This window comes from Poromitra crassiceps (genome assembly GCF_964638095.1).
Source record: "Poromitra crassiceps genome assembly, chromosome: 5".
Lineage (NCBI taxonomy): Eukaryota > Metazoa > Chordata > Actinopteri > Beryciformes > Melamphaidae > Poromitra > Poromitra crassiceps.
The window spans coordinates 35988799-36058679 of record NC_139642.1 but is presented as its reverse complement, the minus strand read 5'-3'; the positions used below and the strand labels follow the sequence as shown (position 1 = coordinate 36058679).

Below are 69881 nucleotides of genomic sequence, written 5' to 3'. Positions count from 1 at the left end.
CTCATTTGATTGGTAAAATGAATGGTGTTTAGACATTTAAATCATACAAGATATTTAAATCATTCAAGATATTTCACATTTGACAGCATAATGCCCCAGGCTGCCTCTGGAGTCTAACTACTCCAGCAAACTGTGATCTGTGCAATAATGCTTCCCACTTTAATTTGCTGCAACTGTATATGCCTCTGTTTGAAAGTTCAAACTCAGATTCATCATGTTCTCTCATGTTCTGGACTATCAAATGTGTTAGCATCTTGCATATCCAAACCAGATGATGCAGCTGAAAGATTCTTTGTCAATTTTATGGCCAAGTAAATGAAGAAGACGAGACATTTCTATGACACATACTATTGTCACTAAATGGTAATTATTCTTACCTTCCATTCATGTGCTTGAAATAATGAAAATCTGGTCTTTTTTTAAAACAAGCTTAGAAATGATCCTACCCAGCATCTCAACTCTGAGCGATTGAGCTGAGACTCAGCAGTGTAATGTGCATTGACTTTGCTTGATTAAATTCATACTGTAACTTCCATAAATGTCTGATTGATGTTGGATGCTGCTCCTTCTGGAAAATATAATCCTCTGTGCAAAATTGTGTCAAAGTGCATCTGAAGAAATTGTACTTTAAGCCCCATTTGTTTCTCTTGTACTATTTGCAATTGCAGCTTGTTCAGTGGATGCTGCAGGTGGCTCACAATCTCTTCCTGATTGTCTTCATATAAGTATAGGCAACATGCTATTGATGGAATGTATATGGAAAAGCAGGTTTTGTACCTAAACATATTTTAACTGCATATTAAGGAATAATAATTAGTCTTTTTGTATGAAAACATTTGTTATTCCTTAATTAATCCTAACCCTACACAGATATATAGAGGCAGTATGAAATCAAGCTGTGCTTTCTCTTCTACAATACCGGGCTTCTGGATGTTGGAACTTTAACTCAAAATGGTTCGTGTTCAGTTTGAAATCTTTATTCAAAGAAAAGTTTAATACCAGTGTTATGGGATAGATGAATAGCATTGCACTTTTGTCTTCACCCTACAAGTTTAAAGACAACAATGTGAGATGACTTCATCTCATTGAGGAAGGCTGTGTGATGCCTTTTGGAATTTGTCTGTCTGTCTGTCTGTCTGTCTGTCTGTCTGTCTGTCTGTCTGTCTATTTATCTATCTATCTAAATTACATATTAATAACGTCAAATGATTGAATTATGTTTGATTATCACCATACAGTATGCTATATGATATGATATATGATATACAGAAACATATGTTATATAAACAAAGAGTTATCAAGAGAAACAGCTGTGCAACATATGTGCACCGCAGCTGAATGTGTGAGTAGTAATATAGTTACCATATGTACAACAGTGACAACCTTTCATAAGTCAGTGAAAATATGAGAATGTGAGGCTAGTGTTGCTATGCCTATATACACTGTAGTGAAGTTGCTGGCAGGATAGCCAACAGCTGCTCACATTTAACTCCTACAGTATTCCTGTCACTGTCTCGAACAGTATAGCCATCTCCCCACACACTTCATCACTATAGCAACATGCATCATCTTGCCCTTGTTTTCGATGATGGTTCTGCTTGTCAGAGGACCGATGGAAACCCATTCAGACAGTGAGCATAATAGAGCACTAGTGCAATAGTGGTTGCACTAGATGAAATGGCTCTGTGCTTTTGGTGGGATGCTCAAAAAAAGTTTCAGAGATGCACTCTGAAATAGAGTGGCTTTGGAAGAAGCCCCTACAAATATTGGCAAGTAAAATTTGTGATGAAATCATGTTTGTGTTATTTTGGATTAACATTGTATTCATATTCAGCTGATAGCCCCAATATGAAATATACAGAGTAAATTAATCTTAGCATTTACATTTTGACACATGAATATGTTATTTCGCTTTATACACGTAATGTATTTCAGGCGTGATTTTTCATAATGTATAGAGGTATACAAGGAGTATGTGTCTTCACCCGATAGCTTGTTTGTCTGTATGTCTGTCAACAGAATATCTCAAAAACAGATAGGGGCCAATTGATTAGATTTTGGTGGTGATCTGGATCAGGAATGTATTAGCTAGATATTGTATGGATAAACATTCCACAAACTGTGTGCAGAACTCAAGCTTTTGTATGATAATGTGTAAGGTTGCAGCCAGCCAGCCTTGCTAAAGAGTAATTGCCGGAGAAAATCAAACACAACTCGCAGAGATTTGAGACACTCCACACTTTATTCTGTTTTAGTTTGAAGAAGAATGAAGGGAAAACTACTTCACTAGAGTTAGTATGGGTTATTCAGAATCCCATTTGAGGGCTTCACTCTTCATCTGCACCTTTCTGAAAGAAAGAAAAAGAAAGAAATATTCAAATACATTTGTTTCATTACATTCAATATTTTACAGTATTTTATCTGATGTGACTGATCAGGTCTTCAAAAATATTAATAATTCACATTACCATTTTTGTGAATCAAAAATGGCAGGAAATCTCAACGTACCTTGGAGCCAGAGTCACGAGTCTTGGCTCTCATCTTGTTGACCTGAGACTCGGCAATGTCAGCCCTCTCTTCCGCCTCATCCAGCTCATGTTGGATTTTACGGAACTTTCCCAGATTGGAGTTGGCTTGTTCCTCCTGTGAAATCATTGAATATTGCTTAATTACTTAAAAAGTGAGGGAACATACCTTAAATGCACATACAATATCAGCAAACACCTCTACTTACAGCCTCATCTGAAGTTCTCTTGTAAGATTTGACCTTCAGCTGCAGTTTGTCTACCAGATCCTGGAGACGGGCCAAATTCTTGCGGTCCTCCTCAGTCTGGAATTGAATGAGAGTCATACATTGCTTTCACAATTCACAGAGGATACTCTATGTATTGGAACATTGAGTGTAAATATATGAATATATCTGATAGGTATGTGTTAGTATATGAATATACCTGATAGGTGAGCTCCTTGATGCGTCGTTCATATTTACGGACTCCTTTCACAGCATCACTGCCCTTCCTTTGCTCACTTTCTACTTCCACTTCCAGCTCCCTCACCTATAAAAAGGAGTGCATGTTCACTTCTTCACTCTGAGTCTATTCCCCCATGTGGATAGTAATGTTGTTTCAAACTTAATAATCACCACCACTGTTAATCTGAGGACAGTGAATTTTAGTCACTTACCCTGGACTCAAGCTTCTGGATCTGTTTCTTGCCACCTTTCATAGCAATTTGCTCAGCTTCATCCAGACGATGCTGCAGGTCCTTGATGGTTTGTTCCATGTTCTTCTTCATTCGCTCCAGGTGAGCACTGGTGTCCTGCTCCTTCTTCAGTTCCTCTGCCATCATGGCAGCATCAGTAATGGCCTTCTTGGCCTTCTCCTCAGCATTTCTACACTCCTGCACAGCTTCTTCCACTTCATTCTGAAGCTGGGATGAGTCACCCTCAAGCTTTTTCTTCTGGTTCAGCAGGCTGGTGTTCTATAAGAATACAAACAAATACTGCTGTCATGCTTAAAGAAATGGAAAGTGTATCAAACATATTTCAGTTGAGTATGTTCATAAATAACACCTACCACCACTTATCAGTTTTACCTGAGAATGGAGCAGCTGAACCCTCTCACTGATATCCAGCAGTTCCTGCTCAGCCAGTTTACGACCTCTCTCCGTCTGCTCCACCAGAGATCTCAGCTCATCAAGTTCAGCCTGCATCAGATTGTTGCGTCTCTCCACAATGGCAACGTTCTCCTTCAGATCATCATTGCCACGGAGTGCATCATCCAGCTGCAGCTGGGAGTCCTGTAGACAATACATTTCATTTGTGCTGTTGGACAACACCGTATTATTTACATCATCCAATAGAAGTATAAATAGACTCATTTTATGTATTAAATGTTACCTTGAGATGCGCATGGAGACCCTTTAACTGCTTCTGAGCCTCTGCTGCCTGCCTGTTGGCCTGGCTGAGCTGGATCTCCATCTCATTGAGATCACCTTCCATCTTCTTCTTCAGCCTCAGAGCTTCATTCCTGCTGCGAGTCTCCGCCTCCAGGGAGGTTTGCAGAGTGTCCACCGCTCTCTGCTGGTTACGCTTGAACTGATCCATCTCCTCATCCTTCTCAGCCAGTTTGCGTTCAATCTCAGCCTTAACCTGGTTGAACTCCAGCTGAGCTCTAAGGATTTTGCTCTCTTCATGCTCAAGTGAACCCTGTTAGAAGTGAGATCAAATTCTGTTTATGTTTGTGCATAAACGATTTTAAAGTGAAGAAATATTGACATTTACATAGCTATTCATAAACCTATATGTCTAGTCTCACCTCAGCTTCCTCCAGAGCAGATTGTATCTCAGTCTTCTCCTGGTCCAGCTGTTTACGAACCTTCTCCAGCTCATGAATACTCTTTCCTCCCTCACCAAGTTGCTCAGTCAGGTCAGAAATTTCCTCTATTACCCAAAGACAAACCAAACAAACCAAAGATAATTGAGTAGAAGTTGACAGGACCATTCACTTGAAATTCAAATTAACGCATTAATAATATTCAGACCTTGGAGGTTCTTGTTCTCTCTCTTCGTGGTCTCGAGATGATCCAGAGACTCTTCATAAGAGTTCTTGAGTTTGAAGAGCTCAGTGCTGAGAGACCTAGCTTCTTTCTGAGCACCTTCCAGCTCAGTCTGGGACTCTTCATACTTCTGCTTCCACTCAGCCAGGACCTACAGAATATACAGTTACCACCAAAAAGTTGAAATACTTTCTTGTTTCATAGCCAATGATAGAAACACTGGTTTCAATAAGTTCTACTATGATACCTTGTCAAAGTTTCTTTGCTTCTTGTCCAGTACTGCAGCAGCAGCATTAGATCGCTCCACATCCACCATAAGATCTTCAATTTCATTCTGGAGTCTGTGTTTAGTTTTCTCCAGGGAGGAACATTTAGCATTAGTAGCTTCCACAGCTTCCTCTGCATCCTGCAGACGCTGGGCTAGCTTCTTCCTGTTTGATACAGAAGAAAGAAGCACCACATTTTTGGTTAAAGTTATGTCATTACTGAAGAGTCAAGAAAAAGAGTATACCTGACTCAAAATACAACATATCTTGCAGCTGCGATGCATTATGGAATATTGAGGCTCCTGTGGGTGGAAATATTGCTACCACTTCTAAGGATTTCTCCCTGCACATCGGTGCAAAATCATAAGTCTAGAAAGAGCCATTTCTCTTTAATTCTGTGGGACTGACACCAAAACCTAGCTTCATTAGCTGGGCTGGGAATATCTCGACATGATGTCACATCGTCTACGTTTGTCGAGGACCAAACATCAAGAACTCAAAGGGCCGTCATGCTGCATCATTCATGTTGCGCACCTATCTAATTATCATTAGCAAGCTAACCTGAAACAGAGTAACAATGTTGAAAATAAAATTTTACAATTGTAAGTTAGTGATAGCTCTGCCCTCGCTTGAAGAAGCGGATGAGGAGCACATTCAGTGTGGAGGATGTCATCGAAATGAACCTTACACTGGAAAAACAGATACATGTTCATTCCTCCTGCCACTGCTATTTGTTGTTCTGTCTGACATTGCAACAGCTACAGTTGAGACATGTTCAACTTGGAGTATCGAGGTCCAAAATGTGAGTGCTTTGAAGGGGGGAAAGGCACAGGCATATTCAAGGCTATGTGATCTCATATTGTATCTTGTATCTAGTTGATAAGCCATGCTTATACTTTCAAGCAGAAGATACAAGTTCTTACTTTGCTTCTTCAAGTTCTTCAGTTCTCTGGATGGCATCAGTTTCATACTTAGTTCTCCACTGAGCCACCTCAGAGTTTGCCTTGGACATGCTGCGTTGCAGCTCAGCCTTGGCCTCCTGCTCCTCCTCATACTGCTCCCTCAGCAGATCACAGTCATGGCGAGAAGACTGTACTGCATGGGCAAGTGCATTCTTGGCCTGTTGGCATGAAAAAAAATAACATAATTTTCCAATGTGCTAGACAACTGATACAACTGAATTTTGGGGACCATATAGCAATGTAATACCTTGACTTCCTCCTCCAGTTGTCTCTTCAGGTCCTCAACCTGCTGAGTGTATGACTGCTTCCCTCTGGTCAGCTGTGATACAAGGGAGTCCTTCTCCTCCAGCTGCCTGAAAAGCTCGCCTGTTGAAGATGTTCTTTTTTATTTGCATTGTTTTAGCAAAATGTGTCCATCCTTCTTAGTCTTGCAGACATCAGCCAATTTGCTGCAGAAGTTCTCCTAGCATTTAACAATATGACTGAGCACTTCAAGATTACCAGGAGGATTTTCACATACAGATTACTTTCTCTACTTTTGGTACTTGTCCAGCTTTACTTTAGCCTTTTTTAGTTCAACCTTCAGCAAAAAGGATTAATCTGCATTAATAAGATTTGACCATGCAGTACCATGATTTGCCCAATCATGGTACCGCTAATTTTTATTGATTGACACTTTTCATTATCATACCATTCTCGGTTTGAAGCTTTGCTTTGTGCATAGTGAAATCATTGATGACACGTTGCCCTTCCTCAGCTTTTGTTCTGTATTCAGTCATCTGGTCTTCCAGAGTACGGGACATTTTTTCCAAGTTTGTCTAAAATCAAGATATCATAGTTATTATAGGGACAGATTTATATATGTATTGCTTAATTATACATAATCCAAAGTTTGTACATACCTTGGACTTGACAATGTGCTCCATGTTGGAGACCACATCATCAAGCTCCAGTCTGAGCTCACTCTTCTCTTTCTCCAGCTTCTGTTTGACCCTCTGAAGATTGTCAATCTGCTCTCCCAGGTCAGCCACACTGTCTGCATTCTTCTTTCTAAGAGTAGCAGTAGTGGCCTCATGTTGCAAAGTGGCCTCTTCAAGGTCTCTGCGCACCTTCTGGAACTCAGCCTCCCTCTTCTTGTTCATCTCAATCTGGGAAGCAGTGGCTCCACCAGCCTCCTCCAGTCGCTCGCTGATCTCCTCCAGCTCTCTGGACAAGTCTGCCCTCTGTTTCTCCACCTTGGCTCGGGCAGCTCTCTCTGCCTCCAGCTCTTCTTCAAGCTCTTCAATACGAGCCTGAACATATGATTAAATTCAGTATCTACTTTGATTCTGACAACAACAAAAAACACTCTTTTAAAACTAAAATTACCTGAAGCTCCTTTAGTTTCTTCTGGAGCTGAGCACTCATGGCCTGTTCATCCTCAATCTTGCTGTTGAGCTGGCCAATCTCAAAGTCTTTCCTGGAGAATGTGCAACATTTAGATTTTATGATCAGGTAGAGGTAGAAGGTGAATGAGAGGGTATAGAGGTTATTCTTACTTCTTATTTTTCTCTTCCATTTGCTGCTTGTCATTTTCTAGATCCATTACGCTTTCCTGGGACAACTTTAAGTCTCCTTCCAGTTTTCTCTTTGCTCTCTCAAGGTCCATCCTAACCTTCTTCTCTTGTTCTAGTGATCCCTCAAGCTACACAAATAGAAAACCACTTCATCAACCACATTTACTGTTTGTTTTTGAAAGGTGCTATATAAATAAAGTTATTAAAGTTATTATTTACTATACATTATAGGCTCAGAATTCAAACTGTGTCAAATCAATGGAATACTCACATCATCAACCTGCTGCTCCAGCTTGGCTTTTGCCTTGGTCAGAGTGTTGACTTTGTCCTCCTCACTCTGTAGGTCATCCAGTGTTTGCTGGTGAGCCTCCTGAAGAGCTTTCTTCTCCTTGGTCAACTTGGCAATGATTTCATCCAATGCTGCCATTTCCTCAGTTAGGTTTTTAACCTTAATAATTACAAGGTCAATATACCTCAGTCAGTTGGAGATTATTTATTTTTTAATCAACATTAGTTAAAAAGAAAACTCATACAATACCTTATTCTCAGTAGCATGCTTCTCCTTCTCCACCTTAGCCAGACTGAGCTCCAGATCATCAATATCCTTCTTGAGCTCTGAACACTCATCCTCCAGCTTCCTCTTCTTAGCAGTCAGCTCTGCATTCATTTCCTCCTCATCTTCCAGTCTCTCCGTCAGCTCTTTGGATTTTGCCTCAAGCTGGATCTTGCTCTTGATCAGACCCTCACAGCGCTCTTCAGCATCTGAGAGACTGTCTTGCTCCTGGTTAAAGAGTGGTTTGATTGTTATTTATATAATATGTAGTGAATAGTATAAAAACTACTAACTTTATGTAAGAGCAAAACATTCAAATTATGTGAAATCAATGTAACTCACGGTTTGGACTTGGAGTTGCAGGTCATTCTTCTCTTGGAGAAGAGAGACCATTTTTTCTTCCAACTCCTTCTTGCGGGCTTCTGTTTTCGCATAAACCTCCTTTAGCTTCAGGAATTCTTCCTTCATGTTTGCCATCTCCTTCTCAGTTTCAGCTGATACCAGCAGAGGCTTGATCTTAAAGAACATCTTCATCCAGGGCCAATTCTTGACACCCATGAAGGCACGCACGTTCCACTGGATGACCATTAAAGCGTCCCTGTGAATGATAATTTGTGATGTTTTTGTTTGATCTCTCAATCTTTAAATATTTAATATTTATCAATAACAATATTCAAACCTGCGCTCAACAATTTTCTGGAACTCAAGTCTGGCAAGCAATCCTCTGGCTCTTGACTGAATTCCAGTGATGATTAGAGTGAGACGATCATCTCTCATCTCCTCAAGAACACCCAGGAGACCAGCTTTGAAGAACACCTAAACATGAATTGTAAATTGAAATGTTGTAGAAATATAAGGTCATTGCTGACTGTATTGCTGAGTACTGAATACTGTATTCTTGGTGAAAGGGTTTATTGCCTTTTTGTTACAGAGCTAACCTTTGTGTGTCCAAATCTATACTGTTCATGGTCAATGTCCAGTGAGCCCAGGAGTTTCTCTGCTCCCTTCCTGTTGTCAATGAACTGTCCCTCTGGGATAGCACTGGGATTGAGGATACGATACCTGAAATGAATGGCAGATGTTAAGAGATATGTTAATACTGATGTTGATGTTGAAATCTTATTGGTGGTCTCGTATAGACACACTTTCCGATTTCGATATAAGTTTATATATATATATATATATACAAGTCTTTTTTTGCAAGTCCAAGTCAAGTCTCAAGTCCCTATCGATGAGCGTTCTATCATCTGCTGCATGCCATCCAGTCTGCTTAGAACACTGCATAGCTAAAACTAAGGAATTCAAAGCATGTACTGTATTATCCTCAGTCCTTATCTATTAGAATACAGTAGCAGCAATGATTAGAGATGACATTAGTAGACATTTCCTTAATGTTAATGCACCAAAAAAAACAAAAAATAAAATAAAGACAAATTAAGATTGTTCACAAGTCTCAAACCTTCAAGTCCAAGTCAAGTCTCAAGTCACTGTGTGTGTGACTTAAGTGCGACTCAAGTCCAAGTCTCAAGTCCAAGTCCCCATCTCTCCCCATATATATATATATATATATATATATATATATATATATATATATATACATACACACAGAATATATACCTTTGTTTGAAGTCACCATACTGGACTCTGTTAGGGAAGCCCTTTCTGCAGATCCTGATGCCTTCCAGCACACCATTGCAACGCAGTTGGTGCATGACTAGAGGATTCTCCATGGCACCAGGAGTCTTGGTTTCATTGGGGATGAGGCAGCGCACAAAGTGGGGATGAGTTTGCTTCAGGGTGCTCATGAGCTTGTTCAAATTTTCCTAGGGAAGCAACAATGTTGGGAAAGAAGACATTAGGACACATAGGCCTACCTACATCATAATTTGGGGGGGGGGGGGGGGACTATCTTAAACAAATAATGTTGCAGATCAAAATGTATACTTAAGCTATTTGTAATGTGACATGCATAACAGATTTGATTTTCAATGTACAGTAAATTCACCCTGTGCAATGCAGACACAGTCTGGAAGGAGGACCCCTTCTTCTTTTTGCCTCCGCCACCAGCATCCGCTAAGTTAAATAAAGAATAGACTCTGTGTTACCAAAATCATCTTGAATATTTAATATGCCCTTTATCTGTTTGCTGAGACAAACTGTTGCATACCTGCGTCTGCACCAGCATAGCCAGCAAACAGCGTGGCCAACAACTTCAGTGATGACTTCTGGTAGAGTCCGACCACAGTCTCATTGAGAGGATCCTTGTTCTTCACCAGCCAGTTACCAATGTTGTAATCAACAGTGCCAGCATAGTGAACCAGGGAGAAATGAGCCTCCGGTCTCCCCTTGATCATTCTTGGCTTCTGGAAGTTGGGATTTTTACCCAGATGGTTGTCATACAGTTTTGCCTTAAATGTTGCATCACTGGCTTTGGGGAACATGCACTCCTCTTCAAGGATGGACATGATACCCATGGGCTACAGGAAGGAAGGATTTAGAATTGAATTAACTATTCAGTCATGTAAACTTATCACAGATAAGAGCTTGCTTTTGTTACATAAATTCATTGCCTCTTAAATCAAAGTTTACACCACACCAACCTTCTCAATGAGTTCAATGCAGGCAGCCAAGTCCATGCCAAAGTCAATGAACTCCCAGACAATGCCCTCTTTCTTATATTCCTCTTGCTCCAGCACAAACATGTGGTGGTTGAAGAACTGTTGCAGCTTCTCATTCGTAAAGTTGATGCAGAGTTGCTCAAAGGTGTTGAACTGCAAGAGGTCAAAGTCAATTCATATTTCAGACCGATCTGCAGACTCTATTGTGTGGTGACAGGATTCTACTGTCTGATTAAACTTCAGCTTAAAACAAAGTTTCCATTTCATTATCATCATTCATGTTGGCACATGCAACCCTTCACTTTTGAGTACTCACATCAAAGATTTCAAATCCAGCAATGTCCAGCACACCAATGAAGTACTGTCGGGCATTCTTTGTATCCAATTGATTGTTGATTCTCACCACCATCCACAGGAACATTTTCTCATACACTGACTTGGACAGTGCACCAACGGCATAGTACACCTAGACAGAGGAGATTGTTTGAAGAATATTCTCAACCAGAAATCTCTTAATAATAATAATAATAAAATAAAATGGTGCTGGGCCAGCAGGCCCCACTGGCGTCATAAGATGGGAAATCAGGACACTCACTCACTCACTCACTCACTCACTCATGGATGTTTAGTGAGTTTAGTGGGAAAAGGGATAGGAAGGTGGTAGAGAGACGGGATTGGAGGGGTGGATAGGGGAAGTGGCTAGGGGGATATGGGTGGTTGGAGCGGGCGTGCTGCCATAAAGCTGAATGGCCACACCACTGCGCCGGTGGCTTAAACGTTTGCACATGTCTCTTTTCATGACAGCTCATGGTTCATGACTCGCTCACCTGATTTACAGTCTGACCTTTGGTAACCCACTCGTTTCCTACTTTGACCCTTGGGTTACACAGGCCCTTAATCAGGTCAGCGGAGTTCAGGCACATGAGGTATGAAGCTTTGTCGAGATCTGAAAAGGCAGTGTTTGGTTAGGCACATTCTTGCAGCACGGTATGTTTGATGTTGAAAGGAGATCAACTTTGACTGACCCTCAGTGCCATCGGACTCTGCCTGCTCCTCCCTCTGCTTATTCTTGAACTTCATGTTGCCGTGGTGCATGATGGCACCAACCATCTTGTAAATACCCATCTTCTCCTCTTGGGTGAAGCCCAGCACATCAAAGGCATCCTGAAGCAAAATGTAATATGCTAGTGTTAGCTAAGAGATGGTAGAAGAGGTTTCATTGTTAGGACATTAAGTATTGCACTCACATCAGTGGCAGTTAGCTCGTCACCATCATCTATAGAAGCTACAGTTGTCTGTCCTTGGGAAATGTACTGGTAGTCATAGGGGTTGGTGGTGATTAGCATCATCTCTGTAAAGCAATACATTTTATTCCCGTTAAGACGTTTTCAGGCTTTCTTCAAATATTCGAGTAGTTGTGAAGAAACAATTGCAATTACCACAAACTGACAGTGAATCTCAGTAAATATGCATTTAAATGATATGAAAACGTATATATGTTTTTGAATGATGTTATAATAACGTCATTCATTTTAGTAAATAATAATACAAAAAGTTATACAATCTTAAGAGTTGGGATCCAGATTAATCATTAATGGAACTTAAATCTGTTCATTGCAATTTGTACCTTTCAGTCTTTCTCAAATGTATAAAGTATGATTAATTTCCCCTTTTCTCATGTCATAAAAAGTAGCTTTTCAGATTCTTTAGATACTCCCCAGTACATGGCTTACTGTACAGTATAGAACATTGTCTTCTCATTATGACTTAACATAAAAAGCACTTTTAGGCACATTTAGCTCACTTTATGTATTTTTCTAAAGTGATCACTGGTCTATACTACTAACCCAGCAGTTCTGGTTTCCTTTGAGACAGGATCTGGTAGAAGATGTGGTAGTCTCTCTCAGCTTTCAGTTGAAAAGTGACACGAGACTTTTCCAGTAGATCTACCCAGAATAAAAGATGATCAATATATCTCATTTTATATGATTTTATAGACTCAGTGGTATAGTTAATACAGAGCTTATTGCCCATTCTTAACTTACAAGTTTCAACGTCAGCAGATGACAGCTTCCCACTAACTCCAAAATGAATTCGGATGAATTTACCCTTTAGACATTTTTTGGGGGGGGGAGGAAGGGAGGAGAACAGACGTTTGTTGACAGATGAACACAATCATCATTACTTTATCACATTACATTATAAAATATACATACAATGTGTCCACAAGCAAAAGTTAACTCACAAATCTAGAGGAGTTGTCATTTCTGATTGTCTTGGCATTTCCAAAAGCCTCCAGAGCAGGGTTGGCCTGGATGATTTGATCCTCCAAGGTTCCCTAGATATAAACATACATGACAAGTTGAACATAGGTTTGAGTTATTCATAGTATTCTGTTGCATCATCACACGGCCATCTTGGTAGGACAATAACAGGTGATTGTAATCAATTAACAGGTGATAATCAAATTACAAAAACATTGTGTGTATTGTAAAGTGCCATATTGGTGGGAAATGTGACATGGGAATACTATGGATGTGTACTTATTTGCACAACTGTTTTGTACTACCTTTTTATCGTCCTTTTTATCATCCTTTTTTCCAGAAACAGCTGCAATGCTGGCAAAGTACTGGATGACTCTCTTGGTGTTCACAGTCTTTCCAGCACCAGATTCTCCACTAGATAGGTCAATACGTTATTAAAAATTCTGTATATTGACATGCCTGTGTACATTTTAATGAAATTACAGTTAGTGAATTGTTATTGATGTAACTTACGTGATCAAGACTGACTGATTTTCTCTGTCTGTTGTGAGGAAAACAGGAAATGAGTGATTATTTGCAGACACACAGTATTTCTAGTATAATCTTATGTGACAACATGAAAAGAATATACTTTCCAGACAACATGTACTGGTAGGCGTTGTCAGAGATGGAGAAGATGTGAGGAGGAGCTTCACTCCTCTTCTTGCCTCTGTAGGCATTGACCACTGACTGATCGTACACTGGCAGCCACTTGTAGGGGTTGACAGTCACACAGAACAGCCCTGAGTAGGTCTGTAGAGGAAGTTATCACAAGTCTTTTTCATTGGACTCATTAATACAGTGGAAAGATCTGCAGATTGGTCATCACTACTCACGTAGATCATCCATGCTGCGTAACGCTCTTTGAGGTTAAACAGCACAGCAGGCTCATGGAGGAAGGTGAACATCGCCATGTCCTCAATTTTATCGTACTTTGGCGGGTTCTGGGGATTTATTTCAGACTCCTTCACAGTCACTGTCTGATGATTTAAAAAGCAGAGAATTTTGTGATTTAATTAACCAATCATCAACTAATGAATCATCAAGAAGATGCAACCCTCTCTCAGCCTCATCTAAGGATTTCTTTGCCCATTTTTCATCTTTTAGTTGAAAACAGTACAAACATACTGTGTTAGTAGTTAAACTCAAACATTAAGTTGTATAAACATAGTTGTATAAGTCATTCTCTAAAACATTTTTTTTAATGTAATTTGTGTTTCCTATTCAGTGCCAGTATAGTGTTCAGAATAGTGAGCCTGTTTTTGGTTCCAAACACTCCCAAACAAGGCTGAAAAGGTTTGAAGTAATAAGTCATATCAAGGTTAAAAAAAAAAAAAAAAAAAATCCCAAAGGAGCTACTGTATATGTCAATATGGGGATATGTTACTTTTTATGTTGTACAGGAAACATACCTTTCCGTCATAAGTTTCAACGGTAGCGTGAGCCCCATCTCTGGCCTGTATCCTGGCCTTGACATACTCCACCTCAGGGTCAGGTACAAAGCACTCTTTCTTCATGTCAAACGGGCGGGTCTGGGCCTCCAAACGCTCCATGTCTGATTTTCTCAGAAACACGGCAGCAGCCCCGAACTCTGCCATCAGGGCGTCCCCCATCTCTACGGTTGTAGAGAGGTTTACCTGAGAATATTTGACAGAGATATTTAGCCTAAACACCAGAATGCTAAATAGCATCTCATACAATCCCAATTTCTTAAACAATGTCCCCTGCTATAAAAACACAGTATCCTAGAAACAAGTTGGTAAGATATTCAAATTGAAACTAGTTTGGTAATATGGTAATATATAAAAGCATAGTAGCCAAACCTATAATAAAAAATGGTTGCCATATTCAGAGTGACTAGTTAACAGGTATTGAATGTGCCTGCCTGCTTTTTTTTCTTTCTTTTTTGGTATGGAGATGCTGTGTTGAAAATGCAACTGATATGAATATGAAAATCCATGCAAGTCTCTGTTTAATCGATTAGTTATTTCTTATTCATTTGGCCACTTTGCTGCAGTACTGGGGGGGGAGGCTTTTGTAAAGAACAAAGAAATAACAAGGTCCTGCAGCAGCAGTACCTTGGAAAGCCAGCAGTAAAGTAGTCAAATTGAATGAGTAACAACTGTAGCAGCCCTAAAACTCATTAGAAAAAGCCTTTGAGATGATTATTACTGAATAATCATTGAAATTACATTTAAAGAATAAGACAAAAAAACTTAATTAATAGCAACATCTTACCTGATTATGATAACTGTTGGGATGGAGTGAAAGGCTCCCTACTGAGAATTGAACAAATATACTTATTAATTTATTGAACTGCTTATCTGTTACACATCTGCGGTACTAAGGCAAGGCTGTGTTACTGTAGCAATCTAATGAAAGCTGTGATCCTACCTTCAGGCTGCCTGGTGTCCGATAGAGTGGTGTTGTCTTCTTACCCTGCTTCCCTCTTTATATAAGGTTCTGCTGACCCATACATGGACAAAGGACATGAGATTAAACATATGATTAGAAAGGGATCCGAACAATAGAGAGGTGTGGGCATGATAGACCTATGAGATCTGTTGTTGCAGTAGGGAAGAGGAGGGGGTGACAAAGGCTAGGCATTTATGGCATCATCCAGTGTTGCATCTCCTGATTTGGAGCTTAAAAGCTCATCGGTTATTTACATGAGATGCTGATGGAAATTAGATATTGATGCTTGTTACCTTCTTTCTGTGTCAGTGCTGGGCTTCCATCTTGTACTGTAGGAAAGTCACAATGTACTACTAATGTATATTCAAGGACTAAAATGACATGTTGAGCTTTACATTGTTGGTTAAACAACTGAGGCGGTCATGTTCTTAAGCTTTATCAGAGGTACAAAAAGGGAAGGCTAGCCTTATTTGGTAGTTGTTTAGTAGGCCTAACTGATGTGCACTTGCAGCTGTATATTGTACAAGACACTTGCACAATTATGGCCACCCTTGAAAGCCCAATCTTTGTCCTCTAGTGTGTGTGTGTGTGTGTGTGTGTGTGTGTGTGTGTGTGTGTGTGTGTGTGTGTGTGTTTGTCTGTCTGTCTGTCTGTCTGTCTGTCTGTCTGTCTGTCTGAATTAAATTATTTTCTTTTTCTTTTCTTTTTTTATGAAACGTTTATTTAACCAGGTAAAAGACTAATTGAGATTTAAAATCTCTTTTTCAAGAGGAACCTGTCCAAGAGGGAAGCATAAAAACATACATTTAGGCTGCATACAAACACACAAATAAACATTTGAAGAAGCAGATTTGGGAGTAGGTAATTCGTTAAGTGCAGTTCAACAATTTCCAATACTTCCACGTTCTTTAAGTCCTTTAAAATTTAACCAAAGGCATCAAATTAGTTCTGGCAATTTTAAGTCTTTCTGGAGGGTGTTCCAGGTAAAAGGGGCAGAGTATAGAATTTAAATGATTTTTTGCCTTATTATAATTGATTATAGAGTTCATCTCTAAGAATGAATGAGACATTAGAGTATCTTGCTAAGGAGGGGAAGGATGGAGGGAAATGGAAATAATAAGGTGCTGAGCTAAGCCCCGCCATGTCTTGGATTTACAACTTTCAAACAGCCAAAGGTCAAGATAGCTGTCAAGTATAACGTTTGTGCATCGGCGAAAGTGTCATGTGTCTACAAGGTGATAATACGGTCCTATACATCCCTGGAGAAAGTGTGACAACCTTTATTACTGCTATACACTTGTCTTACCACTGACCCTGTCTCAACTTTCACAACCCCACACCTTTATGTTTAGAGTGCAGCTCTAGCCTTGAGGGCATTGCTGAGCTTCCAGGGTGGAACATAGCACTCTATGTTGAGAGAGTGCCATTCTCAGCTGTCTTGCACTCGTCATAACCTCTCTCCTTCTGTCTTTCTCTGTCTACAGATAAAGACGGACTGTGCCAGGTGACGTGAGCAGCACCTCCGCTCAGATTCGGATCATCTTTCCTCTTGTTGAGATGCGTGGGCTCTTTGGAGTGAGTGTGGGGACATGAGGCAGAGGAAATGCTCCTCTATAGAAAATGTCAGAAGCTACTGAGCTGATTCATCATTTTATTTTACTCATTATTTTATTTTTGTCAAAAAAAATACAATTAATTTAACATAATTTCCACCTTTCATACTGTACAGTACCTTGTGTATTTTGTGTAATACTGTTTGTCCAGCAATACTTATACAGTAGCCTTATATGAAAAAAAGGATGAATCCTCACCATATCAAAGGGGGTTGATGGCTCTCAAGCATTTATGGTATGTTTGGTTTTGAGCATATTTTTGTCACTACTAACGTAATGATTGAGTGACCAAGTTAAGTTAAGTTAAGTTAAGTTATCTTTTATTCATCCCCATGGGGAAATTCATCCTCTGCATTTGACCCATCCTCTACTAGGAACCTTCCTAGAACTAGGAGCAGTGGGCAGCCGCAGTGCAGCGCCCGGGGACCAACTCCAGTTATTTTGCCATTGCCTTGGTCAGGGGCACTGACAGGAGGAGTATTGACCCTAACATACATGTCTGTTTTGGTGGCACACGAAGACGGGGAGAACACGCAAACTCCACACAGAAAGGACCTGGGACGGACCGGGGTTCGAACCCGGGACTTTCTTGCTGTGAGGCAACAGTGCTAACCACTGACGCACCGTATACCGTCCAAATTTATCCCACTATGTATTTCTTATCTGAGTGGAGACATTCTTTCCAGGATGATGGCAAGGCATGAGTTGTCATCCATGAGAGGAATGAACACACACATCCATTGCCAAAAAAGGCAGGTGCTGAGCCGAAAGTGAAGACAGTCCAAAAATGAATAAAAACAAACAGCGTGCACACTGCAGGGCTCTGGTTTCAGTGATTTATTTGCACCAAAGTCAAAGTGACGTTTTGAGCGCCGTCAAGCTCTTCATCATACTTGTCATCCAGTAATTTCAACAGCTTGATCCTGATGTTTCATTTGACTAGGCTCCGCCCCTTAGCAGGGTCAGCCTTATGCGTCAGCCATGTGCCCAGCACACTGAAATGTGCATGCCAATCAGGATGAGCCTACTCAAACCCTATGGAGCTACGCCCTCACCTCACTTTTCATCAACAGACAGTGTTGATGAGATCTGCACCTGTGCTGAGGGCTGCCAGGCGCCTGACTCTGGGCCACAGAGCACCTTGACCTTGGTTCTCTCAAGGTTCTCCAAGGCGCTGTTTGAACCCACTGATCAGATCTCTCGACGATCAAGGCGGCACTGCTGCTTGCTCTGACTTTGGCTGAGAGAATGAGTGATTTGAGTGCTCTGTCTGTCCACTCCAGCTGTTTGCTGATTCGTGGGGACTTAGTAGCGCCATGTTCAAGCAGAACCCGTCCTTCCTCCCTAAGCACGTTAACAGTTTGTATAAGTCCAGAAAGATTCAACTAGATACTTTCTTTCCTCCTCCCCATGCTGGCGATAGGGAGAAAAGACTGCACTGTCTGTGCCCCGTACACGCTTTGGCACATTATGTGGAACGGACAAGACTGGTGAGGCTCACACAACAGCTGTTTGTGTGCTATGCTGATACATTCAGGTGGTGTCTCATAGACGTGTGGTCAATGGTTCAGCAGGGGGGAAATCCTCCCCGTCTTCCCAACCACTGCCAGCATAGTTAGCATTTAGGTGCTATAGCCCAGCCCAGGCAGACAGGATTGGGGATTCAACCCCCGCAGTAAACGCACATCTGAACAGATGTCTATGTACCTGCTCTAGAATCCCCAATCGTATAGTGTAGAGCCACAGCACCTTGCTTTAGTGAGTCAGCCCATTGAGATGTATACAGTATGGGGGGGGGGGGGGTTTCCACAACCATCTAATCTCACACGCCAGCCATAGTAACATTTTGTGGGCGTTCCCACACTGTATCTATAGAGTGGTTGGTTGGCAAGCCCCTGTCTAACCAGAGACTCGCTCATTGGCTCTGTGATGGGATTTCACAAGCCTATATGCGCTAGCAGGTCGGGACCTACCTGCTGTCATCAGCACACACTCTACACAGGGTGTTGCTGCGTCAACGGCTCTGTTCAGTAAAACGAGTGTGGAAGAAATCTGTAGAGCCGAGGGGGGCCCTCTGGGACAGAGTCCTGGGGTGTCTTATCTAGCCATCAATTTTTTACCTGTCTGGCTATGTTGTGGTCTTTGGCTCTGTGTTGATGATATGTTTCACGAGAACTTGTTTTGACCCTCTAGCCTGCAGGTCTTGGGCTATTTCTAACTATTCTGAAGGTTTTTACAAAGGGGTTTGTTGATATAATTTATAGCCTGATTTATATAACATTGTATTCTTTGTTTTCTCAAAATGGTTTTCTGCCCTCATACTCTGAGCCAGAAATCTCCACTTCAGGAGCACTTCACCAAACTTTCACATTTTCTTCCAATCTATATTCAAGAGGTTTTTACAGAGGGGTTTGTTCATTATGCATTCATAGTCTTATTTGTATAACATTTTATTCCTAAAGAGATGGCAAAATAATTGTTTTAAGGACTGTTGACAGTATCTTCTGATTCATGGAGTGATAAAAAGAAAAAGAAGAAGATATCCACAATTCCCTCTGTAAAAACATTTGGCTCCAATATGTCAACAAAATGAAACAAGAATTTGTAACCTGGCCTTATCCAATGTCCAGGTTTCTGTTCTGGAAATGTATGCAAATTAGTGCATAGCCTATTTAAGCAGATCATGCCTCATTTGCATATTTAAACTTGTAGACTAATACAAAAAATATTTGTCTTAGTAATCATTTTGGGGAGGTTTCATGGTGATATATTACAGTTGGTCAGCAGGTGGAAATGTGTTATTAGCGTATGGGGTGGGCAATTTTTCCCCCAGATGGCCATACTGACTTACACAAAATAAGCAAAGGGCCACACATTGGACATCATACCTGCCAACAGTCTCCCTATTTTTAACCCTCTCTCCCGGTGATTGGTCATTTCTCCTGTTAATCCCCCGATATAATATATATAGTGTGATACAAATTCAATGGCAAAAGAACATAATTCTGCCTTTTATTGAGTTTTTGGGGGTTGTTTATTTTCCTTTGAGGACGTTGGGGGCCGGATTGAGATGCATGCATTTTGCCCATAGTGGTAGGTCCCTAAAACCACCTTTAAAAAAACCGATATACTCCGAAGCAAACCCCACCCAAGGTTCTGTTGGACTAATATGAGTCCCCCTATGTTTTTACAAAGCTCTACCTCACAGGAGGGAGAGAGAGGCAATGAGAGAGGGAGGAGAGAGAGGGAGGCAAATTGAGGTGTGTGTGTGTGTGTGTGTGTGTGTGTGTGTGTGTGTGTGTGTGTGTGTGTGTGTGTGTGTGTGTGTGTGTGTGTGTGTGTGTGTGGGTGTGGGTGTGTGTGTGAGAGAGAGAGAGAGAGAGAGAGAGAGAGAGAGAGAGAGAGAGAGAGAGAGAGAGAGAGAGAGAGAGAGAGAAGCAGGAGAGAGATGAACAGTTTCCTGATAAACGTTTTGTCTAATATAGGTGTTTGTGTGGGAAATGCCAGCACATGGCATCAGCTGTGGAGAAGTGCTGCAGGGAGGTGGGTGCCTTCTGGGCCCTGGTGAAGAATCTGATCTGCCACACCTGATGATACTGTCTAACACTGCACCCAGCTGTCTGAATCCCTTTGTGCCTGCTGCCTCCATGAACTTCAGGCAAGAGCGCCCTCTCCAGGCTACCAGACATGAGTATATTTAGGGCAGAAATGTTTTACTCTGTTGATATTTTTCAATTGTCAGGTTTTCCTATAGCCTGCAATTAGAATAAAAGCCTTGTGGACCAAGTTATAATGTAGTCTACTTTATTCTTGCTATGATATAGCCTAATATTACTGATGGTGAGTGTTCAGCAGGTTTCTAAACTTAGAAGTCATTGTTTAAAAAAAAAATTATTTTATGTTAAATTGACTTTACTAAATTGAAATAGAATAGTAAATTGTACAGCTAACTATTTGTATGTAGATAAATAAATACATTTTAGAACGACGCTGAAGTTGGCATCCGATTGGCAGCTCCCGATTGGAATTTTCCAGTCCACCTTAAAAAGTGGAATAACACCTCTAGATGGCGTCGTTCAACCATTTTCAAGCTAGTTCATGAACTGGAAAACAGAGGTATATAGGGGGGATATGTAATGAGAATACATTATAGAATGAGTCCTTCATTTTATTCGTTTTTAATGTTGTATGCAATTCTTATTGACCTCAAAAAGGTTCTCCTATTGGTGTAAACAGCTGGGGAAAAGAGTTGATTTCACAGCTTTTGCCCATCTAGATGGCATATAACCAGGTCCAGCTCAAACACCATCACTCCAATTCTTTTCAAATCTGGCCTAGATTACAAAGGAGACATTAGACTCTCATTATGGCACAGTGGCTGATTTGTGAAACATATAGCTGATTTGTGAAAATGCTATGATTGCAGTTTTCAGCTGATTTGGAGCATCTAGACGGCATATAACCAGGTCCAGCTCAAACACCATCACTCTAATTCTTTTCAAACCTGGCCTAGATTACAAAGGGGACATTAGACTCTCATTATGGCACAGTCTCAGATTTGTGAAACGTTTATTCTATTTGTGAAAACTGAAAAATAAAATGTTGATTTCACTGTTTTTTTTACCACCCAGGTCCAGATCAAAAACCACTACACAGACGAACAGCTGCACCTCCAGTCAAGCTCCTGAACTTCGTGGATGACACCGGCCTCAGAGTTGACCATCTGGTGACTTGGTGCAATCAAAACAACTTGGAGATTTAATGCTCTAAAGACACTGGAAAGATGGTTGTGAATTACATGAGGAACATAGGCCCACCTACCCCCATCACCCTGGCCGACTCCCAAGTTCACAGTGTGGAGTCCTTCCGCTTACAAGGCCCCCCCCCCTTAAGCTTCTGGCATACTCTTTGCGCACGCGCTGGAGGCGGGGCTCCGAGGAGGGCGCGCGCACTCTGCGCCGGGCCAAAACAGAACATACTCAGTGCGCAGCTCCAGGCTCCAGGCAGTCTGAATGAAATTGAATGTAACGTTCCCAATTCTATGTATTAAATTATAAAAAACGACCCTCAACATTTGGGAAGGCTAAGCCACACAACTAGTTCGTTATAATCGAACGCCATGCTTCAAAGGCAACTTTACGACGGTGAGGACTCAATCACAGCAGATATCCACTGATAGCCTACCACGGAGATCTCACAGGCACAGGCAGCAAAACCCGACGCGCTGATAGAAAAATCTTAGCCTGGGTAAACCCAGCCGCCACGTGACCTGCTCTCAGACCTGCTCTCAGTCACTACCTAAGCCTGAGAGCAGGTCACGTGGAGGCTGGGTTTACCCAGGCTAGAAAAATCTCCATGGACGCGCCGCGCTGCGCTCAGGCCTCGCCCCCCGACACGCCCCGTGCGATGACGTCATAATCGCCGTGCGCCCTATGCGCTTGGCTGGGCACGAAGAGTATGCCACAAGCTTTATTCCCCAACCACAGCAGGCCTCAACAACAGGCTAGAAAGTCTCCCTAGACTTTCCAGATGAAGACTTTACAAGTGGGCCAGGGGTTAATCCCATTGGGGAGAATGAACCTGCTCCTCACAGACGGAAGGAAGGATGTCTGTCCATGTACATCTTCATTTCCATGGCAAACTCTTCTTTCTCACATTGAGCTGGACCTGGTTATATGCCGTCGAGATGGGCAAAAGCTGTGAAATCAACTCTTTTTCCCAGCTGTTTACACCAATAGGAGAACCTTTTTGAGGTCAATAAGAATTGCATACAACATTAAAAACGAATAAAATGAAGGACTCATTCTATAATGTATTCTCATTACATATCCCCCCTATATACCTCTGTTTTCCAGTTCATTAACTAGCTTGAAAATGGTAGAACGACGCCATCTAGAGGTGTTATTCCACTTTTTAAGGTGGACTGGAAAATTCCAATCGGGAGCTGCTAATCGGATGCCAACTTCGGCGTCGTCATTTACGACAATATTTAAACCATCTGAATAATTTTCTGTTTTTGTCCATATTTAGATCATCACTTTGCAGGGGGTGAGGAATAGGTAGTTACCTTTCATTTTGATCAGTTGGTCACTCTCCCACACTGTTGTCTCCAGTAGGTAGCCTACATCAACAGCTGTGCAGTTCTGTAGCCTGCTAAATCACATCCAACACTAGGTGTTCTCAGATGGATCTCTGTCAGACAAACTCTTATCAAATGGTCTGATGAGTATTTTAGTTGGGATTTGACCATTGACATGGAGGTAACTCTGGTGTGAAGGCAAGTTGGGGCATTACCATTATCCTCTCTGCAGGAGACGAGACAGCTGTAGCGCTTATCTCGCGAGATTCTGCGAGGTGATAAGTTGGAGGAAACATGGCGACGTCAAATTTGTTAAAGGTAAGAAGCACTTAAATGTATCGCATTTCCTGTGTTGGTGTGCAATGCAGACAGTTAATTGCCACGTATTTGCATGAAACCGGGGGAGTGGGTGCGTTTGAAATCACACTTGTCACCGTTGTCGTTCGCAGAGGTTCAGCTGCAGTACAAATGCAAAGGTTTCTCTTTGCTAATGCAAGCTAACCTGCTAGCGTCGTATTCCGGTGAGCCGGAACAACTGGCGACCATATAACTGGCGACCGTCAGCCAATTGCGTCTGTGGTTTCCACAGCTACGCCAGCTGTTGAAAGGACGCAACAGAATACGTAGCTGTCCTTGTGAATGCCTCCGTTTCGTTCCCCAAATAACATATCAAAACATACCTGTCTGACTGAGTTGTCTCATGAGACCTGAGGAACCGTGTCACGCAGGCTAAACACTCAGTCGCATTCTGAACTGACGATGTTTTGTTGTTGAAAACAGGAAGAGCACGCACTCAGCACAGGTTGGCCACGCCCACAGATCATCCAGCGACCAGGCCTGCGACCAATCAACCACCAATCTCAATGGAAAAATACCCTCAATCGCCAAACATACTACAAGATGCAATACAATGCAAGATTATATTTGATTTTAATATTGTTTTCTATTTGATCACAATTCTGTAATTGCTCAGTATAGATTTTGTAATGTAATGACTGAATGCCAGACTGTGTTAACAGAAAAAAAGTCTTAACACATTTCCTCTTCCAAGATACATTATTTACTTTGTTGCCTACTATGAAGAACATATAAATATGACAAACGCATACATATGAATTACTGTAGGCTATATTTTATCCCATTTGTATGCATTGTGTCTCTTGTACAGTGTGCTGTTTACCTTGGTGGAGTTGGAGTGTCCTGTTGATAGTATTGTGTTTCTCGTACTCTGTGACTTGTCCTGGGTTTTACCATTGTGAATTTGCTGCTGTAACAACTGCTATTCACCTCAGGACATATATCATCTTTGTAACACAAGAGATGAGCAGTTGTAGGAAACCCACTATATGGGCAGAAGTATGAACACCTAAACATACTGTGATTGTTGAGCATCTCTTAAAAAAACATGGGCATTAACGTGTCCAATAGAGAGCCAAATGACAAAGTCAACAGAATGCTTCTAAAAATAAGTTTCACTTGGTCAAACCAAGCGATTCAGCTATATTTAGACACCAGAACATTTCACTCGGACCAAAACGTCAACAAAAAGTCTAAAAAAACATCTTTAACTTGCTTTTTTCTTTGCTTTTTAGGTCTGAGTGAAATGTTATATGGCCCCTCGGCCCCTCCTGATTCCAATTCTAAATACTGTATAGCTGAATCACTTGGTTTGACCAAATCAAACTAGGCTACTTTTAGCATTTCATGAAATGTCCATGGAAAAAAGAATTGCAGATGAAATCCCTTGGTTCGTGTGCCTAAACCAGTTGGATCACACACAAATTAATGGAGCAAATGTTTGATTCAACCACACGGAAATAGTGGAGTTTTAAGATCCTGCATCAGCTGGACAACAATGTTGACAAGACCAAAAATGCATTATAGAATTGAGCCCCCCCCCCCACACACACACACACTCCTTACATCCCAACCAAGAACACAGACATCAGAAAGTAAAGTTATTTTAATGAGGGCAGGCCAAAATCAAATACTGTCCCTCAGAGCTAAACTAAGCAAGTAGCCTAAGCTAGGTGGAGGTATATTGCATCTTTTTCCAAGCTTGGGTGTCCATGACCCCAGTGTCCCATCAGGTCATCTACTGCAGTGGTTCCCAACCTTTTTTGTCTTATGTACCCCTTGAGCTGTTTTGCCAGGCCAATAGTAGCCTACCCCCTCACTCATGCCTGTTGATGATGCTCCTAAATTTGTTCTATAACTTTTAGTGTAATAATATGCAGACGTACAAAGAAATCCATACAAAAGATATGTTTCACTGAACTGACGTGTTTGGGATTGGCCTCCTTTTTCCTTTTATAACCAGGCTCTCCTAAATCTGAATCTGGAGCGACAGCAACTGGACGTTTTTGAGCCATTTATCAGTCATGTAACAGTTGACACCTGTCGGGGGGAACTAGTGCATGTGCGTGCATGTGCCATTTTAACAATGGGCTTATGAAATTACTTTTGAAATTATTTTTCTCCCATCATTTTGGAAATAAATTGTAATGCCAAATCTTTCCAAGTACCCCCTGCAAGCTGCTCAAGTAGCCTACCCCTAGGGGTACACGTACCCCTGGTTGGGAAACACTGATCTACTGTATATGCTCCAATTTCACAGCGGGTAGTACAAATGTTTTAAACGGCTGCTATTAGTGTGTTGGGAACAAGTGGATATACATGGAAACCATTGACAGTGTTTTTTTCTGTTAACAAAGTCTGGCATTTCCAGTCATTAGTGATCATACATTACAAATTCAAGACAAGAAGAGCAATTTAAAATAAATATAGAAAATAAATTTAGAATTCAAACTAATTATAAATAAAATACATAACAAAAATGAGTCAGAGGTCTAATCAGAAATCAAAATAGCCTATATATGTTTTGGAAATCACTCAAGGCGTGTCTGGTTTGTACACATTTCACTGCTTTCTTGAAATTAATAATCTCATTCATGAGGACTAAAAACACTGGTCTGGCATTCTGAATCTATACATCTGTGGATAAATTAGCCATAATAATTAAACTATTGTACATAAATTTCATTTTTTGTCTTGTTTTCATTTATTGTTTATTTGAGTAGAGACAGAGACATATAGCCTACATAGGACATTTAAACAATAAACGGTCTGATGTCATATATCATAACATTTATAGCCTAAGCTAATTTGCTGTTTGTCCCTAGATGTTATTAAAGCAAATATTAAAAGCATAATCTTCCATTGTAACTGTGTTGGTCGCAGGATGATCTGTGGGCGTGGCCAACCTGTGCTGAGTGCGTGCTCTTCCTGTTTTCAACAACAAAACATCGTCAGTTCAGAATGCGACTGAGTGTTTAGCCTGCGTGACACGGTTCCTCAGGTCTCATGAGACAACTCAGTCAGACAGGTATGTTTTGATGTTATTTGGGGAACGAAACGGAGGCATTCACAAGGACAGCTACGTATTCTGTTGCGTCCTTTCAACAGCTGGCGTAGCTGTGGAAACCACAGACGCAATTGGCTGACGGTCGCCAGTTATATGGTCGCCAGTTGTTCCGGCTCACCGGCTAGCTAACAGAGCCGGTGTTCTGCTCCTTTCAAAATGAACCCACTAAATAAATCGTCCGTGTTCGCAAGGCCATGTTGTGTGTCTTCCATGTAAACGGCGTATGTGCAGCACCTGTGACTCGGCTGTCTATATGAAGTGCCAGACGTGGAGAATCCAGATTTTCCCAAACAGGTGCTAAAATGATTAGCGTTAGCTAGCAGTTAGCCAGGTAGCTTGCAGGCTAGCAGGCACCTAGGAACATTAGGTAGCTTTGACAGCCCGGCCCGCCCCCCTCTTTGACAGCTCCAACAACTCAGACTGTCTCTGACTCTGGCAAACCTAGCTCCACATTCCAGCACAGATAGGATTGATGCCAACACAGATGACGGGAATGTGCAACAATATGATTTGATTTCATGTGAATTACACAATATCTCGCTTTGTGTGTGTCTCTCTCTCTCTCTCTCTCTCTCTCTCTCTCTCTCTCTCTCTCTCTCTCTCTCTCTCTCTCTCTCTCACACACACACACACACACTCTCACTCACTCTCTGTCTCTCTCTCTCTCTCTCACACACACACACACACACTGTCTGTTATGTAACTTATTTATGTCTGTTATGTACTTATTATGCAACTGTGTGAGATAAACATGTTTATCCCTCTCTAACGTTACCCCCCAATCTCTTTGTTGCCTTCCACATCTCTCTCTCTTTCCTTCTCATCTTTCCCCTCACCGCCTTCGGTCTCTGTATCCCTCTCTCTCTCTCCATCTCTGTCACCCCCCTAATTCTAATGTAAACGAGTGAGTGTGAGTCCCGAGTGGTAGCGAGTAAGTTGGTTAAACTCACTCCCCAGTATAATGGCCTGTTAACCAGCTCCACCAAGGGAGCTAGCTCTCCTCCCTTGGGGTGGTGGTTAGTGTGTGCGCTTTGCAAGCGGGAGATCATGGGATCGAATCCCACCTCCACCCCTGGGCAAGCCCCCAACATGGGTTGCTGCGCAGACTGTCAACATAACGCAGGCGACACTAACTCTATCTTTGTTCATTCTCTGCCTCTATTTTGCTCTCCCTATATCTTGGTATCTGCATCTCTCTCTTCCCTATCTCTGCCTCTCTGCATTTCTCTCACCTCTCCTCTTTCTCTCTCTCCCTCTGCTCCTCTCTCTCCCTCTCTCTCTCTCTGCTCCTCTCTCTCCCTCTCTCTCCATCTCTCTCTGTCTGCTCCTCTCTCTCTCCCTCTCTCTCTCTCCATCTCTCTCCCTCCCTCCCTCCCTCCCTCCCTCTCTTCCTCCCTCTCTCTCTCTGCAGAACAAGGGGTCCCTGCAGTTTGAGGACAAGTGGGATCTGATGCGGCCCATCGTCCTCAAGCTGCTCAGACAGGAGGCTGTCACTAAGCAACAGTGGTTCGACCTCTTCTCGTAAGAGCCACTCTTCACTTCAGCCCTTATTTCCTGCGGCCTTTTTGTGACCCATCGCTGTTGCACCAGAGTACCAGTATTTAAAATGTATTGTGCCGCCTGATTTGAGAAAGTTTGAGAGTTTTCCCAGAGCTAGTACTTAGGGATGAAACGATAAACCTTGATAATGATAAACCGTGATAACCATACCGTTTCAAATTTTCATTATCATTAAAATCGTGTTACCGGGATTACGCCGCTTTGGAAAACACAGTAAATACTGTCCATCATCAACCAAAGTTAGCAACGGTCTCCCGACGCAGGCGTGCAGCCTTGGTGAAATTATTTCAGTGTATCAGTACTTTTTGAAATTTTTCAGGCAGCACATTTGAACAATACTGTGGTAATAGGGCTCCATGATATTGGAAAAAACTGAGATTGCAATATATTTGTTTTCTGCTATATATATTGCGATAAGTATCAACCAGCAAAAGTTATAGCATATTGTGTTTGAGTTTATTTGCCTTATTACTTGACATTGCATGTCCTGTGATGTGACTATTGCGCATGCGCACATTGCGACGGCGATGCTGAAACTATATATTGTGCAGCCCTACATGGTAATACTGATAACGTGATAATTTTGGTCACTTTAATCGTGATATGAAATTTTCATACCGTTTCTTCTCTACCCTCTTTGCCTTTTTTCATGTCACATACAATTTTACTGTAGCTTGCATAAAATTCACACACCCGCAGATGTTAATGCCTGTAAAGGACTTGATTATCTTCATGCTGGTTATGTTTATCCTTACATGTTCCCAGAAGGTCATGCTCAGGAGGACTTAAGATAATTATTATGTCCAGCCTTTCACATGACCATGTTGTTTTGCTGCGAGCGTGCGGGAGCAGAGGAAGTCCTGCATTAGCTAAACATGGCCCATGGTAACCAGTTTTTTGTGGTATCTGTTCCCTCTTTTTAGATTAGCTGTGAATGGCTATTTGATTGATACGATTAAGTGTATAACTGAGTATAAAGAGCTGTAATGATAATGTTGTAATGTGATACTTTGGAGCTGATGGGAATTCATTTTCAGTCAGCTTGCTGGGCCCTTTAGTTGAATCAAAAATCTTTATACATTGGCATCTACCTGGTATCCAAGTCAACATTTTTGGTAGGGCTACTACTACAGCAATAACAGCCAGCTGGTCTCATTCCCTGGTTAAGGCCTGTTTAAGTAACCTGACGCTGCCAGATGGCTTGCTTTCACATAACCATCTGCAAACTAATCGCTCGGGAAACTGTCTCAAAGGGCAGGCATTTAGCGGCCAGTCTCACTGTCACTTGTCACTGACTTCACCTGTCCTAGTTTGACCTACTAGTCCAGGGATTTGAATAGGTGACAGAGATTTGATGAGTATAAGGAAATCTTTAAGATTATTACAGTAAAGTCAGTGACTTATTTCCATTGTGGACCTTGTGTTGTAAAGATGGCAAAATGGGTTCAGACTTCAGTCATAAATAAACCCATTCTCTTTCCATAACCTCCAGACTGCCACCGCTCTGACAGATTACAGGAGATTCATTGTAATTCTCCTCTATGCATCTGTCTTGCACACACTCAAACATGGCCTGGCCTTCTCATTACCCAAAAGGAACAGACCTTTTCCCCCCTCTGAATGAGTCATTTGGGTGTCTGTTCTGACATCCATTTCTGAATAAACCGAGGTTTCAGTTTTATACTCCCCAAAATATGTAGCCTGGGTAAACCCAGCCTCCACCTGACGTCTACGTACTATCAGTCATGAAGAACTTACAAAACGTACGTTACAGGCATAGTCTGTGATGTCACGTTGTAGGCTGGGTTCACCCAGGCTACAGAATATGCACAGAGAGACTTTAGGAGTTGTTTGAGAGGCTTTGGAATGAACAGCAAAGCATCCACTTAGTTTGGCTTCCCAGCATCAACACTAGGGATGGGTATCATTTCGTATTTTTCCGATATCGCTGCTAAACAATACTTTTAAAAATGGTACCAGTGCCCAAATGGTTCCTGGACCGACACTTTTAAAATGTAAAGCAGATCATCCCCTCCCCCCTCCCCATGTTAGTGAGGCGCATGCAGCGCTGGTTTCGGAGCACTGCAGGGCGCCTATTTCACTCAGCATGTCGGGCACGGCACCGAAAACATTTCCACCGCCGGTATCGGCAAACAAATCTGCGTTGCAATACGGCCTGGTAAGTACCGGTTGTAAAGGTACCATAGCAGTGCTACCGGGTTTTGGTGCCCAACCCTAATCAACACTGTGGACAGTGTGACTGTGAGATATGATTTTAGATTTTAGGTTTATTGTATGAAGTCTGGTGTTGCAGTGAGAAAGGAATTTCCCACTGCAGGATCAATACGACTACTACAGTACCAAAGCTAATACTACAGCTGCTTCAGATCCTGCTGTCAGATCCTTGCTTTGAACACAGAATGGGAGAACAGTCCACTCACAAACCACAGCATGCTATTTCAGTGCATTGCAAACACACACGTGACTAACATGTGTTGTGTTTTACATAACCCCCACACAATGTAATACATATGTAGGTAAGCCTTTTGCTAGGTGTGTCTGGCTCTTACAGTGGGGTGGAAGCCTATCTTGTTTCCATAGCATAGCTGACTAAAAGTGTTGTACAAGACTCTCTCACAATAGAAGGCTGGTATCCACAACTGATTTTGTCTGAGCTTTCTGATGGCTGTCTCTCTCAATTTTGTAGTTGAGGCTTAATTAACATCTGCCATTTGGTGGACTCTGTTGTCAATCAATCAATCAATCAATCAATCAATCAATCAATCAATCAACCAACCAACCAACCAATTAATTTATATTTATATAGTAATCATCATGACAAGAGTTATCCAAAGCATACCGTTTGTATTATGTGACCCTAGTGGGAATTAAACCCCTAACTCTGGCAGTGTTAGTGCCTTGCTCCACCAATTTAGTTGCACAGAGAATGGAACCACTAGTAAAGCTGTGATGACATTGGATGCTTTTTTTCCTCCTGCTTTTCTCCTGAGTTCAATGGACGCAAGGAGCATTACATCATTCTTGTTGCTATGCAACACATAAAGTTTTACAAAAACTTGCAATCTATCTAATTAGTTTTAGCTCGGTAGCTTGAAGTAACAAAGGAGTTAACATTAACGATTGCTCTGCTTGTGCTTCAAGAAATGGATGGTGAACGCATGTTGATATCCGAGAACAGGAGCATGGAGAGTTCTATCATCTCGTCCAAGAGCTCCGCCTATAGTAGCCATTTCAGGGTCTATTTTTAAATGGATGTAATGTACGGTATGGCTCAAGCTGAGACAGGTTCAACTGGGAGCATGCAGGGGAGCCTGTAGTTTGGAGGAGGTGAATACCTGCTCCTCTGTCTGAACCATTGAAAATAACTGGGATAAAAAGCTATGGCTGCATTCAAAAGAACATCCAATGTGATGTGATCACTGCCCAACCATAGTAGTGTTGCTGTACAGACTGAACAGCTTCACCTGCATGGCACTGTGCTGCAGTAGACACCTCCACCTCACCTGGATCTTCCATTTCTACCTGCCTTCACTGGCATGCTGTCTTCCTCAGTCCTTGATTGTGTAAAAGTTGTGGCATTGGTGATGTTTGAAACGATTTTAAGCATTCAGAGATTCAGCTTTTTCTTCCTTTAAATGTATTTTCTTGCTACGGAATACTGCACAACAGCTTTATTGGCTGGACGAAGTCTATTTGTTGTGTGGCAACATTAGCTTGTTGAAAACTTAACTCCTGAAGCGTTACTGTTTTCAATGGCAGAACTCCGAATGGATGGCTTCAGCCTTGCCTTACTCTGTACTATTTAAAGGTCACATCACATGTACTGTTTTGTATGTAAGCAGAAATATCACATTGAATGATAGCATCACACATACTTTTCTAAATGTAATACAGTCCCATGTCCTTATTGTCTGTCTTCCAGAGATGTTCATGCTGTGTGTCTGTGGGACGATAAAGGCCCAGCCAAGATCCACCAGGCTCTCAAAGAGGACATCCTAGATTTCATCAAACAAGCGCAGGCTGTAAGTGTGTGTGTGTGTGTGTGTGTGTGTGTGTGTGTGTGTGTGTGTGTGTGTGTGTGCTCCTTTTGTGTCCGTTTCTCTTATCTTTTCTTTTTTGCCCTGTCTTAATGTGTGTGTGAGAGAGCCAGAGTAGACAGTGTTTGCAACATGATTAAGTTACAAAGACTATGAAACCACAACAGATCAATAATAACTGATCACATTGGATGAGCTCTCCTCATGGGTGATGGGTCAGTATTACTGCATCTAATTTTCAACAGCCTCAGGCCTCAGTCCACCTGGAGCCTTTCTTTACAACACTGGCTTCTTTTCCTTGGTCATTTCAGTGGAAAGGTTACGCTGTTTGCATTTCCAGTAGCACTGAGAACTTAGTATGTTTATAAAGTTCACAGTGCTAGAAGTTCACAACATTTAAACTTTTTGGCAAAAGGGTGCTAGACTTCAAACGGCAGAAGCCACAAACACGAACAGCGCTTCCTACAGGTTTAGATGTAGCCATTGTAGAAGTCCCACGTTTTACTGGATGTTGCTGCACCTCAGAGGGAAATTGTTTGGGAAATTCAAATTCTGTTCACTCTTCATATACAGTACCCGAAATGGCAAAAAAATGGTCTGGCAAATAGCCTGAAAGATTTGACTTTTATGTTACAGTGAGGCTGTTTTATTCTATCTACAAACTTTGAGAAAGAGCATGTGGCAGTAACTGAAGTACCAGTGGAGGATAGTTGGATTCAGGATAGACGCAGGGCACGTTAGAGAACCTTCTCTGTTACTGTTATATCTGTTTAGCACTGCAAGCTTTCAAATGAGGCAAATGTTGCAAGGCACCAAGCACCATAGTGTATGACAGGATTTACAGGTTGATGTGTGTGACCTTTGACCCGTGGGTCTGTTGCCACGGCAGCGGGTGCTGAGCCACCAGGACGACACGGCGCTGCTGAAGGCCTACATCGTGGAGTGGAGGAAGTTCTTCACCCAGTGCGACATCCTGCCCAAGCCTTTCTGCCAGCTGGAGATCACACTGATGGGCAAACAAGGCAGCAACAAGAAGACCAACGTGGAGGACAGCATCGTACGCAAGGTGAGAGAAGAGGAGGAACGGAGAACAGAGGAGAAAGCCAGGGGAACCAAAAGTGATGAGTGAGGTATGACGTGTGAGGAGCAAGGAGGGTATCGACAAAAAGACCAAGGAGGAGAACAGCACTGTACACAATGTCAAAGAAAGAGGAGAAGAAATGGCTGAGGTGGAAGAGAGGAGGTGAAATGTGTTTACGCATGAACACTCTTATTGAGAGACTTATTCGCAGTGCAACAGTAGAATAAGCTTAAATTCCAACATCTTGAAAATTACAGGCAGCTCATAGTCAAGAATGCATGAGTCCGAGCCATTGTGGCCTAAAACCCCACCAATGAAAGAAGTGCTTGAAAAAGTCACTTATTTAATACTTTAGTGATTCTTCTAGGGAAAATATCTTTAAAATCTAAGAGATAAAAAAAAAAAAAATCAGATCAGAGCAAATTAGAATGAGAAAAGAAGAGGTGACATGATTTAGTTAATATATATATATATATTAAAAGCACTTCATAAATAAATGGAACCTGACAAGACTATTCCTGGGGATGGAAGGTAACTTTTATTATTTAAGATATTTTATGAAGACTTTTAGAGAGACACCCTTCCCCTCCCTTCCTTTCTCCAGCTGATGTTGGACACATGGAACGAGTCGATCTTCTCCAACATAAAGAGCCGTCTGCAGGACAGCGCCATGAAGCTGGTCCACGCTGAGAGGTTAGGAGAGGCCTTCGACTCCCAGCTAGTCATAGGAGTACGAGAGTCCTACGGTAAGGGCTGGGAGGGGTGGGGGTGTGACAGAAAACAACAAAGTTTACTATGCAATCTTTTACACTTTTTCCCTGCTGCCATTTCCAACCCTGATTTCACTGCTTACTGAACACCTGAGAGAAGCAGCATTTTGTTTGATTTCATGACATGCTTTCTGTTTCCCCCTAACCCCCATAATACATACATACATAAATAAACACATCCCCCATGAACAGGATGCAAGGTACCAATGTGCTATCAAAGTTCAACATCACTTCACAAGGTCTTGAATACAGTTGAAGTAATACAGTAATGAGCTTCATTTTCATACGAATAAATGTCTGTGTGGCTATTCTCTGTCACTGATTGATATTACACAATATTGATTAAACTTATAGCAAATTAATGACATTTGCTGTAAGGGCGTAACAAACAAGCACACACACAAAAACCATGCACACGCATACGAATGAGAGTTAATTCTGTTCACCATGGTAGTAAACATCTCTCCATCCCTTCATCCCTTCCTCCCTCTCTTTTGCTCTCCCTATCACTACTTCCCTTTTCTCTCTGTCCACTCCTCATTCTGTTGCTTCCTCTTCCTCCTCCCTCCCTCTCTCTCTACACTCAACTCTCTCTCTCTCTCTCTCTCTCTCTCAACTCTCTCTCTCTGTGTAGTCAACCTCTGTTCTAACCCAGAGGACAAGCTGCAGATCTACAGAGATAACTTTGAGAAGGCCTACCTGGACTCCACAGAGAGGTTTTACCGAACCCAGGCACCGTCCTACCTGCAACAGAATGGCGTCCAGAACTACATGAAATATGTATGTGAAAATAAGATGACTACAACAAGCATAATTATGAAGAACAATTATTCCTTATGCCTTTTAAAACTGCCATGATGTAATTTTTCACGAGTCTATAAAATGGCACCTTCCCTGATAATCCGATTTACTTATCTGATTTCACAGACCAACACATATAGTATCTAACTTGTAACTAGGCTGCCAGTGTCTGTTGAGTGATCCAGGTGCTAAGTGCCTAGGGTGTGACAGCCAGACGCCAGATAGCAGTGGTTCTTGTTATGGCTAATCAGACGTGCTAGATGTAAAATGTTGGCGTCGAAAAATATTGGAAATGTCATCTAAATTCTACATGGGCAAAACAAGAAAATAATATCCCTGTCTTTCGTCATTGATTATGTCTGTGCATGTCTGTGTGCATACACTACACACGTGTACATGTGTGTATGCATGTGTTTTTGTGTCTCTGTGCTGTGTGGTTTAGTAACTGTTTCTCTTGCAGGCAGATGCCAAGCTGAGGGAAGAGGAGAAGAGAGCACTTAGATATCTAGAGACACGTCGTGAATGTAACTCTGTTCAAGCAGTAAGTGTCTTGACAGGATCTCAAATACTCTGGATGTTTTTGTATCATATTTTACATAACATTAATTTTTCTTTAGCTAAGAATTCTCCTCATATCCTTCCAGAGAGATTGATTTTCTTTTCAGTTTTCCAGCATACATCCTCTGACTTTTCTGGTCTTGTGGTGTTGACCTCATCACATTACCTAAATATTGTTCAATTGCCTAATAAAATGTAATGTTTTTTTTGGGCAGACATTTCTTGTAATTCAAACCTAGAACAAAGAATAGAATAGAATAGAATGGTGTGAATAGGTGTGATCACACCTACAGTTTTTCCTTTGGTCTGAACAAGAGTAAGAAAGTTTTGGATTTGGTTAATTTTTGTCACATGGTCTCACAAGTCATCAGTCTATGGTTTGCCCTCAGTTGTGCCTTTTGTCATGCTAGGCTTTCCCAGCATGAGTACCTGCTGGCTATCACATGTCATCATCAGTCTTCCTATATCAGAATACCTTGTGTTTCGGGGTTGTTTCCTGTAGTTGGTTGAATTACGTTCTCACTTCTAACACACCGCACAGCAGTTCTCTTGATGGAGAACTGAGAAACACATTGTCAGGTGTCCCAGTGGCGTCATTTGATGCCACCAGAATTCAAATGGAATTGTTTTCACCTGAATAAACCAACCAAACTAAAGGAGTAAACAAGCTCCACAGATGCTTGAAGTGAATACACCCTCAAATAACTAATTTCTCTGTGTGTCTTTCTAGCTTATGGAATGTTGTGTGAATGCTCTGGTGACCTCGTTCAAAGAGACCATCCTAGCCGAAAGTCCAGGAATGATCAAACGCAACGAGACAGACAGTGAGTGCCCACTTCTGCATATTATCGTCATGTTCTATTTGAAACGTATCACGTGAGCTTTTATGACTGTAGTGTAGGCTGCAGAGTTTGGTACCTGCATCTCAGAATCAACCATCCACACTCACCCTTTCATCAGCCAGCTAGACTTTAACAGGCAATGTGCACCAGATGCGTTACGGCTGCGGCAAAACTGCCAGATCGACTCTCGCCCATGTTAATTGTTTAGCGATACATGTGGTATGTAAGAATTATGCACCTGTTCTATTTTTGTCGGATCCCGCATCCGTCTGAAAGATTACGTGAGTGTGGGTCTTTTCGCAGCCGTACCGGAGCCGTACCACATCTCTTCCGGAGGCGGTGTATTCGCCCTAAGAATAGAATACGACCTTCTAGTGATGTTTGTGTTAGTGCCAGCAAGCCAATAGTCGACTAACTTACCAAACACAGTGGTTGGTCAGCTGGTGGTACTTTTCCCATGCCATCTCACCTCAGCCAAGTTGGATATTAGGCCATGAGCTTCTAGTTTGTTTTGTAATCTTTTATTAATCTAGGAAATGTTGACACCAGTGACACACACATGGCCCTGCTTCACATTCACACAGTTCCATATTGATACAGCTTCTACTGTTTGCTACTGGAGCAGCTGGAGAGTGTCTTGCTCAGATGTACTGTACCTCAACAGCAGTTGTCAAGGGAGGGAAGAGCATTTCTCATTCACTTAAGTCTTAATCCATTTATTAATGATTATTTCTCCAGCCAATCTGTGAATTGGAACCAGTGCCTCCCTGGTCACTAGTTTGCTACTTCTGTTTCTGTGATGCAAAGCAAATAAAGCATAGCTATATACCCACATGGAGTCAGTGGCGTGCCATCCATTAGGCGAACTAGGCAAATGCTAGGGGCGCTTGAGCCGTTAGGGGCACCAGAGAGGGTAATTCTCTCTTTTTTTTTAACAAATAATTTTTCATGATAATAGGCCTACTATTATTTTGCAATAGTAGACAAAAAATAAGCACAACAACGTCTTAAGTCTTTAAATAATAGTGAAATCATTTTTCTAATTCTGGCTGCCTGGGCTGCAGCACTTTCACCATGGTCCCTAATCCATACCACCCCACCCACTGCGCGGCCGCGCCCCCTTCTACCTGCTCGGAGCTTTTTCCCAGAGTGGGGGAAGGGCGATTCTGAGCAGCAGTTTTAGCGGTGACATCAGAAGCGTCATGCCCATTGTAACTGAGGGGGCAATTGCCCCCTCAAATTTTTGAGAGGTAAAAAAAAAAAGTTGACGTTTATTTATGTTTGTAGTTAAAACAAAAACATAAATACTGTATAGGCTACATATAGTACAACACAAAAGGCTGTTATTTAACCTTTGTCGCCACCTGGTGAGTAAATATACTAAAACCATTAAAATTGACAACCGGTCCGCAACTTTTTTTCCCATGTATCTACCAGTCCTTGGCACAAAAAAGGTTGGGAACCCCTGCTCTAGAGGACACTAGATGAGACTAATGGAAGAGAAAATATGTCTACCTTCTGAAAAGGCAATACCAGCCAACATTGTGTTACATTGCTTTGAAACGTGTGGTCTCCCTTTTTTGTCAAGTCCATTGAGCCTGGGCAGTGGCAATGTACTTAGTCTGGTGATTATGAATCTTTCCAGGAGGCTGAGCAGTTTGGAAAATAGCCTTATGGTTCCACCTGCTCAGTCTATTAATTTAAAATGAGATATTCCTCTAAATCAATAGCCTTATGGTTCCACCTGCTCAGTCTATTAATTTAAAATGAGATATTCCTCTAAATCAATAGCCTTATGGTTCCACCTGCTCAGTTTATTAACTTAAAATGAGATATTCCTCTAAATCAATAGCCTTATGGTTACACCTGCTCAGTCTATTAATTTAAAATGAGATATTCCTCTAAATCAATAGCCTTATGGTTACACCTGCTCAGTCTATTCATTTAAAATTAGATATTCCTCTAAATCAATAGCCTTATGGTTACACCTGCTCAGTCTATTCATTTAAAATGAGATATTCCTCTAAATCAATAGGCTTATGGTTCCACCTGCTCAGTTTATTAATTTAAAATGAGATATTCCTCTAAATCAATAGCCTTATGGTTACACCTGCTCAGTCTATTAATTTAAAATGAGATATTCCTCTAAATCTGGCTTCCAACCCCCAAAAAAAAAAAATTTTTTGGGGGGGGGGGCACCAGCAAAAATCTTGCCTAGGACACCAACTTGGTCAGGCACGCCACTGCATGGAGTAGACATTTTCATGCCTTGGAGCTGCAGCATGGTCACAGTCTTCTGCTGTTGGCCACTAGACGGTTTTACTGGAGCAGTTGGGAATCAAGTGCCTTGCTCAAGGGCATCTTAACAGTGGTTTCGAAGGCAGGGGAGAGCGTTACCAGTGTACCTTACCTCAAAAGGTTTTTCAAATCTGTATCTGTGGATCCAAACCGACAGCCTTCTGCTCACAAGCTTTTCTGATCTTTACACTGCAGCAGCCCTCACATCTAAATGTGAGGGCTGCTCTCTCATCTTTGTTGAAATGCAGCTCAAAGCATATCACTTCCTCTGTGCACCGTGCTTGTCCTGTGTGTAACACTGATTTCCTTCCCCCGGTGCAGAGCTCCACTTGATGTTTTCTCTGATGGACAAGGTTCCCAGTGGGATCGAGCCCATGCTGAAAGACCTGGAAGACCACATCATCAATGCTGGACTGGCAGACATGGTGGCTGCCGCCGAGACTATCACTACTGTATGTGTACACACACACACACACACACACACACACACACACACACACACACACACACACACACACACACACACACACACAAACCATCAGGCAGCACTAGTGGGACTCAAACGCATTAATTTGCCCTGCAAGCCTAGATGTAAAGATGTAGATTGCAAAATGATCAGATGATTATTGCAGATTTAATTGCAGTGCAGCCCTGTAAGCAGAATTACTTCTTGCGAATGTGATATCAGAACTCCTATTATTTCAGTAGGTTCACTTCAGTTGGTGTACATGTGTTGGATGTGTTTCAGACACCCAGAGGGAAAAGAAGTTATTAATTGAGATCAGTATTGATTATAGGGCTAGCCAATATCGGTGGGTCAACCACTAACTGATAATAAGGATGGACATAGTGAAAAAAGATGACTGGTAGACGCTAGCTAGAAGCTAGCTTTTTACAGTTTTTGTAAGCAATTGTGTGTGTGTGTGTGTGTGTGTGTGTGTGTGTGTGTGTGTGTGTGTGTGTGTGTGTTTTCCAGGACTCTGAGAAGTATGTGGAGCAGTTGTTGACTTTGTTTAACTGTTCAATAAGTTGGTGAAGGGTAGACGCTAGCTAGAAGCTAGCTTTTTACAGTTTTTGTAAGCAATTTTGTGTGTGTGTGTGTGTGTGTTTTCCAGGACTCTGAGAAGTATGTGGAGCAGTTGTTGACTTTGTTTAACCGCTTCAGTAAGTTGGTGAAGGAAGCCTTCCAGGACGACCCTCGCTTCCTCACCGCCAGGGACAAGGTCTGTATTCCTCACATCCAAGGCTCAACAAGACAATTAAACTCTTAAAAATCCTACCTGAATGGATTTGATAACCAGTTAAAGGAAAATCTGAAGCATACTTAAATATTTAATATCAGCTTTTGGCAAAATGCATTTGAGTTTGAGTTCCATTTGCGGACTTACCTTGCTTAGAGCTGCTGAGTGGCTTCCACTTGTTGTCTTCCTAAAGTTTGTTGTGTATTTATTCTTAGAGTTGCTATGATGAATGAAGGTGAGCGCTTGTCTCTGTTCTATCCCCCCCCAGGCATACAAGGCCGTTGTCAACGATGCCACAATATTCAAACTGGAGCTGCCTCTGAAACAGAAAGGGTGAGTGGAGCGCTTTGTCTTCTACATGGTCACTGACCAGCCCAAAGTTACCATCAGGAAGTCTGTGGGAACAACTGAGATGCTGGATTGTCTTTGTTCCTATTTTGATCGGTGTGTGTGTGTGTGTGTGTGTGTGTGTGTGTGTGTGTGTGTGTGTGTGTGTGTGTGTGTGTGTGTGTGTGTGTGTGTGTGTGTGTGTGTGTGTGTGTGTGTGTGTGTGTGTGTGTGTGTGTGTGTGCGTGCGTGCGTGCGTGCGTGCGTGCGTGCGTGCGTGCGTGCGTGCGTGTACGTGTACGTGTGTTTGTTTCCATCCATCCAGTGTGGGTCTGAAGACTCAGCCGGAGTCCAAATGTCCTGAGCTGCTGGCTAACTACTGTGACATGCTGCTGAGGAAAACTCCTCTCAGCAAGAAACTCTCCTCCGAGGAAATAGAGCTCAAACTCAAGGAAGTGGTGAGTCTTTGGCCTGGTTAGCCTGGCCTTCACGAAACTCCGCCAAACGGGGCTTAGCCAGGGCTTACTCACTGTTCATGTTGGTCTTACAGTTTGTTTCTTGTTGATTGAAAGAAGGTGTTTCAGAGTTGAAATGTGGTTGTAATCTCACTTTAGGAACATTTCATGTTGTGATGTTGTAATGACTGCTGCATATTCAAATAACTTGACTTTAAATGAAGTTTATGAGAAGCAACTGGTTAAAGACAGATGGCTTTATTTGGGACTATATACAAAAGAGATAGATGTGAAAAATAGACACTCAAAGCTTGATTTTGTTGTTAAAATCCACTTTGGAAAAGGAAAACTCCCTGTCAATGTCCACCAAACATTGACGCAAATCGTTATACAAGGCCACAGCGCTATATATGTAAAAACCTCCAGTTGCAACCACAACTCGCAACTCACAACAAAGATAACTCGTAAGAAAAACAAAAAGCCAGTGCTCAAAATGTATTTTTTGGCGGGAGTCTTTTTAATGCCACTGGGTGAGCACAACATCAGCGGACGCGTTTCAGCATAGGCCCTAGATCCTCTTTGCACTGCTCTCGAAGCTTTAGTTGGCAGCTCGCAGCCAGCTTGAGAAGCTTGAGTTGGCCTAATACAGTATACTGTCAAAACCTGCTCAGACCTTCCCTCACTCCAGTGTAAAAAAAACTGCACAGTTGCCAGGTTGCTGGCCCTCTGGAGCACCAAATGGGGTGGAAACTCACCATATATAGACTTGATGAAGGTTATTAGCTGAAACGTGGTTTATGGTTTTCATAACTCCTGTCCTCTCCTCTTCTCTCCTCCCAGCTCTTGGTGTTGAAGTATGTCCAGAACAAGGATGTGTTCATGCGTTACCACAAAGCTCACCTGACCAGGCGTCTGATTCTGGACATCTCAGCAGACAGCGAGATCGAGGAGAACATGGTGGAGTGGCTGAGGGTGAGTCTCACACACACACACACACACACACACACAGCGACATGTCATACACACAAATACACTCATTAATGCATGCTCACACACTCGCCATTTCCAACTCCTTTTGTTCTTCGTGAGACACATCTAATCACACACAGTGAAGTTGGAGTATTTTGCAACATAACAGAAGTTTATTAAGAAATATGCATGAATGAATGAATCTCTTCCTCTTTCTTTCCCTCGTGTTTCTCCCTGGTTTCCTGCATGCTTCCGTCCGTCTGTAGGAAGTAGGAATGCCGGCCGACTACGTGAACAAGCTGGCTAGGATGTTTCAGGACATCAAGGTCTCAGAAGATCTCAACCAGGTCTTCAAGGAGATGCACAAACACAACAAGCTGGCACTGCCAGGTAGGATACACACACACACACACACACGGGCATGCACACGCGCACACACTAGGGGTGTCGCGGTATATGTATTCGTCCCGTGAGTTCACGGTACGGGCATCACGGTACAATACATGGAGCTCCACGACGAATACGCCGAATCCAGAAGGTGGCAGTAAAGCACCTAAACGAACGCTGTTTGAACGCCATTAAATGCCACAGAAGAAGACACGCAAAAACAACACGAGAAAGCCGTCCATTTTGTCAGTCACTTTAACTAACGCTATGGCGAGAGGCGAGGCATGCAAGATACCAGAGCTTGAAGAGCCGCCACCTTCTTTTAAATCAGCGGTGTGGGAGAGTTTCGGGTTCCCAGTCGACTACAACAGCGATGGAGTGCGAGAGATTGATTGAACAAAGACAGTGTGTCGGCGTTGTTCGGCAGTTGTTGGGTACGTCAGTGGAAACACCTCCAACATGCTAACGCATCTCAGGCGACATCACCCAGATGCACCGCTCAAGAAACGGGACAACTGCTTCTCCCTGCTGCTTTTAACCATCCTCTGAATGCCAACACAGACCGACACAAGAAGATACAGAGGCGATTGGCATCTACATTTCCATGGATATGCGCCCATATGCAGTGGTAGAGCAAGCCGGCTTCAGGCATTTATTAAACGTACTCAAGCCTCCTTACAAGGTCCCATGCCGTTCACACATGAGCGAAACCGTGGTCCCACCACGTCTGTACAAGCACACACGAGCAGTGATTGAGCACGGCCTGTCCACTGCACCCACCGTTGCATAAACCCAGCAGAGCCCTACATACAAACCCAGCACAGCCCTACATAAAATATAACCTAATGCAAGAGAGTGTAGTTCACTGTTAATGTACTGTTTACTGCTTGAAACAGGGCCATGCTGTACCAGTTTGTGACACTAGTTGGAGCACTAGTACTGCCTGTTCAAAATGAATGCCCAAGGTTCCAAATAAAAAATGAAAAGATGTTTTTTTTTTTGCTTTTTCCTACGTTGTAAAACCGAGGTACGTACCGAACTGTGACTTTTGTGTACCGTGACACCCCTAGCACACACACACACAAATAGAACAAGCTGGTACGACCGATTCAATTTTAGCAACAGAATAGCTAAACAGAAAACAACAGAGCTAATAATAAACTATTTCCCTACAGGGATAAATATATTATCAGATCATTTTGTGAAATTTCACATTCAAGTATTTTCCTATCTTTCCTTCCCTCTCTTTACAACGTATCAGGGCAAGAATACTGTTCAATCAGTTATTAACCACCAGGCCATCTTGCCACCCAAACACCAATACCTGCTCAGGTAAAAGAACATTTGATCCTCTCTCTCCCTCCTTTCCTGCAGCGGACAGTGTGAATATTAAGATCCTGAATGCCGGCGCGTGGTCGCGGAGCAGCGAGAAAGTTTTTGTCTCACTACCTACGGAGCTGGAGGATCTGATCCCCGAGGTGGAGGACTTCTACAAGAGGAATCACAGCGGTCGCAAGCTCCACTGGCATCACCTCATGTCCAATGGCATCGTGAGTGAATTGGGGGGAGGAGGGGGATAGAGAAGCCAATGCTCATACAGCTGTGGAGAGTAGTGGTCGACCAATATGGGTTTTTCAATGGCCGATGCCCATATTTAGAGAGCAGGGAGGCCAATTGGCAATATAATTATAATGCTGATATCATTTTTTTGGTATCTGATAAAATACAACAATTGAATAATAACAAATGAGACACAAAATTGCTGAACCTAAATTAAGATGTATTTAACACTTAATCTTATTGTCTGCATTGTCTGTTTGCTTAAGTCAGTGGTTCTCAAGCTTGTTTGGCTTCTGCCAGATCTGCACTCTGTCTGCAGTGCACTTATTAAAATAAACACATAAATAAATAATAAATAAACTTTGTAAAAAAAAACATGAATGAAAAATAAACATTTTAGTGCACATAACAGCAGCACTTATCAGCAGATAGCTTGATAGCTCTTGTTTCTGAGAGAGAACAAGACATTTTGTTTATTGGTCTCATGGGCGCTGTATAGTATCCATTCATTGGCCGACTGATTGATCTATCACTAGTGGAGAGCCTATCATACAAATACGGAACTTTATGGAGTTAAAAATGATTTTTTTCAGGCTTGGAATGGATACAGAAACTGATACTTGCTCAGAATTCTTTGAAAATGTTCTGGACAAATGTTATTTGAATTTATTTCTCTCAATTCTTTCCATGAAGTTACAGTTTACCCATTTTACCGTCCTTCCTCCCAAAACCTTTCCTCCTCCTATTCTTCCCCAACCTCGTCTCCTGTCTTCTCTGATCTTCTCATCTTTTTCTTGTTGCTTCTCTTTGCTTCTCATCTCTTCTGGTCTCAACTTGTCTCTTCTCCCATCTCTTCTTCTCATTTCCTCTCGTGGTCTCTTCTCTTCTTGTCTCGTCTCGTCCCTTTCCATTGGTCCCTGTGCTTCTCACCTTCTCCTCTTCCTCTTCCTTTGTTTGTCCCCCACCTCTTCCTCTTCCTCTACTCCTCTCTTCTCAGATCACCTTTAAGAACGAGGTGGGTCAGTACGACCTGGAGGTGACGACCTTCCAGCTGGCTGTGTTGTTTGCCTGGAACCAGAGACCGAGGGAGAGAATCAGCTTTGAGAACCTCAAACTGGCCACAGAGCTGCCTGACGCAGAGCTGCGCCGCACACTCTGGGTCAGACCATGGGCACACACAAACACACACACACACACACACACACACACACACACACACACACATGCATTATTGTTTCAAAATTTGATACTACTACTACGTTTTCCAGCTCTAACAAAACTGCGGGTTAAATATTTTTTTGGGGTGTCTACTTTTGACAGCTCTGTAATTCCATATGCCAAGTTTAAATGTATAGCCCGTCATCACAAAACCCAGATCTAACTCATCAACATTCAGTCAAAAAACAAAATCATGTAATTCAGTATGCAACAAAACAAAGCACAAGACACAAAATCGCATGTTGGAAACATAACCCACCTAACGTACCTGGTGCAAGTATTGAACTTTTATGAAAATCAATATTGATTTCATGTCTGTCTGTCTGTCTGTCTGTAGTCCCTGGTGGCCTTCCCTAAGCTGAAGAGGCAGGTGTTGTCCTACGACCCTCCAGTCAGCTCGCCCAAAGACTTCACTGACAGCACACTCTTCTATGTCAACCAGGAGTTCTCGCTTATGTACGCCATGGCCTTGTTTATTCAAACAAAACAAGACAAATCTAATTTAGTTCCTGGCTTCAATGTCTCAACTTTTTTAAGGCTTCAGTTAATGATTTGTCTCTCAAGTTATGATATTAAGGGATGTAGAGCTGTTCAATTCCCCATCAATATTGTTTTTTATGTATTGTATCCTAAAGACATTATTGGAGGAATGTGATCTTTTTTCTTCTTCTTTTTTTTCTCTTTTTTGGTCATTTAATGGGGCCAACAGCGGTGTATAGGAAATACATTTTGCCTGTATTTATATTGACTAGGTATGTGCTCAGGCATGTTTAATGGGAGACTGATAACAGATAACTTTGAGTTGTTCGATTTAAACTTAGCTTTCAACAATCCATTTTCCAGCGGTTTCAGGTCTGCTAAAGCATCACACCTAGTCGTGGTCTTAATTGACACCTCTCAAAAAATAAATAAATGCATGAATCGCTCACGTTTGGGAAATTGATCTTGTGTGTGTGTGTGTGTGTTCGTGTTTGTGTGTTTTTAGCAAAAACTCCAAGGTCCAGAAGCGAGGAAAGATTAACCTGATTGGTCGCCTTCAGCTGACCACGGAGCGAATGAGGGAAGAGGAGAATGAAGGCATTGTTCAACTCAGAATACTCAGAACTCAGGTATGGCAATCCAACGTTAGGGTCAGAGAGTAGAAGCAAAAGAGATAGGTGATGGAGGGGGTGAATTGTTGCGCTAAGGAGTTAAATTCACACCCGTTAAATTCACACCCATTAAGTGAGTAGAATGTATTTTCCTCTACAATTCTTTTTGCTTCCTGTTTTTACCTTTTCAGTGTTTATTTTCTCCTCTGTAAATCGCTTTGTAACCATTGGTTACATACATTGGTTAGATTGGAGGCTGCAGTGCTTCTTATCTAATCATGTTAAAGATTGTGCAGTTGGATGCCAATAATGTGGAAAAGTATGTATCAGCACTCGAAACATCTGTTGTATTTTATTCTATTCTTTCTTTCTATTTGACCAGTGTATATTGTATATACGGTACATAGAGCCTGTACAAGTGTTGTACAAGTGTTGCTTTTGCATTCCGCCCCCTCCAGGAGGCCATCATCCAGATCATGAAGATGAGGAAGAGGATCAGCAACGCCCAGCTGCAGACGGAGCTGGTGGAGATCCTGAAGAACATGTTCCTGCCTCAGAAGAAGATGATCAAGGAGCAGATTGAGTGGCTCATTGAGCACAAATACATCAAGCGAGACGAGACGGACATCAACACCTTCATCTACATGGCCTAGGGAGGCCAAGCGGACCGGAGCGCTTTCTAGCTCCGCTTTTTTTTACACCTGGCCCCCGACCGACGCTTTAAACACTCGGAAGAGGAAGAAGGGAGAAGAACGATGACGAGCAGGCATTATGCCGAAGGACAAGGAAGAGAGTTTCTGCCAGAAGAAGCGTGGGTGTTTGTGTGTGTGTGAGACGGCCGCCAGTTGTAATTGGAGCGTCGATGCGAGGCGAAGTGTCGAGTCGTCGAACTGGCTGTCGTCTCCAACGCCCTCTAGTGTCAACTGGAGGAGAGGGATGGCAGCATGCGCCGTCTGCCAGCAGCTCAGAACAAATGATTAGTGACATAATTAAATTCAATACTTCCTGCCTTACTTTCGTTAGCGACGGACTGCGGTGGAGGAGCCGGGATGGGGGGGGGGTTTGCAGGTGGGTGGGGGACGCGTGGAACTAGCTGATATCAATCCTTTGCTTTCACTTGACGCCACAGCTGTCACCTGTGGCCGTTCTTTGCGGCGGCCATTTGTGCCCCTCCCATCGAGCGTTTGTTTTATTTCAACTGGGAACGCAAAGAAAGGCGCGTGTGAAAGCGGCCCGTGAGGAGGAGGAGGAGTGTGAACACTGAGAGACTAGTCGATACTACCGAGGAGTATTTTGCCAAATGTGTGTGTGTGTGTCTGTGTGTGTGTGTGTGTGTGTGTGTGTGTTGTGTGTTTGCGTGCATGGAGAGTGTCTGGCCTTCTAAGTGTGGGTGTGTGCGTGTTTGTGTGTACTTTCAACAGCATGCTGCTCTCTGAGATGTTTTCGTTAATTGGAGGATCTGTCACATTGGTCAGTGGTTGTGTGTGAAAAGTCAGACCAGGGTGAGAGATTATGACTAGCCGTCACTCAGATGCTGGGATCTTTTTCTTTTCTTTTTTCTTTTTTTTTTTGCTGTGGCTGGTCAGTTTGTCAACAGGTAACCAGCTGTTGTTTGGACACCTGAGTCTATTCTCAAAAGTGCAGCTGGCTGGTATTAAATAAGTGAAATTGTTCTATGAAATGAAGCCAGTGCTACTATTCAATAGCTAGAGAAAACACGAGCTGAGGGCAGTGAGCTTTAATAGCAGCTGAATGCAGCCAGACAAGAGTGTTGGCACGTCCACAATCATGGGGTACTTCAATGAAATGGGGGGGGGGGGGGGGGGGATACTCACACTGTGGTGAGGCTCCTTTGGTGAGTTTTGTTTTTAGACAGCGTTAATCTTTCTTCTGTTTCAGTACCAGAGTAGAATGCCATATACCGTAACTGAACCAAATGCAGAATGCACATGACTACAGATATTTATTTCATTCAGGATTACGGTTAACGAGCTGTTGGTTTTTGAGGTTTTCCTAATGCAGATGATTCGAGGGCAGTGCACTGTATGAATTATCTGACATAGCCATTATTGTGTGTTGGGGTCGCCCCACGTCTCAGAATGTCACATCACACACTTTTCAACACATTAATGAATAACACACTGATGCAACATCTTAACATACATGTTTTGCATTGAAAGACAGTGCAAACGTGTATTTTCCCCAAACTAGACACTCGGGTGTGTTGAAAATGACGCTTTTTGAGAGTGCGACGTCTGAAAGAGAAAAGCCGATGAGTGCGAGGCGTTTGCTAACGTATGAGTTGTGGTTTTAGGTGAAGCGGTAGTTGAGGTGGTGGTTACCTGGCTATGCGAGCCTACTCACTGGTTGTTATTTCCCCCCAATATACGTTTCCTGATGGGTGTAAGAGAGCCCCAGACTTGCCATTTACAGAGTTTTATTCCAAAATAAGATATCTGACAAAAACGCTATACTCTTATAAAGCGATTGCTGGCTTGAAACTAAAGCACACTATGAGATACTATTGAAGTTATGAGTCATCTTAGACCTTGCCTGCTTAATATAACTTTTTGAAAGGATAAAGTACATACTTTTTAAAGCTACATATTTAACAATGTATTTCAGGCAGTGTATGTCCATTCAAAATATGCACTTTGGATTCAAACCTTTTTGACTACACAACACTAAAATTCTCCATTGAAACCAACACTAGTAGAATTGCCCAATTCCTTCTCTAACCACAGGTAAGAATGGCGTGCCGTTCCAGCATGGCCCATGCTTACTAAGGGAGACCGAAAAGACAAATCATCATGCGGTTGTTTTGACAGATGTGACAACAAATTATTTACACCATTTACATTTCACATCAATTATTAGAACACAGAAAATGTTGATTTATCGATTTGTTCATAGAAATGTAACTTTGTATGCGTGGGCTTTTTACCGCGTCATCGTCGTCGTGATCTGAGGTTGTGTGTGCAATATCCTGACCCATCCGATGCCCATGTGACCGCTTCTCCACATCCTCTCTAGACAAACCAAGAAAAGATGCAGGTTGCCTAAATGAATTGACCGAATCAGAAATATCCCCCTATATACACACACACACACACACACACACACACACACACACACACACACACACACACACACACACACCTACACACCTACACACCTACACACACACACACACACACACACACACACACACACCTTGAGACAAATCATTGTTGCTGTTCCGTTATTGCAGAATACATGAAATCCTTCAGTTTCAGTTTCGTTTTTTTTTCATAAAGGCTATGTTTTTGTTTTTGTGATCACTATGTCAGAATAGACCAGCCCAAGTCAACTGTAAAGTAGGTCAAATTTACAATGTTTTCCACCAGGGGGAAGGAAAAATAAAAACAGAAAGACACAGCCAGTGGGTGAGAATGACATTCTGATGAGTGGAGACCTTTTTTTATTACCTGGGACTCTGTAATGGCAAATCCTGCTTTATTTGCTTTCTAGTCTTCCCTCTGTTTTTGCAAAACATCTCCAGGTTGTAGAAATCCCAGTTATACTGAATGTGTTGGTGTTGCTGTCTGATGCAAGCACCAGCTCTGTCGTCTGCCCTCTTTTCTCTCTCTGCCTGTGTTCATAACTGTGCTGACAGCCTGACAGGATGTTACATAGCAGATGTTCCACTGTTGATTTTTCTGTTACAGTATGTTAAATTGACTAGTGTTGAGAGTTGGCATGGTGTTGATTCGTACACTCTCTCTCTGAGTGATAATTTTGCTGTGGAGAGGTTGAAAATGTTAAAGAAAACCAGGCTGCAAATGGCTTTTTAAATAGTTGGATAGCAGCAGCAGCAGCTTCCCCACAAACCCAGAAACAGAAACTTTTGTCAAATGAATTAGAGACGAGACAGCCGAGTTATAAAAAGCTGTGTGTGTATTTGCATTTTAGTTGCAGTGAGATCTCGAGGGGCATGTGCTGGTTTGGAAGGAGTGTGACTGAGCATGTGCAGTTGAAGGGTTCCCTTCTAAAAAACTGCATATCCATTTTGGAAAACAAAAATAGTCCTGTGGTTCAGCAGGACAGGTGGTGCAGTCATAAAAATGATGTCATTTTGTCAATTAAGTTTCCCACTGTCCTTCAAAAAGCACCATCCTTTGTTATAATTGAGTGAGATCATGTAAGAGTACAGTAGGACTATGACTCATGTTTCTCTGAGTTTGGATCTCCTGTTGGAATGAAATCAAAATGAAGTGGGCAGTGAGGTGAAGAGGAGCACCGTGAATGTGTGGGATTTAATTTGTCATATTTATTCTATATTTATACACCAGAATGTCAGTTTCTGTAAGAGTTGTCTTTTGTCCATGTTTGTGGAAAGGGTTTCTGCTGTTAGTGGTTCATGTACAGTACATAGATAGCCCTGTTGGGATTTCATATCTGGGGAGCTGGCACAGTGTTGAGATGTACTCAACGCCTGTCCCTCTTCTATTTCAGTTGTACTTTTTATCACAGAGATGAAATTGTAGCAATATATATTTTTGTTATGTTTTCCCCCCATTAAGATTAGTTTAAAATTAGTTTGTCAAAATGCTAAAATAAAACTCTTCCTCTTAATATTTCAATCACTACTGAACCAGGATGTCCTTGATTTTAGTTCCTGAGAACACATGCAATGCCAAATGAATTATTTACTATATTCCACTCTCTGATATCTTCCCTTTTGTACCCCAGATAAGTCAAACTATAAACAGCCCCTCTGACTGTAACTCACTCTCATGATGCCGTTATATTGCCAGGGCACAGATTTGGCTCAGATATTATTTTGTAAATTGTTTTAACTACCTGGAGTACATTGTCTAGGTAAGTTGAGACTCTTTGCATGTCAATAGAACATACTTTGTATGATTGACAACGCATCTACTTTCTTTATTGTCTTGTTGTCTTGATGCTGCACACTTTCTCCTGTGTGTTAACGCAAACGCTGATCATAATTTGCAAATACGGTTTGATCCAAGTCTGTCTATCCAGCCAACATGCACACTGCCTGGTGGAAAAATACTCCCTGAAACCCTTCAACACTGTTCAAAAACAGCTGTTCGTCTTGTCCCTTGTGTTTCAAAAACAGCTGTTTGTCTTGTCCCTTGTGTTTCAAAAACAGCTGTTCGTCTTGTCCCTTGTGTTTCAAAAACAGCTGTTCGTCTTGTCCCTTGTGTTTCAAAAACAGCTGTTCGTCTTGTCCCTTGCGTTTCTGGGGCCATTTTGTTGTTTTGTGCTGTATTTTTCTTATTGCAACATAGACAACTTCACAATATTTCCAGCAGCTACAATGTCGTTTGATATCAGAGAGGGCTTCTTTCTAGAGCCGCCATTTTGCACCAAGAGACGTTCAATAATCATACAGGGAGAAATCCATCGTAGAAGAGGAGAGAGACCATAATGCAATGCAGCAACAAGACATGTTTTGTTTTGAGCCTATGTTCCTAAAGCAATTGGTTGGCTAGCTATGTTCATGTGCCCACCTTTGATTGAAAGTGACGCGTTTAAAAGGTTCCCTAAGGGACTTGGAACAGCATTCTGCTAAAAGGAGTTTAAAAGCTTCCCTAAGGGACTTGGAACAGCATTCTGCTAAAAGGAGGAAAAATGACTCACTGCAGTAGAAGTCGACGAGGCAGGTTGACAAAGTTTGTTCACCAAACAAGTAAATTACAAAACTTCACAAAATAACTGATGCAATGCGTTGAACAGCAGTTACAGCGCAGATTGATGTTAAACAGTGAAATATTCTCTGTGGCTGGATAGTAGGTGGACAGTTGGCACTTTATTCTCTTTTGTGTGCTTATTTACTTCAGTAACGTTCATGATTCAATATAAACACCTGGGTTTAGGGTTGCGGTGCTCGCTTCTTGTACTACTTCTTATGCATCCTCTGGTTTTGTTTTAGCCTGCTGACCTGCCAGATGGGTTGTTGTTTTTTGGTCACATCAGAGAAGGCAGTGAGCACCAAAAAGCTTAGACCAGTGGTTCTCAAACTGTTTTGGCTTCAGTAGCCACTTTCCCTGATTTCTGAATCCAAGTACCCCCTTTTTCCCGACAACAACATTTTGCTTGGAAAATGTGAGAGAAAACTAATTCATTTTCATGATTTATTCTTAGATGTTTTACATTTTCCCCTCTCTCTCAAGTACCCCCTGTAGTCCCTAGGGGTACGTGTACCCCCATTTGATAAACGCGGGCTTAGACAATCACAGAAAATTACTGAACAAATCAGTTTATTGTATTTTTTGTGCGATTGTCCACTTACCTGACACGGTGAACTCCGCCCACCTGGCACTTCCAGAAGGAAAAAACAAATACGAATGATCTGCATTCAACTACAGTTTTTTATCCTCACAGTGGAGGCAGATTTTGGTTAAATTTTCACAGACAAAAAAGGAGCTTCTTGGAAGATGGGAGCAAAGATTTAATAACGAAGTATAAAGTACTTGTGTACTGAAAACGGCTTACAAAACAATGTACATCTTCAAAGGAATAGACAGGGGGGGCACAAAAACGCAACGCGGTCTGGTCTTCGTCAGGCTGTAACTTTTCACACCATAGATTTTTTCCCCTCTGAGCGAGGTTTTCTTTGAGCATCCGGGTCTTGACAGTCAGTAACTTCAGGAACTCTTGGCTGTTTCTGAAAGAATGTTCTACTTCAACACACCCATGTGTCAAGTTTGGAACAACATTGCTTTTGTCATGAAAACCCTGCATCTCCAATGTTGGTGATTTTCATCTTTTAACTTGACATGAAGTATTACGTGTTCCTCTATGGCAGTGGTTCCCAACCTTGGGGTTGTGACCCCAAGTGGGGTCGCCTGGAATTCAAATGGGGTCGCCATTTATTTTTTTATTTTTTTTAACACACCACACACTTTAAAACTACCGCAACAGTTTAGGGTCACTTGTGTTTTGTTTTTGTTTTTTTGTTTTTTCTTCTGAGTTTAAGTCAGGATTCTGACAATAAAGTCATAATTCTGAAAATAGTTATTCTGAGTTTAATGTCAGAATTCTGGGGATATAAATCTGAATTCTGAGATTAAAGACATAATTCTGAGTTTACTGTCAGAATTTTGAGGGGAAAACAGAATTCTGAGAGATTGAAGTTTTATTCTGAGGAATAAAAGTCAACATACTGTTACATGTGGCATCACTGATGATGTCACTGATGATATTACCAATGTACTGGAATTTGAATGTCTGGGGTCCCTAGATTTTTGTGACGTCAAAGTGGGTTCACAAGCCAAAAAAGGTTGGGAACCCCTGCTCTATGGGTTAAGAAGATTCTGCTGCGCTTGGTCTTCAAACCCCTTTGTATACACAGAAATACATTGTGGTCAAGCTGAAAACAAGGCTGATTTTCTCAGTTCCTGAAAAGTTGACATTTTAAAAGATACTAGGATTTCATCCAACAGAGACTAAATGTTTGTGTTACTTTCCTGCATATATCAACAACAACACATATTGACCGAACATATGTTGTAAAAAAAACATTTGAGCATGTATATATGTTGCCCCAATCTACATACCCAGATACAGTCATGGATGGTGAGTTATGGGTTCATCTGATACATCCAAAATGCCTAATCGGTTGTCAATTTTTCTTCTTCTGCAATTTAGTGATTCATCTGATGCTCGTATCCATGGCAACTTAGTTTGTGCAACAGCAGCATACGCTTCAATACTCACATCATCACCAACACTGCAACCAACCAATAATGAGAAATATGCAAGAGTCAGAGAAACATGGCTTTCAGACCAGCCCCAGTGTTTGTCTATAATAACATACAGATTTTAGCTTTTGCAGTATTTACACAATGATATCACTGTCCTTAAAGGTAGCCTTGTTTTCAACTCCAAGTAATGATCTTATTTCACTGCCCTTTTTATGATATACTCTATATTTTTAAGCCATGTTACACAATGTTTTGACTTGTTATATTTTGTCAAATGAATGAGCAGTATTAGCTGGTGCAACTGAATTCTCGCTGTAGCTTTTTTGTCATGACAAATCATTTTTGGTCAGAGAAGTGGGATTTAACTTTACCGTCTTCAGGAGAAGGAGGTTAAAGAAGCTGAATGTGTTTTTTTAGCATGAGGAGCGGCTGACGCATCGCTGGTTCACTGCTGCATTGTGGCGTGAAGTCAGGCACAAATTTCCCTCAGCATTTGAACTCCTGCGGGGGGAACAGACTTGGAGCCTTGCGTGGTGATAATGACAAAACTTGAAAGAAGCCTATCAATCACACCCTTACCAGTTGAATGTTTGGCACTACATCAAGTAAGGACATTATACTGTGTGTTGTTTCGAATGGGAGTAGAATGGTTCAACTACTTTGATGTGCTGAATTATTTTTGTTTCATTTTGAATTATTTTTTAAGTTGAATAATTTATTTCCTGGCAAAATAAAGACTGAACTGTAAAGATAGATTGATATTGTTTTCTTGGCTGTTTATTTAGCCCTCATGCAATGAGTGATTGATGAGCCCTCATCAATCACTGATGATGTCATAGACATTGTGATATGACATCATCAGTGGGACAAAAATTGAAACAGATATTGCCCATTGAAACCGAGTCCACTTGCTCCCTTTTATATAAAAAATTATCCAAGTTCAATTTGCAATTATTTTTCCCCTTTAGAATTTAGGCAGATATGGACAGACAGACGGACAACGTGTTTCTCAATCCACCGAGGGAGTGTGTGGGCGCTCCACGTGAGTGCCAAAAATAATGACATGTTGCTTTAAAAATGTGTACATCCCATTTGGTGTCCCGATGGGGTGGAAATCATACTTAGATATTTTCCTGTGTAGTTTTATGTATGCTGAAATAAAACAGATTGCATGAATACTGGAGTATAAATAGTGGTTCATAAAATTGCGTAAAAACAACAACACTTACACGGACATCTTCCTCGGAATGGAAATGTTCAAGTCCAAACACCCCATAAAGCCGTGGTACTGTCCAGTCGTCTGGGTTGCTTGCCCCGGAACTAGCGTCACTCAGCCCGGCCGGTGAGAGCAGGTGAGGCTGTTTTCTTCGCGAGGTTGTAACTGATAAAAAGTAAGTTTTTGAGCTTTTCCGGAACATTATCAGTGCATAATACTAACGGAAATTGAGTTAATTATTCCAACCCTTGTCTTAATTAACTTGAGATTGATTCAAAGAGCCTTTGCCTTGTGTGTTGACAGATTAGCTAACGTTAGCCTGCTAGCCGAAGCTATGACAACAGTAGCATGGTGACAGGCTTGACACCGTACGCTCCACTAACGTTAATAGCTAGAAAACAAAACAAAAAAAGACTCATTTTGGGAAATTGACAGTCTTCAAAGAATATTGTTGTATTGAAAGTGGCTGTGGTGTTTTACCAACAACAATCTTAGCCCAATACAACATGTTAGCCTTGTTTAGCTAGCATCAAGGGTGAGTTTGTTATAACGCCCGGGGGGTATCTCCGGCCAGTAAAAGTCCCAAACTGTAGCGCTACAGTTTGGGACTTTAAGTTTACGTTTACGTTAAGTGTACAGTAACTGTCTTAAAATTGAGTAACGTTAGGCAATTCATTCAAAGTCTCTAAATGGTTATATTACATTCTCTGTGAAAGTCTCTGTCTGAACCCGGCCTTAATATTGAACTGGGTCTCTGTTGTGTAACTGGCCCACAGCTGACCACAGCCTTTTCATCTCCACATTTAGTTACGTCATTTGCGAAATAATGTCTTGTATTTCATTCTATGCAGTAACATAAAATCTTACATATAACTGACAGACATCTTCATTCACCTTTTCCAGATATCGTTACCATCATCTCCCAAACTGGTATTAACGCTACAAATCTCAATTAATTTAACGCTATCTTGCTGTAAGCAGTTTGCTATATTATACTATTAAACTACTATTGCTATAGCCTACTAGACAGTAGACTAGACATGGCTTTTAGATGAACATTCCGTAAATCAACATTAGCTTTACATGCCAGAGTGGGATAATGTGGTAACTTGGTTTACTCGTTTTAGTTAGGCGGCTATTTGACAGCTACCCACCGAGTACGGCCGTTTGACTGCAGAGCCCACTTGAAGGATTCATTGCATGAATCTGTTGAGAAAACGTTGATGGTAGGAAATCAAGCCAGGCTCCAGCCTCCAGACAGCTGCTGGCCCGTTACCTTTTTACATAAGTTCTGCTCGGAGGAGAGGCTTTGCATGTTGTCTTTTCATTAATGTTAGTCTTAAAGCACTGAGATGATTGTCCACACAAGGTCCCTTTTAACCCATTGATACCTGATGTAGCATTTGTGTGTATCCCTTTAAGACCGCGAACCACGTTAACGCGGTTCGCGGTCTTAAAGGGATACGCACACAAATGAGGGATATACACGCAAATGCTGCATCAGGTATCAATGGGTTAAAGACAGAGAAAAGAGTGTTCACTCTCCTTCATTTGGATGTGTGGATGAAAAATGTTGCTAGGAGTATCAGGTTGTTCAATATCAAGCCACTCTTAATGTCCTTCATGTCAATACCAAACAATATTTTATCTTGTGAGAGGTGCAAGTACCGTAGTTTGGATTTTGGTTGACAGTAAATCCTCCCAGAATGTCAATGAAAAACAGTACTGATGATCTGTAGTTTCAATTTCAGTATCACAGAAGCAGCAATTATTGTGATCATAGCCTTAATCCATTGGATGAAAAAATATTGTAATATAGTTACTTCTCCATTTCTTAATGTCTGATGATTCAGAGAACAGTTGGATGATGGATTTTCTTTGATCATTTCAGGTACAGTATATTGTTCAGCTGATTGCGTAACCATTAAAGCGGCTCTGCTTATCGGTAGAGGCTGAATTTTCCATTTGTCTCCTAACTTCACTTCACACCAAGGCGGAAAAGCATCTACTCAACACGTTTGCATTGACTTTGTATGTAATGTCGTCATCATGCAAATTTGCGAAAATCACCTTGGTGTGAATGCTCTATAAGAATTAATAAAAGGTCCATGTTTATACATTTGTCTAATCTATAAGCAAGTCATTATTAAACTGACAGATTTTTGATTGGAGTTTGAGGTGACATACTTTCCATACGCCCTCTCAATGATGATGATGGCTGACTGCTAATCATGCGTCATTCACCTGTAGTAGGGATGTGCAGACATCAACACACTATCACAAACGCTGCGGCTGCACAAACTCAGAAGTAGCTCTGTAAAACCTTAATCGTAGCTAAAGCCAAAAGATTTTTTTTTACAGGCAACGTTGTTGCTGTAAATGTACTACTAGGTTATGTCTTCTTGGATCTATTGAAGTTAGTCTGTCAAGTAGTGTTTCAGCAGTAAATGTTCACTGCTCTTGGACTGATGTTTTTATGCCTCCGCCGGCGAGAGCCAGGCCGGAGGCATTATGGATCCGGCGAGGTTTGTTAACGCGATATCTGAGGAACGCCTTGACGGAATTTCATCAAATTTGCCTTAAACATCCACTTAGACTCAAGGATGATCTGGGCCCGTATTTATCAAGCTTCCTAGAATTACTCCTAAAAACACTGCTAAGAGTACACTTATGAGCAAAAAAATTCCCAGCTAAAAGCTGCACTTAAAAGTCAGTTATTATGCATCTCACTCCCTCTTTCAGCGAGGTGTAGGAGTGAATCCTAAGTGTCAATCTCAGAGCTGATTTACGACAGGTGTGTGTGCCGTAAAGGGAAATGTTGATGACGCAATTCCAAGTACACAGGAATGGCCAATCGCTGAATGGAATCCCTTATGCACGAATATCCTAAATAGAGATGATTCAACAGTGAAATGCACAATGGGAGTGTAGCATATATTCACCAATAATTTCAGAAGAAATTATCAACAAAATAATACAAGATAGCCTACATTGAAAATGACTCAAGAATAGGCTAAATGTTTCCTAATCCACCCAATTTACCTAATCCCACAACTGACTCGAATCTGGTGTGCTGTCAATTGACTACCCTATATAGCCAGGTTCTATAGGCTGTATGATGAGCAAACATGGAATCCAAAAGAAAGCCGAATTGGAGGGAGGATGACACGCTGTGCTTAGTGGAGAAGATTCGCGCACGTCTCTGTCTCCTGAATGCCATGATGTCAACATCAGTGGTGTCGTCTACGTGATACGCAGGTATACGCCGTATACACACTGCGAAATGACTCAGATTTGCATATGCGCACTGGGAAATGCGCTATGATATGTATCGTTTTCAATTTCCATTTATAAAATTCACCCTGTGCGCTCTGTGTGTTACCCTACGTTCACACACAGCACCCAAGCCTTGCCTTTACCCACGCTTTTAAATAGGCGTCCTTTTTAGTCAATGAGGCTGTGTACACAGGGCGCCTCAACGTGAACCTTCCGTGTACCCACGCCTCGCCTGAGCTGCGCCGATTTTTACGTGAGTTCTATTTTCAAGCCAACTAGGCGCGTGAAGGCATACTTTTTCTGTCAAGCCATGAAAGAAAAACGCGACAATATCCGTGGGAAATGTCAGTCAGAGTCAGTATACCCTCTGAAAAAAGGTAGACTACACCACTGGTCAACATTGCCCTGCTGGCAACTCCTAGCCACTTAGGACACCTCCTGAGGACTCCTAAATAGCTGGGGGAGTAGGAGTGTGTTTCCTAGTCTTAAGAAGGTTGATAAAAAGCTTTTATTCTTAAGTGTGAGAGTAGGACTAAATTTCACAAATTCTCAGCACTTAGGACTAAAATGGCACTCTGAGACGCTTGATAAATACGGGCCATCTGATTAGATTTTGGTGGTCAAAGGTCAAAGGTCAAGGTCACTGTGACCTCTCGAAAGCCATTTTCAAGCATGTTAACACGATATCTCAGGAATGCCTTGATGGAATTTCATCAAATATGCCTCAAACATTGACTTGGACTCAAGGATGATCTGATTAGATTTTGGTGGTCAAAGGTCAAGGTCACTGTGACCTCTCGAACACCATTTTCAAGCTTGTTAACACGATATCTCAGGAATGCCTTGACGGAATTTAATCAAACTTGTCTCAAACATCGACTTGGACTCAAGGATGAACTGATTTGATTTGGATGGTCAAAGGTCAAAGGTCAAGGTCACTGTGACCTCTCAAACGCCATTTTCCAGCTTGTTAACGCGATATCTCACGAATGCCTTGACGGAATTTCATCAAATTTGACTCAAACATCGACTTGGACTTGAGGATGAACTGATTAGATTTTGGTGGTCAAAGGCCAAGGTCACTGTGACCTCTCGAACACCATTTTCAAGCTTGTTAGCGCAACATCTCAGAAATGCCTTGACGGAGTTTCATCAAATTTGCCTCAAACATCGGCTTGGACTCAAGGATGAACTGATTCGATTTCCGTGGTCAAAGGTCAAGGTCACTGACCTCACGAATGCCATTCCCAAGTTCGTTAAAGCGATATCTCAAGAACGGCTTGATGGAATTTCTGCCAATTTGGCTCAAACGTCGACTTGGGCGCAAGGATGAATGGATTACATTTTGGTGATCAAAGGTTAAGGTCACTGGGACCTCTCCAACGCCATTTTCAAGCTTGTTAACGCCATATCTCAGGAATACCTTGACGGAATTTCATAAAATTTGCCTCAAACATTAACTTGGCCTCAAGGATGAACTGATTACATTTTGGTGGTCAAACTTCAAGGTCACTATGACCTCACAAACGCCATTCCCAAGTTGGTTAACGCAATATCTCAAGAACGGCTTGATAGAATTTCTTCTGATTTGGCTCAAACATGGACTTGGACGCAAGGATGAACTGATTCCATTTTGGTTATCAAAGGTCAAGGTCACTGTGACCTCTCGAATGCCATTTTCAAGCTTGTTAACGCGATATCTCAGGAATGTCTTGATGGAATTTCTTCGAATTTGCCTCAAGCGTCCACTTGGACTCAAGGATGAACTGATTACATTTTGGTGGTCAAAGTTCAAGGTCACTGTGACCTCACACACCCAATTTCCAAGCTCTGTAACGCAACATCACAGGAGCGCCTTCACGGAGTTTCTACTCAAGAATGAACTAATTGCGGAGGCATAAGTCTGCGTTGTGGTCGTTCTTGTGCAGTGAACTTTACCTGTGAAATTAAAATATTCGCTTTTATTCCAGAATCTGTTAAGAGTTAAATGGACAACTTGGCACCCAGAAATACACAGGTATGGCCTACCTACATCCTCCACATGTTTTTGTTTGGCTTGGGCTTGTATTGTCCACTCGAGGTGTGTGGAGGTAGATGAGGAGTGGGTATGTTTTCCTCTGTCCCCTGCCAACCCAAATGTGTGTTTGTTCTCCAGGTGCAGGCCATCTAGTGAAGCCCAGTGAAGAGTCAGCAATGCCTGTTAAGAAGAAGAGAAAGTTCCCTGGTCCAGATGACCAAGAGCTCAGGAAGGCTAAAATTACCAGGTGAAGAGACACACACACACACACGACCAGGCATTAACCCGTGTTGACTGACTGGGTGTGACTGTGAGTTGACCAAAGAAGGGTTGAAAAAGTAATAGGGCTGTCACTTTTTATTGAAAATGTTAACGTTCCTTCGAATGTGGGGGTGGGGAGGGATAACAAACAAAAAACTCAACTACGACGCGCGGGCAGCTAAACATGCACACCTTACAAGAAGCACGTTACTCTGGGCCGCGGCTGAGAAGTTGTGTTGTGAAGCGGTCGAAGGGGAAGAATCCGTAGCCATTCACTGTTGAAGTGTTCAACAGTGAATTCAACCCGTTTCTTTCTATGAAGTAGCTCCAATATGAGCGAAGCTAGGCTGCTCACTGTGTTTCTATCTCTCCACCATGTCAACGTGATGTTCCAAAACAGCCAAGTGGACACAAGACAAATCTATCCATCAGTAATTCTGTCTGTTTTCTGCCACAGTTAACATTAGTTGAATTCAACACGTGCCGTGGTCCTAGTACCTATATACAGCATCTGTAACCTTACTTGTTTTGCACCGTTCAATATTGTTAGATAATGCTTTAGCTGCCTGCTCCCGCTCTCATGCAGAGCTGTCCTGTTGTAACGTGCATTGCAACAGTACAGCCACCTTGTGTCGGGAAACTGTATAGCAGCGACTACATAAATTCATCAAACTAATTGTGTCGTGTGTCATTTCAATTTCGTTCGAACTTGATTTAAGATTAAGTGACAGCCCTATCAAGTAACCCTGGGCCGACCCTGGTGGCTGGTTTGAAGGTGGTATAACTGTTTCTCTCTGTATTCTATGCTGTTTCTGGCCATCATCTATCTACAGTTTATGACATATCTTCCTCTCTGTGAATCCATCTCCCTCTTGTGTCCTTCTGTTTGCCTGCCCATGTCTCAATCTACACACAGACTCCCCTTCATCCCTAATGATTACTGGAGCCTTTATGCTTTCTAGATCTGTTGTGTTACAACATGTGTTCCCTTTAACACCTAGTAGAGTACCGCAGAAATGAGTCTGGAAAACATGGCTGCTAACACTTCCAGCTCATAGGTGTAAAGGCAATGGGATTTATTTATTTATTTTAGATTTTTTACTTTTATGACTTTTGAAGCATTTTTTTTTATTATGTTTAAAAAAAAAGTCATGCTAATTTTGTGCCTTGTGCGTAGCGAACCCCTTACCTTCCATTTTCAGTGTATGTGTCTCAAGGGAAGTGTGAGGCAGTGTTACATTCAGACTTCAGAGAGAAAGGAAGAATGCACATGTATCTTGGTGTGTGTGTGTGTGTGTGTGTGTGTGTGTGTGTGTGTGTGTGTGTGTGTGTGTGTTATGAGTTGTGCCGTACTCGACTGGGTAACACTCAGCACATATTGTGCTCTTATGGCTCGTACACACTACCCGACGGTCATCAGTCGTCAGTCGCTCTTCCTTTCACACTACACAACTTGCTGTCTTGTAATCAGGACTCTTTGTGCCATTGTGGTTTTCACACTATATGACTGAGCTGAGACATCGCAAAAACCTAGTGACCCCAGGAGCCGAGTGCACCAGCTGGGCGTACGCCTAGGTGTAACGCTACGTCCGACGTAGAACTCAAAGTTACCACTAACTTAATTTTATGACTAGTGCACCATGTAGTCTTAAGCCCTGTATGCGCTGCGCCTGGGTGTAACTTTTACGTCTGGTATGGAGCAGGCGTAAAAGTTACACCCAATGCGTACCCATACTGACTGGCAGCTGTCTCATCTTGATCTGCGCTGTCAGTGCCATTCAGTCCTGTGATGCGGGGGAATCTTCTCCAAAAATATCGATCGATATGTGTGTGACGTTTTGGGCGCAGGACCTCCGCTCGTCGGCGGGTTTTTAAAAGCCGATGCGTTGGAAGATCTTCCCATTTCTTCCTGACTTCGTCAACTGCCCGCAGTGCGCAGTCCGCCATCACATTCATTACTGATTGCACTTGTGATTGTGTTTGTTTGTGTTGGCGCTGTTAAATTGAGCTGTGAGAACGTTTCTACGCTTTGAATACAACTCTATAAGTTGGAGCTGAGTTGGAGCTGTCTGTCAACTGTCTTGAGCTCGTCTGAGAGAAGTGTGTTGCTTGGCAACAAGCACGTATTCACGTGGACGCGCACGTCCGCAGCCTAAAGACCGGGCGCAGCTACGACCATGGTGAGTCAGGCTTGGTGCACTCGGTGTAAATTCAAATCACAACGTCGGGCGTAGCTAAGTCCGGCGTAACAGTTAAGACCTACTTTTTTACGCCCAGCTGGTGCACTCGGCTCCAGGTGTTTTTGTTTTTTGTGTTGCTAAAATTAATTTGGTTTGTAACACTGTGTTTATAGATGTGACATCACTGGTCATGTCTGCTATGTAATACTACTCCATTCTGGGATTAAAGTGAAATTCTGACTTAAAACTCAGAAATCTGACTTTAATCCCAGACTTGTGACTTTGAACTCAGAATTCTGACGTTTTCCTCAGGATTCTGACATTAAAATCAGAATGCTGACTTTTGACATTTTTTCAGAATTCTAACTTTATTCTAGAATTCTCAGAATAAACTGCAAACTCAAATAAATGTTTAAAATTGTGTGTGGTGTAAAAAAGAATCAGGCGAGGCGACCCCATTTGAATTCCACGCGACCCCGCTTGGGGAAATCTCAGTGGGTAGTGTTATTGACTGCAGAAGCTCATGGAAGAAGGGGGCTTGATTCAAAGAGTGGACCGTATTATCCAGGTTAAAGTTCAACTGCATTTTCATTTTTACACATTGTCCTAACCATGAAATCCATTTTCACCCAGCTCTAGTTTGACTCGACCTCAGATCCGCGTACCCCGGCTGATCAGCGCCGAGAAGCCATTCTCCAGTAAGAAGTGCTTGGCCTGGTTCCACAAGTATGCCGGCACGGACGAGGTGCTCGGCCCAGAGGGTATGGAGAAGTTCTGTGAAGACATCGGCGTGGAACCGGAGAACGTGAGTCCCTTTGGCCCAATCGTTGCCTTTGCCTTTTCCTCCTACTCTGTTCAGTGTTAGGAATGGCTGCTGTGTGCCGTGTTCTCTCCTGTCGTGGTGGAGGTTGGGCCATTGTTTTTGTTTGTTTGTTCCTCATCTGCCCCGGTTTTGTTTGTAGTGCGGGTGGTGCCACTAATGTTGTTTGGTTATTGCTTATTTTTTGTGAGGAGAATGTGAAATTAACTAAAACACTGGATCTTAGCCAACTGTCCTCTTGGGTTCTGCTGGTACAGTAGTTTTCCTGTTCTGGTATGCCACTGCTGAAAGAAAGCAGAGTACTAAGCTAAAGCTGACCAGACCCTTGTTTTTTGACTTAACCACCTAAAGGATATTGAACTCCAGTCCAGAGACATGTAGAAGATTTTGCAATTCTAGTCTTTGCGTGGGCCTTCTAATATTAAATTAATTTATTATCCGTTCCTTGCAAAGAGCAGCTGAATGCATTCCAATTTGTGTTTCCAGTGCTTTGTGCTCGCAAGTCTTCATTTCCACGCACTATCCACTTTTTTGGCAAAAGTGAGAGTGTGAGAGTGAGAGTAGGCAGTGTGATCTGTTTTTCCAAGAGTGAATGGAGAAAACACACACACACACACACACACACACACACACACACATGCACATGCACATACAAACAATGTTGATTTAAATGTTGGCTAGGATAAAAATCATTGTTTTTCTCTGTCTTTGTCTCTCTCTCTTTTTCTCTTGTAGGTTATCATGTTAGTTTTAGCCTGGCATCTAGAAGCAATAAATATGGGATTTTTCACAAAAGAGGAGTGGCTCAAGGGAATGACCTTGTTACAGTAAGTACCTTTGTTGTTGTTGTTGTCATAAAACGTGTTCTTCATCACTCCAGTGGTGGATGAGTTCAGAACCCCCCACCCCCCACTTCCATATGTGAAGCGCTTTGAGTACTTAGAAAAGTGCTATATAAATGCAATCAATACTGCTCCTGGCCCAGTGTTTCCTGCTCCCAACTGGCATTGACAAATCCACTGTGATTCTCTTGTTGTGGGGGAAATACTGCGTCACAATAATTACTCGTCATCCACATCTGGTTTATTACTGTTAGTCACAATGGCCCCTCTACACACACACACACACACACACACACACACATATAATTTGTTATAACAGCATTCACCTATAATCCCCTCTACAGATGTGTAGGCTTATGGTGGTGACACACCAAAAACACTTGAAAGGACTAGCGCAGTGATACTCAACTTGCGGCCCGCGGCCCACATGCGGCCCGCGGGTGTGGCCCGCGATGGAATTGCAAAAAAAAAAAAAAAACCTGAACGCAACATGCAAGATACCTGCTGAATAAGTGTCCAAATGTTCATGTCATTCTGGCCAATATTCCACTTCTGCTATAGCATTTCAGTCTGGAATATGGAATATCTTTCAATAATCTATGATTTAGCTGCTAAATTGTCAAATACTGACATACATACAAATACTGATACAGAAAAATGTATATTGTTTGTTTATTAACTGGCCCCTGGAAGTAGCATTTGCCTACCATTTCGCTCACTTAAATGGTTAATATACATAGCTACGGTACTTCTTCTAATCAAGAATATGTCTGATGAAATGAAAATAAGATAAAAATGTCTGGCGTTTGTCAGCTCTTGTCCACAGCTCACAGCTGTCACCGCACTTGTAAAGTGAGAAACATGCTTCAACACCAGCCTCGACTCGGGAAGCTGCTGACATACATACTGCAATGTCAGCTTGACTAGAAGTTAGCCCAAGGAGAGAATGTAGTGCATATACTTGGTGATAGCCTTCACTGTCTCCTCTCTCTGTCTCTTTCTCACATCCCCCCCCCCCCTCCAAGTGAAATGTTTTATGGTCACTCACGGTTCAGTAGCTGGCTGGTTGGCTTGGGTCCAGGCTTAAAACTCTTTACATAAATCATCCATGGAGAAAATGAATGGGGAATTCTCTGATGGACCCGGAGCTGTGAAAATGGGCGGTCACTGTTGAGCTCTAATGTCAGCTGCGTCGACCCGACGGCACGCATGACGAGGGCTTTGACGCCTGAGTATACATTTGGCTACAGGAAACACTGTTGTTGGATTGTGACTCATTGTGCTTCTGCAGGTGTGACTGCACAGAGAGGGTACAGAGTAAACTGGATCGTCTTCGTGCTGATCTCAACGACTCTGCACTCTTTAAAAACATCTACAGATACGCCTTTGACTTTGCCAGGGTGAGTGTGTTGTTTTAGCTGAAGCAGTATGTTGTCGGCCTCTTTGCGTCTAGCACATTTCTTACAGTGAACATATACTCAGTCTTCCTGTATGTTGCCGGCATGTCAGAAGCTGCATTTTGTAATATAAACTTGCTGTGTTGCAACAAAAACAAAAATGTATTGCCTTCAGTCCATCTGTTTTAATCAACCTTTATATATGCATCACATTTAGATTTCCTGGTCACCCTCTTGGTACTTTCTTTTAATACAGTATACTGTATATCTCACTGAAGAACTCACTGTAAGCAGTGATCACAGAGACAAACACACTGCAGCAGACAACCCAAAAACCACAGCATTCAGCAGGCTTCTTAGGATCTTCCCCATGTTGTGCTCACAACACTGACTCTGTTACCCCACTCCCCTCCACCCCCTCAGGATAAGAACCAGAGGAGTTTGGACATGGATACGGCCAAGCCCATGCTGACCTTGCTGCTGGAGAGAACATGGCCTCTCTTCCCACTCTTCCACCAGTTCCTGGAGGTAAAGCTCTCTCTACCTCTGTTACACCATTGTTTCTTATTATTTTTAGTGTTGTCACGGCAGCAGCACAATTCTGACTTTGTTACTACCAATGTACCATACGACTGCCGACGAGAAAAAACCTTGATCAATGTCACAGAACTGCTCGGGGTGCTTTGCCAAGTTGTATAGCAGAGAATCAGATGACATGTGATACCCTATACAGCAGGCACTCATAGAATGTTGAACTGACTGGAAGGGGGCTAGAACGACTACATTGCTTGGTGGAAGAAGGATTATTTAACAATAATGCTTTTTCTTTTCTTTTTTTTACTCAAACCATATCAGGTAGGCTATATGTAGTAACCGTTTTATAAAAGCAATAAGCCCGGTGAGGCTGTGATTTACAGCTAAGATGTGTTTAAGGCACGCCGCAGCTTAGCGGCTTACAGCAGGTTGACTGGAACCCAGTTCCAGATGTGTTGGACTGTCTGACACTCCTCCCTCCTCTTCTCCCACAGCAGTCAAAGTACAAGGGGATGAATAAGGACCAGTGGTATAATGTGTTGGAGTTCAGCAGGACCATCAACGCAGACCTCAGCAACTACGATGAAGACGGGGCTTGTGAGTCGTCTTTTTTTTCTTTCGTTCCTTAATTTAGTGGCCATTGTTCATTGTCTCAAACTCCAGTTAACCTTCACAAGGTTGCTAAGCGGTGAGATTGGTCAAAGCATATTGTAATTCTTTTACTAACCAGATACTTCAATTTCTACCTGATTACCGTTATTTTTCAAACACTCTGTGGACATCGCACATCGTCTGATTCTGTGCTACACTATGTGCGTAAGCTGACTGGCCGGAAACGGTATTCATGGATGTACAGTATCACCACAAGGTACGCGGAAAAACACACTTTTCTCAACAACCGAGCAATGCTTTTCAAAACGGTTTGTACCATTGAAATCAGTGTGACTTGTACTTGCAAGCCAGCTGGTGCTTCGGTCACTTATTGGTCATTTTGAGCCTGACGTAGCTTAGTACAGCAGGCAGTACGAGCATAGGTAACGGCTAGAATCAAATTGTAATACGTGTATGGTAACTATAGTTCTACTAATAATCACGTAATCAGCCTATTTTAGCAACTAACTTAAACTTTTGAACTTGAGCACAAAAAGTTTGTCAAAAAATATTTGGCGAACAGTGTGGCTAATCAACATTGTCAGTACATGACTGAGAAAAATACCTTAAAAATGTCAAAAATATCTTATGTCAAAATACACTGGAGCAGGGCTTTAACCTTACTGTGTTAAGCCCAATTTATGCTTCGTCTGCCGACACTTTTGAAACGGTCGCAGACAGAAATGTCGTCGACACTTTCAAGTGTCGGCGAGCAGTGTCTGCTACCTAGTGAAATGTCTAGTGTCGCAGACTACGTCATAGTATCGCGCAAGTCTGATTGGCTATATAGACGGCACGCGCTAGACTTCCTTGTTTTGGTTTTCACTCGATTGAAATGAATGAACGTGTCTCCGCTATTTTTATCAGCCTGTCCTTGATGTATGACTTTGTGAAAATCACAAAGAACATTGTGCATTTCCCAGAGCAAGAGGAGGTGAGTTGTGTGTCGTTTATATGCGGCTGCAGTCAAGTACGTTACATCTTGCCTCCGAGGTGGTTTCACTGTGCATTCCATTCCATTCCATTCCCTCTCTTGCCGTGGCTGTCTGCAGCACTATAGCGTTGTGCTGAGCGACACTTTCTAATAAGTATAAATTAAGCTTTATTGTCATAATTGCAGGAAAGAGCACCTTCTGGGGCATTTTGCTTTTTTGTTGCAGATCACTTGATGGCATTTCTTCTTATTGGATAGTCACAGTGAACACAGACGGGAAGGATGAGAAAGAGAGGGTTTGACATCAAACAAAGGTCCCAGCCGGATGTGAAAGCTGGCCCTGCTTGTTGCAGAATAAATCCTAAGGTGCCACGAGGTGCTGTGGATCAGGGTGTTGCAGAGTAAATCCTAAAACCACCTACAGACTAAGATTTTAGCAATCTTATACGTTTATTGCAGGCCACACTGTGCGACATTGATTCTAATAAACTTGGGTACCACATCAGGTTTGATGTGTGTAAACTGTACAATGATGACACCTACTGGCTCGCAGGTTATGACACGTCTCACCGTCAATCAGCAGTCAATACACAAGAATCAAACCGCAGCGTGCGCCCAGCTACACTTAAATGTGTGCCACAGTTGTCTGGTAGAGATGTCAACGTTGAAGCTTAGCAAGAATAGAGCCCTTGCAATAGTGGTATTTATGTGTATGGAAAAACATCCAAAGAGGAGGAGGAGGAGAATGGCATGGCTAGAGAAAAGCGGCCAACCTGTAATACCAATTTTGCCAAAAGAGCATGAGCTAACATAATTATCAACATTTAGCTACTAGCATTTAGCATTTACTGGCATTAACGTCAGTGTGTCGTTTCATGTTTCAATTTTATTGGTTGGTTAGTAGACGTACGTCGTAGCAGCAGTCACACTGTGAGGTTGTCACCCTACATTTTTGACACTGTCAGAATCAGGCTATCTTTGGTCGCAAGACCGTGACAGCGGCCGTCTTTGAACCTCTCTCACTGTGCGACGCAGGACCAGTGTTTTTGTAGCCAAGACCAAAGATATCGCCACGATTCTTTCACGTTGGACATCTTTCGTGTGGGACAGCCCAAAATCGTACAGTCTGCAAAGGGCATAAAGTGCCACCATCAGGGAGTTGAGCTCCATGATTTGCTGTGGATCAGGGTGTTGATGACGTGCTGTGGATCAGGGTGTTGAGCCCCACGAGGTGCTCTGGAATCAGGGTGTTGATGGGGTGCTGTGGATCAGGGTGTCTAGCTCCATGAGGTGCTGTGGATGACTGTGTTGTTGTTGATGAGGTGCTGTGGATCAGGGTGTTGCGCTCAACAAGGTGCTGTGGATCAGGGTGTTGAAGGCATCATGTTCTCTTTCCGCAGGGCCAGTGCTGCTAGATGAGTTTGTGGAGTGGCAGAAGTCTCAGCCAGCGTCGTAGCAAAACCTCAACGCCAAACCACCAAAAAGGAGGAGAGGGAATAACGGCAGAACCCCTGCGGATTCTCTCTACTGCGGTTACAGTTCTCAACCCGCACTGACGGACTACAAACACACACACTTCTCTGATGGACTACATAACCATATGGACTACTGTATGTACACACACTCACTTCCCAACTGAAGCGGCCTCTTAAGCCCTTTCTCTCTCATTGAAAGATACTTTTTACAGTGTTAATTTGTGGGGGTGAGTAAAATAAGTTTGTAAAATAAGAAAACTAAGGAAAAACTGACCTGAACTGTTTTTCATATTTCATTTGTGGCCACAGTTTATAGAAAGTAGGATCGGCCGTGGAATTTACATTTTCTTGATAATTCTTTTTATTTCCATTTTGAGTCTTAACTTGTTTATAGTATGTTTTCAGAAGAAGAATAATAATAAAGAAAGTGAAATGGAGACAACTTGCTTCTTTCTCAGTAATTGGTCAAGTTACCAGATGTTATTCACTAAATAAGCCTTTTATTTTATATGACCGGTTGATATTTACAAAACCACATGTGCGTTGTAGTACTTGTGGACATTTATTGCAACAGAACGTTTTTTGTGATGGTCATTTGTAATGTGTGCAATAATCAAGCATAATGAAATACCCATATTGATTGTCTTTTAGATATCAAACCATTGGCATGTATTATCCTCATGGATGTAACCAGGCCTTGATAGTTTGGTCATGTTGCACTCAGGGCCGGGAGATATTGACAAAATCAAATATCACAATATTTTAGATTGAATACCTGTCCTGACTTTTGAAACCTAAATGTTTTTTTAACACTGATTTCAGAAAATGCTTCAAAAGGCATAAAAGTGATTCACGTTCATGAAGATTATCCTGCTGAACACAAATGGCCACTCCCATAAACTTTTGTTAACCACAGACTTATTTGATGCATTTAAGTGAAATCCCCATTCTAAAACCCCATTAATTTTTCCCCGTAAGCTCCAACATGCCCGCGACGCCTT

The 69881-nt window shown here is 42.1% G+C and overlaps 3 protein-coding genes across 4 annotated transcripts; 2 read left to right on the top strand and 1 right to left on the bottom strand.

Moving 5' to 3' along the window:
* Positions 1-2270: 2270 nt before the first annotated feature.
* Positions 2271-15342, bottom strand: LOC310776757 (myosin-6-like). The gene is made up of 39 exons (XM_083636929.1): positions 15210-15342; positions 15054-15094; positions 14228-14452; positions 13652-13795; positions 13408-13568; positions 13290-13313; positions 13082-13190; positions 12758-12850; positions 12558-12621; positions 12360-12458; positions 11760-11863; positions 11538-11676; positions 11340-11458; positions 10829-10978; positions 10495-10665; positions 10062-10371; positions 9900-9967; positions 9512-9717; positions 8833-8956; positions 8574-8710; positions 8237-8492; positions 7880-8122; positions 7613-7789; positions 7324-7469; positions 7154-7244; positions 6688-7077; positions 6477-6603; positions 6033-6151; positions 5747-5943; positions 4805-4988; positions 4543-4708; positions 4317-4441; positions 3899-4207; positions 3595-3798; positions 3184-3480; positions 2952-3056; positions 2735-2830; positions 2509-2643; positions 2271-2348 (listed from the first exon to the last, which is right to left on the bottom strand). The coding sequence occupies exons 3-39, from the start codon at positions 14426-14428 to the stop codon at positions 2328-2330; spliced, it is 5811 nt and encodes a 1936-aa protein (XP_083493055.1). The 5' UTR covers positions 14429-14452; positions 15054-15094; positions 15210-15342; the 3' UTR covers positions 2271-2327.
* Positions 15343-23216: 7874 nt separating this feature from the next.
* Positions 23217-46322, top strand: LOC310776770 (cullin-5; the record flags this gene model as incomplete). The annotated part of the gene is made up of 19 exons (XM_083636947.1): positions 23217-23240; positions 27758-27867; positions 31850-31949; positions 32854-33030; positions 33650-33791; positions 34450-34595; positions 35077-35157; positions 35905-35998; positions 38636-38766; positions 39430-39537; positions 39824-39888; positions 40208-40340; positions 41178-41309; positions 41573-41696; positions 43068-43243; positions 44251-44412; positions 44809-44927; positions 45457-45580; positions 46021-46322. 19 exons carry the CDS (start codon positions 23217-23219, stop codon positions 46213-46215), a joined length of 2343 nt encoding a protein of 780 aa, XP_083493073.1. The 3' UTR covers positions 46216-46322.
* An 8296-nt stretch (positions 46323-54618) lies between these two features.
* On the top strand, positions 54619-69309 carry LOC310777447 (DCN1-like protein 5). Of its 2 annotated transcripts, XM_083637776.1 has the most exons (9): positions 54620-54668; positions 59740-59786; positions 59925-60033; positions 62861-63032; positions 63783-63874; positions 65181-65289; positions 65710-65814; positions 66315-66417; positions 68806-69309. In XM_083637776.1, the coding sequence occupies exons 3-9, from the start codon at positions 59963-59965 to the stop codon at positions 68859-68861; spliced, it is 708 nt and encodes a 235-aa protein (XP_083493902.1). In that variant the 5' UTR covers positions 54620-54668; positions 59740-59786; positions 59925-59962; the 3' UTR covers positions 68862-69309. The 2 variants fall into 2 exon arrangements, with proteins under 2 accessions (XP_083493901.1, XP_083493902.1); XM_083637775.1 differs by lacking the exon at positions 59740-59786 and having other exon boundaries at positions 54619-54668.
* Positions 69310-69881: the final 572 nt, after the last annotated feature.

What these genes read in the sequence shown, in the direction of transcription:
- LOC310776757 (XM_083636929.1), bottom strand. Translation starts at nt 14,428, where the DNA reads ATGGGGGACGCCCTGATGGCAGAGTTCGGGGCTGCTGCCGTGTTTCTG. An exon ending in AGAGTCCGATGGCACTGAGG is followed by an intron (nt 11,459 to 11,537) that starts GTCAGTCAAAGT and finishes CTGCCTTTTCAG; the next exon opens with ATCTCGACAAAGCTTCATAC. An exon ending in TTCAGCTGCTCCATTCTCAG is followed by an intron (nt 3,481 to 3,594) that starts GTAAAACTGATA and finishes GTATTCTTATAG; the next exon opens with AACACCAGCCTGCTGAACCA.
- LOC310777447 (XM_083637775.1), top strand. Translation starts at nt 59,963, where the DNA reads ATGCCTGTTAAGAAGAAGAGAAAGTTCCCTGGTCCAGATGACCAAGAG. An exon ending in TCGGCGTGGAACCGGAGAAC is followed by an intron (nt 63,033 to 63,782) that starts GTGAGTCCCTTT and finishes TTTCTCTTGTAG; the next exon opens with GTTATCATGTTAGTTTTAGC. An exon ending in TCTTCCACCAGTTCCTGGAG is followed by an intron (nt 65,815 to 66,314) that starts GTAAAGCTCTCT and finishes CTTCTCCCACAG; the next exon opens with CAGTCAAAGTACAAGGGGAT.